General features: G+C 31.4%; 6 protein-coding genes and 2 long non-coding RNA genes across 13 annotated transcripts in view; 4 read left to right on the forward strand and 4 right to left on the reverse strand.

The window, feature by feature from the left end:
- Window positions 1–2,654: 2,654 nt before the first annotated feature.
- Window positions 2,655–4,868, reverse strand: LOC121202908 (bidirectional sugar transporter SWEET2a). The gene is made up of 6 exons (XM_041102797.1): window positions 4,666–4,868; window positions 4,394–4,430; window positions 4,091–4,307; window positions 3,855–4,013; window positions 3,651–3,770; window positions 2,655–3,126 (listed from the first exon to the last, which is right to left on the reverse strand). Exons 1-6 carry the CDS (start codon window positions 4,724–4,726, stop codon window positions 3,019–3,021), a joined length of 702 nt encoding a protein of 233 aa, XP_040958731.1. The 5' UTR covers window positions 4,727–4,868; the 3' UTR covers window positions 2,655–3,018.
- A 13,553-nt stretch (window positions 4,869–18,421) lies between these two features.
- Window positions 18,422–24,374, forward strand: LOC121222308 (exonuclease 1). Of its 2 annotated transcripts, none has more exons than XM_041102799.1 (15): window positions 18,422–18,745; window positions 19,327–19,446; window positions 20,258–20,381; window positions 20,494–20,631; window positions 20,766–20,975; window positions 21,112–21,287; window positions 21,376–21,448; window positions 21,544–21,667; window positions 22,204–22,388; window positions 22,470–22,524; window positions 22,598–22,947; window positions 23,035–23,086; window positions 23,540–23,759; window positions 23,857–24,042; window positions 24,138–24,374. In XM_041102799.1, exons 1-14 carry the CDS (start codon window positions 18,585–18,587, stop codon window positions 23,936–23,938), a joined length of 2,070 nt encoding a protein of 689 aa, XP_040958733.1. In that variant the 5' UTR covers window positions 18,422–18,584; the 3' UTR covers window positions 23,939–24,042; window positions 24,138–24,374. The 2 variants fall into 2 exon arrangements, with proteins under 2 accessions (XP_040958733.1, XP_040958732.1); XM_041102798.1 differs by having other exon boundaries at window positions 18,424–18,745; window positions 22,592–22,947.
- Window positions 24,375–31,336: 6,962 nt separating this feature from the next.
- LOC107924882 (uncharacterized) lies at window positions 31,337–32,124 on the reverse strand. The gene has a single exon (XM_016855455.2). It carries the CDS (start codon window positions 31,993–31,995, stop codon window positions 31,540–31,542), a length of 456 nt encoding a protein of 151 aa, XP_016710944.2. The 5' UTR covers window positions 31,996–32,124; the 3' UTR covers window positions 31,337–31,539.
- A 7,791-nt stretch (window positions 32,125–39,915) lies between these two features.
- LOC121222309 (uncharacterized) lies at window positions 39,916–42,930 on the forward strand. The gene is made up of 2 exons (XR_005919542.1): window positions 39,916–42,200; window positions 42,425–42,930. It is a non-coding gene; the product is annotated as an uncharacterized lncRNA (long non-coding RNA).
- On the reverse strand, window positions 42,328–48,509 carry LOC107925015 (subtilisin-like protease SBT5.6). Its single transcript, XM_041102800.1, has 9 exons — window positions 48,398–48,509; window positions 48,111–48,303; window positions 47,853–48,029; window positions 47,641–47,752; window positions 46,977–47,538; window positions 46,812–46,906; window positions 46,380–46,734; window positions 46,074–46,287; window positions 42,328–45,984 (listed from the first exon to the last, which is right to left on the reverse strand). The coding sequence occupies exons 1-9, from the start codon at window positions 48,470–48,472 to the stop codon at window positions 45,449–45,451; spliced, it is 2,319 nt and encodes a 772-aa protein (XP_040958734.1). The 5' UTR covers window positions 48,473–48,509; the 3' UTR covers window positions 42,328–45,448.
- Window positions 48,510–54,772: 6,263 nt separating this feature from the next.
- On the forward strand, window positions 54,773–55,979 carry LOC121222311 (uncharacterized). Its single transcript, XR_005919543.1, has 2 exons — window positions 54,773–55,415; window positions 55,632–55,979. It is a non-coding gene; the product is annotated as an uncharacterized lncRNA (long non-coding RNA).
- An 8,055-nt stretch (window positions 55,980–64,034) lies between these two features.
- Window positions 64,035–66,381, forward strand: LOC107941809 (GDSL esterase/lipase At1g29660). The gene is made up of 5 exons (XM_016875427.2): window positions 64,035–64,486; window positions 64,613–64,737; window positions 64,844–65,089; window positions 65,553–65,808; window positions 65,890–66,381. The coding sequence occupies exons 1-5, from the start codon at window positions 64,252–64,254 to the stop codon at window positions 66,111–66,113; spliced, it is 1,086 nt and encodes a 361-aa protein (XP_016730916.1). The 5' UTR covers window positions 64,035–64,251; the 3' UTR covers window positions 66,114–66,381.
- A 3,609-nt stretch (window positions 66,382–69,990) lies between these two features.
- The window catches only part of LOC107941807 (agamous-like MADS-box protein MADS1), a 10,156-nt gene continuing 8,057 nt past the window's right edge, over window positions 69,991–72,089 (reverse strand). For 4 of the 5 annotated variants that reach the window (XM_016875420.2, XM_041102802.1, XM_016875418.2 and 1 more), the window contains 2 exons: window positions 70,590–70,631; window positions 69,991–70,492 (listed from right to left, as the gene is read on the reverse strand). In XM_016875420.2, the coding sequence (XP_016730909.1) occupies window positions 70,304–70,492; window positions 70,590–70,631 (231 nt within the window). In that variant the 3' untranslated portion in view covers window positions 69,991–70,303. The remainder of the gene's footprint in view (window positions 70,493–70,589; window positions 70,632–72,089) is intronic. The other variant, XM_041102801.1, reaches the window with a different exon arrangement.

The raw sequence follows: 72,089 nt of genomic DNA on the forward strand, positions 1-72,089 counted from the left end.
TTTTTAGCTTGGAAAACTTTGAAAGGCCATAACTTTTCGCTCGGTTGTCCGATTGAGACGATTTTTTTTATTTCGAATAACTTTTCGAGATCTACGTGCTAACAAACTGCCGAAGGCATTTTGCCGCACTTTTCGTCAAAAAAGATCCTTTTTTGCCCCTAAATTTTGATTTTTTCGGTTCAAAATTGAATTTTGTACTTGTTGCTATTGATGTAATATTGAAGAGTTAATTGATTCAAAAGATTCAAAATTGTTACCAACAAGATTTGAACCAAGGAACTAAGGGAAAAGAGCAAGCATCTTAACCAACTAAGCTAAACTAATTAATTAATATATTATAAAAATACTGTTATTATCTTAATTATATTACTTACGTTCTAACGATTTATCGGACCTATTCCATACACGTGTCAAATCAAAAGAAATAATACAACAATTTCGTAAAAAAATCCAGTGTTTACTCCGAATAAATAAGGAAAATAATGATTTGAATGTTTCAAAATTCAATTTTGAACCGAAAAAATCAAAATTTAGGGGCAAAAAATGATCTTTTTTGATGAAAAGTGCGGCAAACCGCCTTCGGCTATTTGTCAGCGCGTAGATCTCGAAAAGTTATTCGAAATCAAAAAAAAAATCGTCTCAATCGGACAACCGAGCGAAAAGTTATGACCTTTCAAAGTTTTTCAAGCTAAAAAACATAAATTGTTCATGCCACGTCAGCAAATCGTGTCCTAGAGGGCGCTATTTGTGTCCACATCAGCAAATCGCGCTGACGTGGACGCGATTTCCTGGCGCATATCCTGATATCGCGCTGAAGTGAACGCGATTTCGCGGAAAATGGACCATTCCGGTAAATAATTAGCTAATTGGCCCATTTCGGTAATTTTTGAAAAAAAGGGGCTTTTTTGGGTCATTTGCCCTAGGATTGTACAATGTAAATTGTTAACATAAATTTAAAAAATAATACAAACAGATGGATTTAGAAACCTTAATGACTAGTTTAGTATTGTTTTTTAAAAGTGTTTTTTAAAAGTACTTTTCAGAAATACTTTTGAAAAGTTTTGTTTAAAATTTAAATGTTTAATATTGCTGTTAAAAAATGATTTTCAGAAATAAAATGTCTATTTTAGACATGATATTATAAAATAATAAATATGCATTTAAATAATGTTCAAATTAGTTAATATTATGATATTTTAGCAAGAATATAAAAAATAATTTATTATAACTTATTGTTAATATTTTAATATATAGTATTAATTTTAAATATTTCTAAGTAATTCATATTATTGATTAAATTTAAACAATTAGAAAACAATTAAACTAAAAAGAGAAAAAAAATGAACAACTTGAAGAGAAGAAGAAGAAAAGAAACTCACCGGTGGAGAAATTAAAAGAGGAACAAAAGAGAAGAGAACTAGAAGAAAGAAAAAAATGAAAAAAAAATGGGTATTCTAACTTGTCTTTTGGAGAAGATAAACTGAAGTTAAAAATGTAAATAGCAGCAAAAGCACTTTTGGCTGAGGAAAAAGTTAAAATTTTCAACTTTACCATATGCCAAAGAACACTTCTTTTTTAGTTGAATTTTTTACTCAACTGGTATATTTGACAATATTTTTAAGTGAAAAGTGATTTTTGAGAAAAAAAAAACTCATCTCAAAAGCACTGCTGAACGGGGCCTAAGTTGGGTAATGGCCAAATTTTTTTTCTCTTTAAAATTTATTCATCCTCAAAACTTATTTTATTATTACAACAATATTGTTTTATATATTATAATTAAATTTAAATAAAACATTTTATTCATTTATGTTTAAAATGTTACGTTTTAGTCACTTACGTTATCGTGTTGTAATATTTTAGTTATTGAACAGTTAATTGCCATTAACGATGTAACGGTAAGCTGATGTAACATGTTAAATCATCATTTCAAACAAAAAATTTAGGTTAAATTATACAGTTGGTCTCCATATTTTTTTTTATTTTGAACAATTTAAATTTTTTTGTTTTATATTCTTTTAACTTTTTTTTCTTTTTTTTTCATTCTCTTCTGCTTCTCCCTCTGTTTTCCTACCTTCTCAAATTCTTTTAACATATCAAGAAATCGAATTGGTAGTAAAAACAGAAGCATGGCATGGGTTTATGGGTTTTGGTTATAGGCAATGATGGCTTTCGACTTCTTGCTTCTTTCTTCACTACTAATTCGACTTCCTGATATGTTAAAAGAAATGCAGAATGTGGGAAAACAGAGGAAGAAACAGAAGATAATGAAAAATAAAGAAAAGAGAGGAAATTTTAAAGAATATAAAACAAAAAAAATTATATTAATTAAAACAAAAAAATACAGAGATCAGTTATATAATTTAACCTAAAATTTTTATTTGAAATGATGATTTAATGTGCCACAACAGCTTACTGTTAACGGTAATTAACGGCTCAATGACTAAAATGTTATAACATGATAATGAAGTGGTTAAAACGTTACATTTTAAACATAAGTGACTAAAATGTAATCTAAGATAAACAAAAATTATGATGAATGTAGTTTCCTAAATATAAAATTACGGAATTTAATTTACAAAATTATTGTCCAAGACTCAATCAATTTCCTCTATTGGAAAGAAAGAGCTTCATCTTGTTATTGAAGCTTTATCAGCTCGAAAAGGATTTGTATTATTCAGGTAATTTCTTCCTTCAATTATTTCTTTCTCCAAGTCCTACAGTTTCCTCTCAAAGCAGTATGATGATGATACCAATGATATTACATATCTAAAATCTAATGGATATACATTCATTTAAATTACAACAAGAATTAGCTTCTGCATTTTGAACCCTATATATAGGTACATACGTATTAATAATACATGTGAATTGCCAACAAGGAGTTCAGTGTAATGGTAATGCACAATATTGCACTCTCAAAGAGAGTACTCAGATTCGAATCTTGAAGACAACATTGTTGGGAGAAGCAGTCACAAACCTTGTATGCCAACTAGTTCATGCACGAAGCTCAACTCTCTTTCAAGGAACAATCAATGGATGCCTCAATTCCCCTTGTGAAGCTCTTTTGAAATAGGCATACAAGGCCAATTGGACTGTCCCCAGTACTGTTCCAATCCCATTGGGAGCCTGTATCAACGCCACACAATATTTTAGAACAATATTTAAATAGTTACACAAGGGAAGGGATTTTCAATTCCTTTAATAGAAATCTTTAAAATCTCGTTCGTATGGAACTGACGGATCCCTTAGTAAGTTCAGTATTGTTTCTTATCAGGGTTTATCTCTCAATAGCCGCACAAGATTCCTCATTGGATCGAGTTGTGCATGATACAATGCTACCTATTAAGGGGACGTGAGTGTTATGCGCTTGGTAAGATTTCAACCCTTGAATAAAGGGCAGGGGTTCAAATCCTATTAAGCATGTGACACTAACCTTCCATTTCTAGATGGCCATGCACCACACACAGTTCGATTTGAGAAAATGCTCTCGTTCCATGAACTCTATACAGCTATCAAAAGAGAAATCCCAACTTAAAGACAATATCGAACTTGTTGAGGGATTCGCTGGCTCCGGACAAGTAACACTTTAAAGACTTTTCCAAAATAAATTGAAAATCTCTCAACAAAAACCAAGATTTGGTGGACCTTACATAGATGAATGGATCGTGCTTGAGCAATCCATATACAAAGAAAGCTAAACTCATCAAGAATGTTGCCAGGGAGAGTGAAAACGGCATGTACTCAACGCTTCTCATTTTGATCACCAAATTCTGCCATATGAATGTTGAAACAAGAACATGAATGAGAAGGGATTCCGGGTTCTAAAACATAGAAAAAATCCGAATGGAACTTACGATTATGAGCAGGGGAGAAGCAAACATAGAAATCAAAGACGCGACGCTTAAATATCCGACGAAAAGTTGCCGTGACGATGAGTTCAAGAACTGGAGGCTCACGAAAACTATCGAAGCAAACACCGCGAAAACCGATACCAAGAACCCCAACATCTTCAGCTGCAAAGCACAAACATCATAAGATTAAAGATCATTTTGCAAATGGGAAAAAGTTAGAAGTTCTTTTAGAAAGTTACCTTCATTGGCTTTTCAGCATATGCAATGAAAATGATGATGTAAATCAATTGAAAAACAGCTCCAATGGAATTGACAGTTGCCACCAAGATAATACCAGGAGATATAATGGGGAACCCATACCAAAGGCAAATCAAACAGTTCAAAAGAGCATATATGTATGGCATCCCTGAAAATTGTTCTGTTGATCCATTTCTGATTATTCTCCTAAATGTTGGTCTAAAAAAAACCAACGAAACAAATGTCAGTAAAAACAAGCCTTGTATCAGCTTCTTCTTTTTTTTTCAGTGTGCAAATAAACTTACATAGGTGACAAGAACAGCCCAAAAGCAAAGATGTTACCTGCAAAAATTTTAAAAATCAACACAAATTAACAAAGTGAGGACTGAATTTGGCTGTTTCATTTGATGAACAAGAAAAAGGAAACCCTTAACCCAGAAAATCTTTATTTATTTCGAAGGCATCAAATTTCAGTATATAAGTTCAAAGTTCCCCCATCATGCATACTGCAAATAATATGAACAGCTCTTAAGCTTAATCATAATCGAAGAGGAAAGCTTGAGAAGCTATAGCCTACCTGCAATACCAGCTGCATCACTGCAAACTTCATAAACTGAAGATATTACTGTTAAAGACATTTGCAAACCTCAAAATATCTTTCCTTTTTTTTTTTCTCTCCCCCTAATCTTGCTTCTCCCCACTTATTTCTTTAGCTTTGTCTTTTTGCAAATAAATCCCAAGAGAAAGCTTCTGGTTCATATAAGACTCAGCTCGCTAAATGCTGATAACTTGTAAACCACATAAATAAATTTAGTTTAAATACTTAGGAGGTCCCTATATTATAGGGACTAGATCAATTTAGTTCCTGTATTTTTTCAATTGCAAAAATTTCATTTACAAAATCACAAAAGCTATAAAAATATTAAACCCTTTAATAATAAACTGTAAATATTAATTTTATTCTGATTTGACTTTATTTGATTTTTTTAATAGTATGAAATTAAATTTATCCGTTAATAGTAAAATGACTAATTTGATTAGGCCCCTATAAAAGAAGGACCTCTTTGATATATTCACCAATAAATACATATAAGCTTTCTGAATTCTCCATGCGGGGTATAATTTAAAACCACTAGTTTTGATTGCCAAATTGGTTTTGTCTTTGCGTGTTTGAGCAGTGTTCACAAATCACAATATTCTTCAATATACAGGGGTGAGGCAGAATAGCCTGTCTTGCTCACCAGGTCACTTTGAGTTAACTCGTAAATAGTAAAATTATTTCTTTAAATGAATTAAACCTGGTTCATGATTGATTCTTACTGAGTCATTGTCAATCAGTTAAAAAAGCAGCTCAGCCTGGACTCACTTTTCACAGCCAAAAACACACTAGTTTACTTTCTGGTACATATGTTCACAACAATTAAGTGACACCATTTGATGAACTCATGTTTTCATGCAAATCAAACATTCAAACCCCACACACAGAGAAAAGAGAGGATATATTTGTTTCTCCCCCATAAAAGAGAAGATAGATAAAATATATGGTGTAGAATCAAAATCAAGATTAGTGGTGGTGTAGGATGGATTATAGACACAGATTCAAGTAAAAGTCTTCAGTAGGCTGCCAAGCTCCCCTTGATGTGACACTTTTCTAATATGTCGCTGTATATTTATGTAAGCCACATGCGTTATAAGATACTCATATCTCTTTTAACTCACATGCATAATAATTTCAATCTGAAATTATTTAATAATTTTTAAATGTTTAATGATAAAATTAGTTTCTAACGTTTACATGTTTTGTTAAAATTATTTTAATTGTATATTTAAGTATTTTTTGGCTATCAATCTTTTTTCTTTCAAACTATTTTTTCTAACAAATTTGATGAAAGTATTATTAAAAAAAATTAACGGGGATGAATTATCTAAAAAAAAGTTTTCAAAATGGATGTATACATTTGTTTACTGAAATGTTTCAAGAAAATAATTAATAAATTAAACCAAAAATATTGAATTGAACTATTTATTTATTTTATTATTTTTCACATGTAATTATTTTATTGGGTTATCTAAGTAATAAATTATATCTCATTAATAATATTTCACATATGAAATTTCATATCATCCCGTTAACTTTTTTAATGGCACTTTTATCAAATTTGTTTAAAAAAAAAGCAATTTGAAAAAAAAAACAAAGATTGATGATCAATAAAGGCTAAAAATACAATGAGGAACATTTTGACAAAACATGTAAGCATTACACCATTTCTAAACTAAAAGGTAGAAGGATACATGGGTATTCCTGTTGCATCAACTACGACGAGGGGAGTCATAAAACTGGGCATGTTTGAATACTGTTAGGATCGACCCGATTAAACGAGTAAAAAAATAGTGGAATAACTTGAGAAATCGAACACACAAATTTAACGTGGAATAACCCCTCCAAAGAGGATAAAAACCACGGGCAAAGATAATTTTACTATAACAGCAAAAGAACGAAGAGTACAAAAGATGGAGATAAAAACTAAACCCCGAAAATCTAAAAACAAAGAACCCTCAAAACGTAAACACAAAATTCTCCAAATGTGTTATCAGTTCTAATCTCTAATGAGTGTATTTTCTGAGGTTGTAAAAGAACCTATTTATAGGCTAAATTAGTAAGTCAAATAAACTATGCTAATAAATGCTAAATATATTATACTAATAAATACTAAATCTTCTAGAAAGAAAATATATCTTGTTTTGTAACACCCCCTTACCCGTGTCAGACGCCCGGACCGAGTACGAGGTATTACAGAACTTTAACAAAATTAATTTTTTTATATTTGATTTTAAAGTCCCTTTTTGCATTTAAACATTTACATACTTGCATTAAAATTTATCAACACAACATTGAAATTCCATACACGTGGAATTTAATCCATATTAGTCCATATCGATGACTTATACAAAATAAACTATTATATAGTATATACAGAACAATTTATGACACATAACAAAATGACCAAGTCCTCTATACATGCCATAATTCCAAAATAATATTTTTGACTAAAATACCCAAAAGGAAGTTGATAGTGTGACTGGATCTCTGACAACCTTCGATTTCCGAGCTGACTTGGTAACACTATAAAACAAGGGAAAAGAGAAAGAGATAAGCATATATCTTAGTAAGTAAGTCTGTAATTAACAAACAAATTTCTAGCATATTTCCATAGATAATATAATCATAATCACACATAAATTCATTCTTTATTCAAGTTCCAGCAAACTGTTTATTCGCGTCATAGTCACTAAATTATTTTCATCTGGAGCTACAGAACTCCAAATTAAGATCCATAAATTTCCCCTGAAACTAGACTCATATATCTTCTTACCATAAAATTTTTAGAATTTTTGGTTACAGTTTATTCTTTAAAGTTTCCCCTGTTTCACTGCTCGATAGCTCTGACCCCTCTTCACTAAAAATTAATTATCTCTTTGTACAGAATTCAAATGATGTTCCCGTTTGTTTCTCTTAAAAATAGACTCATTGAGAAATTTAAGCATGTAAATTACAAACCATAATTATTTTTGTACAATTTTAGTGATTTTCCAAAATCAAAACAGGGGATTTCGAAATCATTCTGACCCTGTCTCACTAAAAGTTCAATATCTCAGAATATATAACTCTTTTGTCTATTCTTTTCTTTCAAACTAACGTCATTGTCACTGCCCAAATCTATTCTGTTTCAATTTCACTCATTCATATAACACTATAACAATTTATTCAACATTCAATACCAATTTAATTTGTAGGCACAGTACGAGACTTTATCACTCCAGTTACTCCTTTTCAATTTATCACATTTCAATCACATATTCATATTTGTTTGCAATTACTCATATCCCGTTGAACATGTCGAAATAATAACGAATATTCGGTGGTTTGCACATAGTACCACCCATGTGACCATTGTCATCCGATACATGTAGTAGCCTACACATAGTACTACACACGTGATCAAGCTTTCTGGTTCACGTAGTAGCCTGCACATAGTACTACACATGTGACCAATGCCATCCAGTACACATAGTAGCCTGCACATAGTACTACAAATGTGACCATTATCTATCGATACACGTAGTAGCCTGCACTTAGTACTACACACGTGTTCATAGGTACTTTATTCAAGCGTTTCCTATTCCGACGGTCCAACAGGGATTCTCACTTTTCAATATTTTACAATTTATCCGAAATCAAATCATAATTTCCAATATTTTAGTCCAATACCATAACAAATTTAATAATTCGATTCGAACTACTTCAATTTTTACTCGACAATCATATATCCACAATTCAAGCTAATTTTGTTCAATTCAACTATCAATACTAAATTTCTAATTGTTAAATAACTATTTCATATTCAAAAATTTCTAATTGTTAAATAACTATTTCATATTCAACCATTTCTCATATATTATAACAGAATATTAAAAATAATTATAAACGATGTATTATTTACATACAACTTACCTCGGTGCAAAATGTAGTGATTTTGCAATTTAATCTGAAATCTTTTCCTTTCCCCGGTTGAGATTGATTCCACCTTCTTCTTGATCTATAATATCAAATTTAGCTTGTTTAATATTCACATTAATCCAAAACAGCCCTCGACTCAATTTTTGGCAAAATTACAATTTTACCCCTAAACTTTTGCATATTTCCACTTTTGTCCCAAAGCTCGGAAATTAAACTTCATCCCTTATTCTTATGTTTTATAACATGCTGAACATTTTTCCCTTCTATGGTAACATCAAATTCCCACTCTAACACTTACTTCTGAACATTAGGTATTTTTACCGATTATGTTGTTTTACTCAGTTTCACTTAAAATCGACTAACAAAAGTTGTTTAACATAATTTCAAACTTAATGTTCTACCATAAAACATCAAATAAACACATTTCACCTATGGGTATTTTTCTAAATATGAACCCTAACATGAATTAATGGTAGAATAAGCTAAACCGAGCTACGAGGACTCCAAAAACGTAAAAAAATTAAAAACAAGGCTTGGATGCACTTACTATGAGGCTTGGAAGCTTGAAAACCCTAACTATGACTTCACCCTTGTAAAATTCGGCCTTAGCTTGAAGATGGACAACAATTGGCTTTTAATTTTGTTTTTAATTCATTTTAATAACTAAATGACCAAAATGCCCTTAATGAAAATCTTTGGAAACATGCTTAACCATGTCCATTTTTGTCTAGCAGCTTGACCAATGGTCTAATTACCATATAAGGACCTCCAATTTAAAATTTCATAACTATTGGACACCTCTAACATATAGAACTCAAATTTTGCACTTTTTACAATTTAGTCCTTTTGACTAAATTGAGTGCCCAAACGTCAAAATTTTCGAACGAAATTTTCACGAAAATCTTTCGTGAAATTGTAGACCATAAAAATATAATGATAATAAAATTTTTCCTCGTCAAATTTGTGGTCCCGAAACCACTGTTCCGACTGGGCCCTAAATCGGGCTGTTACATGTTTAACTTGACTTGCAAGCAATCTCTTAGAATTTGGGTCACACAATTCTAACAATCTCCACCTTGACACGAATTCTTACAACGCCATCTTTGCCAAAGCCTTCCACGGGCCTATCTTGAACTATACAGGGAATTAACTGAGTTGAATCTGTGCTTAGAAGCTAGAAGACTTCTAGCTTTTGACTTGTGCACTGCCAAATCAAAATAAAACCGTGTCTAATTTTCATGAACATAGTGTCCTAACTTTTCAAAACCTGCATCCAAAAGAGAATCTCTTCAACGAAACAATCATACATTTTTCTCTCCTATGACCAAGTTGCCTCCGCTCCAAACGAGTTGACTTCGACTCCGTAACGGACGAGGGACGTCCTGTAACAACCCGGTTTAGACCCTAGTCGAACAGTAGTTTTGGGACCACAAATTCGAGTCAAAAAAATATTTTAATATTATTTTCCGTGCTTATAGTATGTGAAGTGATATGTGTGAAATTTTCGTGATTTAATTTATCCGTTTATGTGCTTAATTTGTGAAAAGGGCTAAATCACATAAAAAGTAAAAGTGGCATTCTCATTGTTAATGTGCTAACTTGTTATGATTTAATTTATGGGGAGTCCTTAAAAGGTTATTATGCCATTATAAGTTAGTGGACATTTATGTCCATGACTCAAGTGACTTATATTATGATCTAATATAAGGTTAAAATAGTAAAAAGTAAAATAACATATAATAAAATAAAACAAAACATGAAAGTGGACATGCATGTTCATATTTTTGGCCGAATGTGGAAGAAAGAAATAGCCATTGAAGCATTTTAGGTTTCGGCACATTCATAGCTTAATTAAGATATGTTTTGAACTCGATTTTTAATAATTTTTACGTTTTTGAGATCGTTATTTTGTATATTACTTAGCCCATGTTTTAATTTTTAGAATTGATGATGAATTTGAGAATTGTCATTGTTGATAGCTAGAGATTTTTGTTGTTTGATGATGGAAAATAAATCTTTGATGTTTGATTATCATGTTTAATTAAGTGATTTTTGATAAAAATCCAAATTAGGGATTTATTTGTGAAATTAGAAAATTTTGGGGCTTAAATGTGAAATAAATGGGCTGCTATGGACCCTAGGAAAATTCGGCTATGGCATGGTTTTGATGAATTTTGTGTATTTTGTGATTTTGTGAAATAGGGACTAAATTGTGAAAAATGTGAATTTTAGGGGATAAATTGAAAATTTCCCAAATTATGTGTTTGTGGTTTAAATTGAATGAAATGCGTTATTAAATAGCTAAATTTGAATTTATTTAGATCAAGAACAAAAGAAGACAAAATTAGAACGGAAAAAGTCGAAAGTGGTCGAGTAGTCGATTCCATCCGCTTGTCTTCATCCGAGGTAAGTTTATAGTAATTAATTGTTGTTAAATTCATATAGAAATGTATTTAATTGTGCCAAATTGAATTATAGTAATTATATATGTGTATTTTGAATTGATTTAAGTATGGGAGAAGTAATTATGAGCTTGAATCGATGGATTTACGATGTCCGAAAGCCCTGTACGAACCATAGGAATAATAGGGATATATATATGTCATGACATAAAATTCTGATATGAGTTATCGTGTAAGACCACGTCTGGGACGTTGGCATCGATTTGGGATTTACGTGTAAGACCTTGTCTGGGACAGTGGCATCGATGTTTGATTACATGTAAGACCACGTCTGAGACGTTGGCATTGCAAGAGCTTTCCAAGCTATTCGAATATTGTAATATCCCAAAAATTACTACTGTAATACCTCAAAAATTACTACAGTAAGAAAGTAGGTATCCTTGATATCGTAAAATAAAGAAATAAAGTGACAAAAATGAAATTTTTGAGTTATGGCAACATTGGGAAGTATATTATGATATATTAATTCAAGAAAGGATTAAATCGCAAAAGTGAGAAAATTTTTGTTGATTAAGAGTAAATACTCAAAATTTGAGGGGGTAAAGTGTAAATATGAAAAAGTTGAAGGACCAATGGTGCAAATATTTTAAGGGTGGAATAATCTAAAAACTATGAAAAATGGATGAATTAGGACCAAATTGAAAATGTGAAAATTTTTGAGGGACTAAATCGTAATTTTACCAAATTAAGTGATGACTCAATGATGTAATTTTTAAATATTATGAAGGGAAAAATGATCAATTAGAAGAGAGAGAAATATAGAAGGCAATGATTATGTTGGAGATATTTTAGATTAATTAAATAAATATTAGTTTATTAATATTTTAATTTAATTTTTAAATAATATTTTATTATGTTATTATTATTTTATTTAGAATATATATATAAGAAAAGGAAGATGAAGAATCACCATCCCACTATTTCTTCTCATGCACCAACGTGAGAAGAAGAGAGAAAGAAAGAAAGTTTTACTTTCTTTACAAATTGGTCCTTCCACCAAAAATTCACCATTTTCACCTAGAAATCAAAAGAATTTCCATATCCATCAAGAGAGAAAGATAACAAGGGGACTATGGAGAGCTATAATATCAAGTTAGATTCAAGAAAGAGAAGCTGGAGGAGAGAGAAAATCAAGTTAAAGTTTGAAACTAATAGGAGAAGGTAAGAACATCAATATTTCAATATATTTTTAAGTTTGATATTATTGAAAAAGTATAGAAATGATGTTATAGTAGAGTTTTCTTATATAAGGTCTTATGTTCTTGATATATTAGTGAAGGGAAATAAGTGAAAGATATGAGAAATATTATAGAGAAAAGGAATAAGGGAGTTATAAACTTAGTAATCAACATTTTGCACTAAAACAGTTTTGAACAGCAGCAGTAGGTTAAATTTGAAAAATCCCCATAAATTGTGGAGATCGAATTAGAGGATGAAAAAAATATAAAATTAAAGCTTATTGAGTCTAGTTTTCATAGAAGAAACGGTGTAAGTAATGGAATTTTAAATCATAAGATATAATAAATTTTGTGAGACAATGTCAGAATGAATTCAGGTTCCCCTGTTCTGATTTTGGGAAATCATCAAAAAATTTAGAAAAATAATTAGGGGCTTAAATTTATATTTTTAAAACCTTAATGAGTCTATTTTCAATAAAAAACAAATGGTAACATCATTCGAATCCCGTACGAGGAGATAATTAATATTTAGTGAAAAATGGTTGAAACTGTCAGACAACAGAATAGGGATGACTTTAAAGAATAAACTGCACTTATTGGCTAAACCATAAATTCTGAAAATTTTATGGTAATAAAATATGTGAGTTTAGTTTCATATAAATTTAGCAGATCTTAATTCGGAGTTTCATATCTCAATATATAAATAATTTGGTGACTATGACTCAAGTGGGTAGCTTTGAATCAACATATAAATAAATAATGAAATTATAGATAATGTTATATATAAGCATGTTATATACATTAAGGATGTGGAATGGAGAGGAGGAGGAGGAAAATATATAATTATTCAACTAGCATGAGTTTTCATTAAAAATGGTTAATTTGCATGTTTTAGGATCAGGGACTAAATTGAATAAAAGTAAAATTTTAAGGGTAAATTTGTAAGAATGTCAAAAAGTGACCAAATTGCATGAAATGAAATTTTTTATTATTTAAATTAGTAAATTGAATGAAATATTAATTTAGATCAAGATTGGGTGGAAATTCGAGGAAAATAAAAAAATATCAAAATGTCCCTGAATTTTGGTATTTATGCAATTTAGCCTAGTAAGTTTGTATGAACTATATTCTGTATAATTTTAATTAAAGTGAATGTTATTTGGTGATGAATATTATATAAATATGTGTTTTATTATTGGAATTGAATTCTTATTGGTAATATGTATAATTATTAAATGCATTGAAATGATTATCGGAAGCTCGATTGGATTGGAAGCTTGTCGGAGATATATCACACTGTCCATTGGTTCTATCAGTAATTTTGGATGATTTGATTCTGGTTATAATGGCATGAATAAGTTAAATTGGCCAACGTTAGCTCATTAATGTTTTGATTTTGATTGGTTATAAATATGAATGCTTGATGAAATGAAATGTTTGTAAATTAATTTGTAAACTCCGGTAATGCTCTATAACCTTATTCTAGTGATGGATACGGGTTAGGGGTGTTACGAATATCCTTATTGACTCCGAATGGTTTAACAGGCAATATTGAGAAATGAATGATTATGCAATAAATGTATTCGATTCAGGTACGTTCGGTTTGTTAATATAATTCGAAAATGAAAAGTGAGTATGATTTAAATGACTATATTGAATTACATGACAATGAATGATGCCTATGTAGTAAATGAATATATATATGTTTGAAATGGTTGGTATTTGGCCTATTTGAATTGAATTGTTAACAATCTCAAAATGATTAATTTTATATGACTTACTAAGCTTTTTAAGCTTACTTTGTGTGTTTATTCGGCGTTTTATAGATTTTGAAGCCAGTTATGAGCTCGGGGATCGTCGAGGAAATCCATCACACTACCGAACACTATTTTGGTATTTTAAAAGCTTGAATTATAAACTCATGGCATGTATAGGCTAGCACTTGTTTTGGTTGTTTTGAAAGTGTATATAAATACATAAGCCATGCAAAAATGGCTTTATCTTTGTGCTTGAGCTTGGTTATGTTTGATTATAATTTAAGCTTATTGTGGTAGTATGTTTCATAACTTGCTTGACTGATAAATTTGGTTATATGTTTTGTTTGCATTTCATAAATGCCTTGTAATAGCTCATCGAATATGCTTGTTACATGGATAGAATTGCATTTTGGGTTAGTTACAATTCGGCTAAAAATGTGGTAAAATAAAGACTTTATTTGTTTGTATTGGATAATTTTGATTCGGTTTGGAAGTAAAAGAGTATGCATATATGTTATATTTGCATGGGTAAATCATTAGGCACGAATCAAATTAGAATAGTACAAAATTTTGGAGGTTAAATTCGATGATTGTAAGTAAGGTTATTTGTTTTGGTATTGTAAGTAAGGTCATTTGTTTTGGTATGTACATGAAAATGATACATGATTGAGGTTAATTATAGAAATGCAAAGACTATAAGGTTTACTCAATATCTTCGGCTAATAAAATTATAAAGCATAGTAAAGAGTTATTTTTAGTATAATTGTTAAGAAATGGCTCAACTGATGTATAGTTGTTTCAGAAATAGGTATAGATTTAGTATGTAATGCACATGTAAGATCGGCTAAAGTTAGTAAATTGATTATATATATTATGCGCATATGTCTTTGTTGTTAATGTTTGATTTGTGTATGAATTAAGCATAGTTTTTCTTTTTATTTGGTTATTGCTAGCCGAATTTGAAGATAGAATAATTAGTAATGAGTGCATATGATATTGTTTAAATGGTTTAATTTGATATGGTTATATGCACATAAACTTGCGACAAGAGAAGATATGTATAATTAGTTGTGAAATGAGGCTTGTCTAGGCGTGTTATATATATATTTGGATATCTAGTATGCCCTGTGATATTGATTATTAAGTTTAATATATAATTATATTGAAGTGAAATGTTGAATATCTAGTTTATGAAATGTATGTTTTATAATATGCTCGAGGTATGTCGTAAAGTATAAGCTTGGAAGTAAATTTTAATATACAAACGATATGATCATAGTAGTATTAAAGTTTGAAATTTTGAATAGATGAGTGTATTTTTTAGAGTGATTTATGAAGTATAAAAAAATGCTTGTTTTGAGCTGTGTTTTGTTCGGTAATGGCTCGTAACCCTAATTTGGTGACGGATACGGGTTAGAGGTGTTACACGTCCAATTTCACCGGTCATTGTAGAACCTTCCAGAATATAAAGATTGTCGGTTCTTTTACCTTTTAACAAAATGAGAGCTCCACGAGATACTTTAATGTCGCTCGACTAGATGTTGATTCTGCATCCTTTCAAGTCTAAAATATTCAAGGAGATGAGATTCTTTTGTAAATTAGGTACATACCTGACATCTGAGAGTGCCCTAATCATCCCATCGTGTATCCTAATTTTAGCAATACCAATACCAATTACCTTACTAGATGAATCGTTTCCCACGAGCACAACTCCACCTTCAACCGAGTTGTATGTGGAGAACCATTCTCTATTGGGACACATGTGAAAAGAACATCCTGAATCTAGAATCTACTCGGACGTAAGCTTTGAGTTATCGCTTGTTGACACTAACAAGAAATCATCACCGCTTTCATTGGCCAAATTAGCACTAGCTACATCTTCCTCGTTACTCTCAGCAGCTGTTTTATTTCGCAGTTTATAACAATCTACTTTGACATGACCTAACTTTTTACAATAACGACACATTTTGTCTCGTTTCTTTGATGCTACCAAAACGGAAGCTTGCCTATCTGCCTTGCTATCCAAACCAAACTCATTGTCGAGTTTGTCTCTACTCAACAAATGACCCTTCACATCTTCGAACAAAAGTTTGTCTCTGCCATAAATCAAGGTCTCCCTAAAAGACTTGTATGAAGGGGGGTAAAGAGTACAATAATAGCATAGTTTGATCTTCATCGTCAATATGAACCTCAACGTTCTTTAAATCATTAAAAAGAGTAATGAATTGACTGATGTGATCTCTAAGAAGCTCACATTTGTTCATGCGAAACGTAAATAGACGTTGTTTCAACACTAAATGGTTAGCCAGAGACTTAGTCGCATAAAGAGATTCTAACTTTTTCCACAAGGCATATGAGGTATTCTCCATCAATACCTCCTGCAATACCGTATTCGCGAGGTACAACTAGATTACAGACAATGCCTTTTCATCAAGCTCTCTCATTCTGTTTGATTTAGATTATCAAGCTTTTTCCTGGTAACAACCTTTTTCAATCCGTTTTGAACTAGAATTGACATCATCCGAACTTGGCACAGATTGAAATTTGTCTCACCATCGAACTTCTCAAATTCAAACCTTGTTGCTGCCATATCTGAACAGGATGATCTATGATAATTGAACTAACTCTGATACCACTTGTTAGGATCGACCCGATTAAGTAACAAGTAAAAAAATAGCAAAATAAATTGAGAAATTGAACACATAAATTTAATGTGGAAAAACCCCTCCAAAGAGGATAAAAAATCACGGCAAAGATAATTTTACTATAATGGCAAAAGAACGAAGAGTACAAAAGATGGAGATAAAAACTAAACCCCGAAAACCCGAAAACAAAGAACCATTAAAACGTAAACACAAAATTCTCTAAATGTGTTATGAGTTCTAATATCTAATGGGTGTATTTTCTAATGTTGTAAAAGAACCTATTTATAGGATAAATTAGTAAGTCAAATAAACTATGCTAATAAATACTAAATATATTATACTAATAAATACTAAATATTCTAGAAAGAAAATATATTTTGTTTAACTTGACTTACAAGAAATCTCTTAGAATTTGGGTCACACAACTCTAACAAATACAAAATAATCCAAATTGCCTCATTACAATCATCCAAAAATAAATCAAAATGAAAGCTACTACCCTTCCTAACAAAGGCATTGAAACAATGATTTCGTTCTCGAAAGATATGGAGAATTTGGACTTGTTAAAAACCACTCAGCATAGTCTTCAATCAGTCACAATGGGATCATGCAACAAGTTGTCCATTCTTAAATTCTTAATGTAACTAAGCATCAACTTCAATAATAAGTTTTAATATAGTAAGTTGCTTGGCAATGGTGAGGCCAATGCGGAGCGCCTAAAGTTCTGCTACCTTATTTGTATTAGTGCTTAAGAATCGATGATAGCCTGAAACCCCATGGTCGTGCTTTTGTCGAATGATTGCTTCAGCACTAGCAGGTCCAGGATTTCCAATGGAAGACCTGTCAGGATTTAATTTATACCATCCTATGGCCCTTCGACCGTAATGAATGAGGGGTGAAAATGTTATTTAATGTTATAACAGAGACTACAGTATTCAGTCGTAACAAATAGGCTTTTTGAATGATGGAATCTTGACAAGAAGGGCAATTAAAGACTGAAAATCTAGTTAAAAGATTGACAATTATGGTTTTGGATAATAATCTAATCGGAGAATAGTGGCTAAATCTATAGTATAAGATTAATAATTGAATTTAATGAAACGAATTTAATTGATAATGTTTGAGTCTGACTAAAATTTTAAAATTGGAGAAGAAATGAACTAAAATTAATAAAATTAAAATATAAAAACTAAATCGATAACTTTACCAAAGTACATGTACTAATAGCAGAATTTAACATTTTTCCTTAGAGGGTAAAAAGTAGAGGTGCTTATGGGCTGAGTTGAACCTAATCATGATATTGGTATACTTTATATTTTTTCAAGTTCAGACCGGCCCGAAACATGAGTCAAAATTTTACCTAAATCTACCCACATTACAAAAGACTAACCTAAGCTCATTTTAGGCCAGCTCATATTATTTTTTTAAAAATAGTTATTTTATTTTAATATTTAATAATGTTTATTCATTTTTTATTTATTAATTTTTTATATAATTATCTTAACATTATTTTAATATTTACATTAGAATATATTATATATTTAATATAAATTTATATTTTTAACATATTCTAAATTACATAATATATTAAAATAACTAATATAAAATATTATAAACTTAAAAATAATTAAGTCAGTCGGACGGGCTTGAACATTAAATTTTAAATTTAGACATTACATTTTTATCCAAATTCCTTCCGATATCAAGAGGGACCGGTAGCTCGGCCATGAAGAGCTTTGTAAAAATTCCCACATTTGATCATGGGACCCATCAAACCATCCCACCATTTTTTCCCGCCCAAAATTTGGGACATTATTGGGTTCTTCTTCTTTGGTATCTCAAACAAATTCTCTTTATTTCTCTGTAAATATGATGTTAACAGCGCAAGATTAAGGCGCCAGTCTTTCACTCTCTATTGTGAAAAGAATAACAGGGATGGGAATACAAGGGTTTTTGCCTCTATTGAAATCGATTATGGTACCAATCCATATCAAGGAGCTTGAAGGCTGTAGCGTAGCTATTGACACCTATTCTTGGCTCCACAAAGGAGCCTTGTCTTGCAGCACTCAGCTCTGTAAAGGATTACCCACCTCCAGGTTCCTCTCTTACTTTCCAGCTTTCTTTTCTTTTTATCACCTATAAATGCACAGCCACTGACTATCAATTCATAGGTTGCTCGTTGGGGATTTTAAAGTTTTGGATGAAATGGGTTAATGGGTATTAGTTGAATGATGCTTTTTTTTTCATTAGGTTGCCTCAGGCAGGTGAAAAGTATGGAGATTGTATCAATCTGGGTAATTTGGGTGATGTGTTTTCCTTTTAGAATATTCAAAAGTATGCCTCTTTTCTTTTCTTTATTTAATTCTGATGTTGAAAAGGTTGGATTTGGGAGTGATATTTTGGTTTCTGATTTCAGTTTGCATTTCTTTAATTCAGGGAAGTTTAAAGTAAAACAGAAATGGGTTTTCTGCATTTTATCGTTTGTAAAATATTTTGTGTTGTTCCAACAATCAATGGATATAATAAGTGAATTCAGTTTATTAATTGTAAAAAGAAGAAGCACAGCTTAGTTCACCTTGTTTGGTGACAAATGACCAAGGAACAGGCAGATGAAAGAACTGTTTTTTCTCTGATTATATCCGTTCTAATGTGTGTGCATTGTTCTCTGATACTCTAGGCACATTGAGTACTGTATGCATAGGGTAAATTTGCTGCGACATCATGGTGTTAAACCAGTTCTTGTCTTTGATGGAGGTCTTCTTCCAATGAAGATTGAGCAAGAGAACAAGCGTGCAAGGTATGTTTGATATCTTTCTTTCTTTCTTTTTTTTTTCTGAAATGCTAAACCTGATTTAGGTTATACCAAATATATGAACTAGTCTTGCTTTGGTATCCAGCTAGCAAATTGATAAGCTATTTAAGAAGTTATAGTCCTAATTATATGGCATTGTTCTTTTATGTCAGCTGCCTATCCACTTTAGGTGTCAACTATCAAGTTATGTATTTAACTTGCATTTTATATGCTTTAGTTTGTGTGTAGCTCTGCTTCACTTCTCAGGACCTGTTAAAGTTGTTCTTACGATCATTCTTGCTTTCATGGTCGAAACTTTGGGTCAGATTGATCCATGGTTGCATTTTAAGGTTGATAGTGAATTTTAGATAGGTATTGTTACTAGAAATAAGTTGTTCTTGTGAATAGTTCTTGCTTTCACACAGTCAAAATTTTCAGTGACATTGACCATGGTTGTATAATAAGCCTGAAATCAGAAGTTTAAATAGGTATTTCTTGAGACCTCTGTGAGATAAGTTATGTTCTTTCTTCATTCAAAGTGATTCGTATGAAAAAGTTATCTTCTCTGAGGTGCACTGTGATGTTCACAGTAAATGAATGCTTCCTATTCATGCAACTAAACTGCTAAAAGTGTCTAATTCAGAATGTACTACAAACTCAACCTGGCTCTTTTTGGAGCTTTATTGTGATTTCCCTCTCTAGTCTCTATTGTTTAGATGCTAGGGGGTATGATGTACATTGACTCCATTATTGGTTCTTTTGAATTATTGATCTTTTAGTATGGTCTAAAGAAATGTTCCATGCCTCATAAATGCAGGGCAAGGAAGGAAAATCTTGCACGAGCAGTTGAACATGAGTCATGTGGGAATTCTGCTGCTGCTTATGAGTGCTACCAAAAAGCTGTTGACATTTCACCTTCAATTGCACATGAACTAATCATGGTAAGTAACAAATTATGAAAGAGGTCCTGTTAGATTTTCTGGAAGGAATCAATCTTAAACAGTCCTTTATGTTATACTGTTGTTTCTTTGTCAACATGGTTGTCTGTGGAAGGTCTTGAAGCGGGAGAATGTTTGTTATGTTGTGGCACCTTATGAGGCAGATGCACAAATGACTTTCTTGGCCATTAGCAAACAGGTTGATGCAGTTATCACCGAGGATTCTGATCTTATACCCTTTGGCTGTCCTAGAGTGAGTTGCGTAGCTATTGGTTTTTTTTCAGCTTCATACTACAATTTCTCCAATGTTGACAAGGATTTATTTTATTTTATTTATTGTATTAATCTTTAAGATTTTGAAGTGATATGATTCTTTATCTAATGCAGGTTATCTTTAAAATGGATAAGTTTGGGCAAGGTGTTGAGTTCAAGTCTTCCATGCTACAGCAAAACAAGGAGCTAAGCTTTGCTGGATTCACTAAACAGATGCTGCTTGAGATGTGTATTCTAAGTGGTTGTGACTATTTGCAGTCACTGCCAGGAATGGGGCTCAGAAGGGCCCATGCACTAATGAAAAAATTCAAAAGTTATGACAAGGTGAGTACCATCATGAATGCTCTCAATACATTGAATATCTTTAACAAGAGAAAGTGATGGTAAAGTCTTCTAATATTTTCAAGCATTTCCTGCATATCTTCTCTTTGATTATACTAATTCTTCTTGTCTCTGTTAGGTGATTAAGCACCTGAGGTACAGCACTGTTTCAGTTCCTCCTTTGTATGAAGAATCATTCAAGAAAGCAATATTAACATTTCAGTGCCAACGAGTCTATGATCCGATCACAGAAGATATCGTGCATTTATCTGACATATCCGACAACATTGGTGATGATTTGGACTTTTTAGGCCCATATCCTTAAGAAACCATCCTATCAGTTAAAACTTTTTTTATTACTCCTTTTATTTAGAAATGTTTGATAAACCTTAATTTGGAATACGCCGATACCCCAACAAATAGCTCAAGGCATAGCAAGAGGTGATCTTGATCCATTTACTCAAATGCCATTTCAGGTAATTGTTCTATCTACTTTCTGAATTCTATATTGTTTCTTTCATCATTTCCACTAATTAGAGTTTATTCATGTATCCTTGTTCTTCTTTAACAGGCTGTCAGTGATGGTTCTCAGCTGGCACTTGATAGAAATTTACAGCTGAAAAGTTTTAAGCCCGAGAGTGAAAGAAAAAGGCTAGATTTGCCTGTGCAAAAGAACCTCCTGACCAACTATTTCTGTATCCTTGATGTTACTTTCTCTTAGCTTTGATTTATATCATATTTACGGTAAAAATACATTATTGACTCTGAGTGAGCATTATTCAGTTAACATTAAGCAGTCTAGTTGTTTTACCACTAAGGGAACGGGGACATCTTCCCATGGAAGAGATTTCTTCCTCTGGCATTTTAATAATCTCTTATGAAAATTAGACAGTTTATATTCTCCGTGTTACACGCTGCTTATATGACCTTCCTATGTGTCTATTCTTTCTGGCAAATTAGGCATTTTCCGGTGTCCTCTGTACTATGTGTCTGATAACTTTTCATGTTCTAAGAGATCCTATTCAATTCTTCCAAAATATGGCACGGTCTATATAGACTTTCGGAAAATGCGGAGTTAAATTATTGTTATAAATGTATGAAACTGTCCTAGCCAAATATTTACATAAAGTCATTGTTAATAGTTATATCTAATTGCCCTTCTCACCATATATTTCATCGGGGTGATTCTTCTGTCTTTATTTGTATATTGTTTGTTCCTTAACAAATGAAGGCTTTGCATCTGTTGAAGCAAGAAGAAACTTCAAGGCCCCTCGAGTATCACCTAAGCATTCAAGTCCGGTTGCTAATTCTTCTATCAGTCCTGAGTCTGACAAAGACATTACTGTGGAAGATGGTTCTTGCCAAATTGATACCCTATTGTCAGCCTCTCCTGACTTCAAGAATACTAACAGCATTGTGAGTGATGCAAGTGAGAGTTACATTTAGTTTACTTAATAGTTGTAAATTTTTTTATGCTTTATGCCTCAATTTCTGCAGGAAGAAAATGGTTTCATTACCAAGCTTCCTGAGTATTCAGAATCTCCAAATCCTGGTAAGCATACATGCCTGATAAATTTATAATTTTACCATGCGTTAATGCTTACTTTGTGCATTCATAGATATAGAAGCCAAGGTGGATACAATGAGAAGCCCTGACCATGTGTTGCCACTAGAATCTGACCGGCCAACGATCAGACCTCCTACAGCTTCAGACAAAGAGCATGATAATAATACTGTCCCAGATGCAGCTAAAAGCAAAACAATAACAGATAGCAGAAAGAGCATTGTAACAAGTCGTTACTTTCAGAAGAAGCAAGTCGACATAAATGATCAGGAAGATAAACAAGGAAAAAATTGTTGCAAGGGTGGTATTACCAATCAGTTTCCTGAGACTGGCAATCTTGATGGTTATGGGAATACCTATTTTAAGGGAATGGCTTCAAAAAGGAAGACCTCCTTTGAATATGTTGAAACAGTCAGTGTTTTCACTTTATTTTTTCGGGTTTCATAATTCATTCTACTTTTTCTTGTATTTCTTGATTAAGTTAATTTTCTTTTTCAGGAAAATGTGAATCCCAAGCAAATCTACACTAATGCATCCTGTGATGGTAACGGTAAGTATTAATCATAAAGGCTCTTAATGAACTATACATTTCAAATTTGGTTTGGTAGTTGATATAGAGGTTTCTTTTTTGGTCACGGTGAATCCGACTAATAAAACATCAATTTTCATTTCAAATCAATTAATCAACAGCCTTGCTGCTTATATTTTGTCGGAATTGATACTCATTTTTCTATTACTATTCTTTCTTTCCTCCCTTTCCCATCAGGCGTGTAATTTTAGTTCTAATTTTTGTATCATTTTCTCATTCTGTTTGCTTAGGAGCCTTATTTATTTATGCCAGTGTGCTAAAGTCGAAACTACAGATTTATATTGCTTGATTACATTGCTTGCTTTCACTGAATATAAACTGCTCTTGCTTAGTTATAAATTTATATGGTTGTCATGGTCCAACTTTGGCACAAAAGTGAAGAGTTTTTACCTGTTTTTTTATTTCCATTTCTAGGTGATTGTGGTCCTAATCTTGAAACATTTGTGGAGACAAAAACTGGAGAGGCAAAATTTGGATCCAACATTTCACATTTAGGCCATTATTCTGACGTAGCAGAGAAATCCATGGAAAGATTTGTTTCAGTAATATCATCATTTAGATTTTCATCACCCGGTTCTCGTGCTAGTGGTCTTCGAGCCCCTTTGAAAGATGCTCGGAACACATGTAACAACAGGTAAACGGAGTTAAATCTTTTTCCTACAGAGAGTTACACTTTTAAAGGTTATATTCCTAGCATTCATAAGTTAAAACTTGGTTTTATCTATTGTTAGGTCATCTGCTGCTGTGGATTTTAGCCAGTTTGCTTATGTTCCAAAAAACAAGAAGGCCAAATTAGCTTCGCCTAGATTTTGAGTTTTGGTCATATTTTTAGCAGAAGTACCAAACTTTGCAATGGCTAAGCGGTCAAATCTTTGTTTTCCCAACAATAGTTAAAAGACCGTTCATCCGTAGAAATTGTAAGTGACATTCTTCACCTTCATGCCTGTTTACTTATAGCTCTTTCCCTTACAATGTCTTTCGTATTTAAAGATCAAGGGTTTCACCCTTTCAGGGTACTCATGATTTTGGACTGCCGAGGACTTTAAACGAATTACAGCCAGCAGATTATCGAGTTTTCAAGATAAAAAGATGTTAATTTGTACCATTCTCCCCCCCCCTCCCCCACCCCGCCATTTTCATTTATATAGAGCTACTGACTGAAGAAATTGCCAACAACATTGGTTTTGTAGTTGTTATTTTTCATTAAAACTGCATTCTTGGCAAATATGATAACAGTACATTTTTCATATGTTGGTGACTAGTGCAAAGGGGCTGTAGAGCCAGACGTGAACTTCCAGTTTTGGTGGTTCTGTTCTATTCAATCGGTGGCTATTTGGTAGCGTGTTATAATTGAGAACATGTTAATAGGTTGTTATGAAGTAGGCAGGGTAGCTGTTGCACCACGATAATGACATTCACTGGGAAAACTTCGGCACTTTGCCCATAGAATATTAACCAGCAATTCAAGCTAGCAGCCTCTTAGATCTACGTTGTATTACGTATTGCAGAAAATTAAGAGTTGGCAGTGGGAAGTTCGAATTAAACATGCTGACCTAGAAGCAAACTCGATGGCAGGTTTCATTGCGACGAGTGTGGATCTGGGTATAAAGTATTTTGAGACTCCTAGAGGCATATATGGACTATTCTAATAAGCGACACCATGGGGATTACTAAGAGAAGATCTTGTGTTCTGAAATTTGATAGCTAAGTTTGTAGCTCCCTTCTTTAAGAGAAAAAACATTGTCGGTAAAGTGATTGATTCCTAATTTCCTACTTTTCATTATCCATAAATTTGACTTAAATGATTTGATTTAAATGTAAAAATATTATCTAAATTAAAAAATATTTTATCTCGAAATGATTTGAATTTAAAATTATCTATACAAGTAACTTGAAATCATTTTAATTGTAGGCTAAAAAAAACTTAATTAACAAATTATTATAATTCGAACCCAAATTGCCTTTAACCAGAAATGGTTCGAAATTTTTTTATTTCGAAATGATCCAATACCAGTCCAACCCCTAATTAAAATTTCTAATTATTTGTAATATGGTAAAATATGCTATAAGTCTTTATACTCTTTGTAAATTTGGAATTTAGTTTGTGTACTTTTATTTTTAGGAATTTAGTCGCTCTACTTTTTAAATTTCAAAATTCAAATCCAATTATTAATATTGTTAAAATTATTAACCATTGAATCTAAATTTTAAAATTTGAAAGTAAAACTAAATTTTTAGAAATTAAAATACACAGGCTGAATTTCAAAATTATAAATAATACAAAAAAACCTATAACATATTTTAACCTTTGAAATAATTTGTATCCATTTAAGTCATCCTCATCACAAATTTGAATAACCATGATTATAGTAGATCCTACTAAATTAAAGGCAATTGAAGCATCCGATGACTCTCAAATTTGCATCAACCCCAATTACATTTTGACATCCTTAAAAAAATAATTAATAAGTAATTACAAACAGTTAAACTGAAATCCAATTTTAAATTTCATACATACCCACCATTATAACATTTTAAAAAAAACAGTTCAAAAGTATTTTGCATGCATGTCTAGGTACGCAAATGGTTTCCCTCAAGAATTAGAAACCTTAGCTGATCAGTCACTTATTACCTTTACAAATCATCAGAAAAAGGCCAAATATTAAAAAGTTTTCGATTGAGATTCATTCTTGTTATAAATTAGCGATTACTAGCTTGAATTCTAGGTATGATCCGGGTCACCTACGCGCAACCCGAATAAGTCCCGCGAACCAAGAGAAGACCGCCGTCTCAATTCGCATATACTCAAGGAGCTCGTAGAAGGGAGATCGCGGGGTCTGGCAGGCAACCCAGAGTGAAACACGTGTCCAGCATGCCTAAAGTTCGCTCAGAATGTCAGTTCTAGGAATAGTGGGGGTCAAGTTATAAACAATGAAATCATGTCGCGAATAGTAATAATATGTATAAATACCCGAATATTCCCATTAATAATATACAAGATAAAATTACTCAAAAATTCTAAAATTTAATAATTTTAAGATTCAAATCCTCGTATTAAATAACCCATTTTGGCAAACCAAAGGGATAAGGATGGTAGCATCATCAAAGTCCATCTAAAAACTCCATTTTCCACCGTTGTTATGTTTTTAGTCGATGAAGGAAATGGACGCAATTATAATGGTACAAAAGAAAAAGTCCTAATCAAAACCTTCACGTTAAAGTATATTTAAAAGAAAACAAAAAAAACAAGCAAAGGGTTCCTCATAGTGCAATCCAATAATATTGAGTAACCCAAATAACAAGAAATGCTTTGCAACACGTATCTCTCTCTCTCTCTCTCTATCTGTTTTTAATGTTAAACATTTCCTCTTTCTCTTCTATCTTTTTAACTTAACTCAGCTGATGACCATACAAAATCATTAAGGGTATCTCTTTTTTCATTCTTCTTTTGGAGTATATGATAGCTATGTTTTCCTGAAAACTACTTCTTGGAATATAATTACATGTAGGTCTTAATTAGCTGCTTACATATCGAAGGTTTATCCTTGTGGAATTGAAAAAGCATCTTGTGGTAGCTAAGCTTTTGTAGAGTTCTTTTGTTTTCTGGAAACTGGAAGTTGTTTGAATATGGGGTTTGTCCCTTTTTCTTTACACTTTTTCTTCAAGATAGGTCAAATGGGAATCCATAAAAATGCTATATTTGTCCCTTTTCTTTTTCCTTTTCTAAAACTAGAATATACTAAAGGTGAACCCAAAAGAAATTGATTATAAAACCCATCCCTTTATTTTACAAAAATCGAGAGCTTAATCTATCTACTTTAATATGTTACAACTTTATGAAAATCGAGAAGTTAACTCTGCGCTTGAAAAACACGTAGTTTAAACGATTAATTTTTACAATTGTTAATTTCTTGATTTTGTATATATAAGTTGATGGAATTGTTAATTCTTAGATTAATAATTTAATGGTAAAATTTAAAAATGTTACCTAATTGAATTAATTTCTTAATTTTTATAATTCATAAAGTAGACCAAAATTTTAAAAATTTAAGTTAATAAAATAATAAAATTATACTTTCACCCAAAATAAAAAAAAAATGTTTTAAATGTTTGGTAGTTTATGAGAGGGATCGTGGTTTTCTAATAAATGGTTAATTTTTTTAAATATTATATAAAAATTTAAAATATAAATATTAGGGATGAAATCAAAAAATATTTTTAGGGACCAAAATTAAATTGTAATTTTTATGATGGTAAAAATATAATTTCATCATTTTAATAGCCTATATCTTTATAATTTTTAAAGGATTAAATCAAAATTTTATATTTTAGGGGGGTAAAATACAATTTTACCTTTACTAATTTTAAATTTAAAATTTCTTTAAAGGTTTAAATAAAAAAATCATTTTAAAGAGGGTAGAGCCCTTGATATATGTATACTTCTAAAAGAATATTTGTTAAAATTTTGGTTTATTTTTATTTATTTCAAATTAAATTAGTATCATAAATTTAAATTTAAATATAGATATAAATATAATCACAATTACAAAATATAAATAATACACATCGAATAATTATGTTTAAAATTAAGTATTACAAAATACAACTCGAAATTGAATTATAAGCCAAAATCATTTTAATATAAAAAGATAAATACTGTTTTATTTTTCAATGAATGCTGATTTGCATACTTTAATTTTGTTTGCCTGACATCAGATTTTTTATTACCATAAAATCAATATGATTTAAATAGATTTATGTCTAAGTTATCCAAAAGTCAAATTGAGAAAACGTAATTAAATTATAATTTTCTTAAGTAATTGCAAAAAGGAATGGTTTAGAAAACCCTTTTCAACAATTATACCAATAATTCTTTTTATGAAAATACCGACAAACTCAGTTCTCACCTACTTGATTTGACAAATTAGATTTAAATATTTAACTTTCTTTGCAAAGTGCAAAATAATCCATTTTGCATCCCAACAACCACGCATTTTTAGCTCAACTATTTAAAACCATTTATGATTAGTCTTAACTCAATTCGTATCTGTTACACTAAAACGTATTGTCTTTCTATTTATAGGTAGAAAAATAGTTATGAGTAGTCCTATAAAAAAAGGATAATACAGTTCAACACACTCAATATAATAATATTCATACCAATCGAGCTAATGACTCAATCAACTAATATTTTCAATTCCTAACGTGTTTTTTTATAAGAAAGTAATATCTACACCAAAAAAGAATCAATAATTTATAATTATATATATTGAGATAAATAATTAAATCTATAATTAAGGTTTCATTTTATTAAAATATAATAAAACACAAATCAAGGGCTTGATGGACTCGCACGTGGCTTCGTTGTCGATTTCGTCCCAATCCAATTAATTTTTATATTATTTTTAATCAAACGCATAAGGTAATAAATTAATTATTTTTTTATCCACAAATCGTGAGCACGTGGTTCTCATCCAGATTTTCAACCAAAAAGCAAAAATAAAAAATAAAAATAAAATGCTGCTGCAGTATCTAACTTAATAATGATGTTTTGGTAAATCCTATAATATTAAACACCATATAATTAGAACACAATTATATTTATTTTTTATTTTTTTCATTTATTAATCATATATTTTAAATCAAATTATGATATGATAAAATGTAATTTTTTTTGATAAAAACAAAACTTAAAAGGTTAAATTACACTAACAAAATCAAAAGCACTACTAGCTTTATTATTTTCAATAGTTTTTAATAGATTTGTAGGAGCATGTCAACATTAACTCCTTCCAAATCAATAGATACCATTTTGACAATCTGATCTACGACTAGATTGGCATCCCTTAGAATATGTCTAACCACACAATGCTCGATATTTCATAGCCGTTGTTGAATCCGCCTAACCAGTCCTGAGTTTGAATTAGCATGAACTATTTCAAGACTATCAATTTGAAAAAAAATCCTATTAAAATCTCGGTCTTATAAAAGGGCCAAATCATTCAAAATGCCCCACAACTCTGTGTCAAAAACTGAACACATCTCAAAAAGTGATCAAAACTCAAAAATCCAAGATTAATTAATACTTCAAAAAAGCCTCTAATCTAGGATTTTTATCCATTAAAATATTTTTTTATCATTTCATATTTTTCAAAAGTTTTAAATTGATTAATAAAAAGGGTTCATACTATGCAATTAATTTAGAAGTAATTAGACAAGATTAACATGTGCATGAACAGTAATTAAAAAAAGAAGAGCATGGAATTAGGTAAATGAATGTGATATTAATTAACATGTAATTATAGGGTTCATATAATTTATATAAAGAAAAAGGAACAAATTTATGCTTTTCTTGATATTTTCATGCCTTTTTTTTATAATGAATAACCCCCATTTTGTGGTGTATGTGCATGAATGTGGGAAAAAGTAGTACTGAATTTCATATCTCATATCATCAAAACCCTAGGAAAATTGAACCTTTAACAGAAAATTTCAGCTTTACAGCAAAAATGTAAGCCCATCTTTCATCTTTATTCCTTATGAATGCAATAAATTTGTCCATCTATGTATAAATTGTCAAACTCTATATGAAGTCCCTATACTATGCATTTTTACGGATTTAATCCTTCTGTTATAAGTTAATAATTTATAGTCTCTTTACTTTGCAAAAGATGTATTTTCGGTTTCAAGGTCAAATTTTCGGTTGGATCTATCAAATAACTTGAGGTGATTTTTTAAACATGTGTTAAATTATATATATATACCTTAACATTTTTGTATAATGTATAATGTTTGAGAAAACGTACGGTATTTGTCAAACTAAGGGATGGAGTTAGAAATTTTCTAGGCGGCGGAATAAAATTACATATTTTTATGAGAGTTAAAATGTAATTTCACTATTTTATTAGCGTATAGCTTTATAATTTTTCAAGGGGTTAAATTAATTTTCTTTTATTTTGGGGGGCTAAGTATATTTTTACCATATACTAACTTATAATTTTATAAAATTTAATAGTATAATTTTACAAAGCAAGTCACGCCAAATTATTTGAATAAATTTATGAAAAAAAAATCGCTTTCATGATTGGAAATACATATTTTGAAAGGTAAAAGATACAATTTTCCTAAATATATAAAGCTTGATTGATCCCAAAATATATGTGAACTTTGCTTTTGTTTCTTTTACTTTGATAGGAGATCCTAAGAGATCTCCGAAAGGAGTTTGTTTGACTATGGTTAATGTGCCTAATTCTCAAATATAAAAACCATATAAAATAAACAGCAATGGTACACTTAGAAGTTGTCAATTAGAAGTTGTGAATTTTATAATATTTTAAGTTTTAATCTGTCGATTGAGTCTAAATTTAATTGGTATGAATATTATCCTTTTATTTATGGGTTGGGGAAGGGATGTGGGTAGTTTTAGGTATTGTATAAAAAAGAGCATATATGATCAGAACCTATAATGATATTGTTAAAAAAAATCTAATATTTAATGAAAATTGAGAATTAGTCTAATGGGATAAAATTGTTAGACATTTTCATTAATTTATTAATATGAGAATCAACATTTCATAATTATTTATTTATGAAACAGGGGGACTAATGTAAAATTATTTATAAAATAGAAACGTAAAATTCATAATTATACCCAAAAGAAAAACAAGCGGTACATTTGTCAAAAATAGTAAGCTGCTTTGTAATGAGAAAGATAAAAACTGTGAAAATATTGAAAGAAACTAACAGTTTTTTTTTTCTTTCCTTTTATGATTATTATTTTCACATTAATCCAATGAACCCAAATTATCATCTCTGCTTTAAGTTTTTCTTTTTCTCTCTCTCAATAATTAAAAGGAAAAGAAGAGAAAAAAACAGCTGTTCCTGTTGGGATTGTGTCCCATCTCAAGACAAAACAGTGCAATCGTTGTTCGTCTAATTCTATATTCAGTCCCTGTACTCTTTAAACATTTGAAATTTAGTCCTTTGATTTTAAAATTAAGTTTGAATATTAAATCCATTAACTATATTCAATGAAACTTAAAGTGGAGATTAAATTTCGAAGTCCAAAGAATACAAGGACTGGAAGTGGAATTAAACCACTGTTTTTCTTTTCTGTAAAAGAGCGGTGCAGCCACTGGAATTTTGCAGAATTTAATCATTGCACGAAAACTAGAAAATTCATCCAAAAAAAAAGAAGAAAATTCTATTATGTGTTTGGATAATTAATTCTTCATTCTGTTCTGTTACAATGAATGATTAAAAAGAATCAAAAGAGAAAAACCCCAACAATTAACAAAGGAAATCAATCGGGTTTTTGTTTGTTTGTTTCTTTTTCATTTCGTTTCTGAAATTCTGAAATGAAAATCAAAAGAAAAAAGAAGAAAAGATTTTGAGATAATGGAGTTATGGTGTTGTTATGCTTCCAAAAATCCAGTCATTCTAAGAATCGAATTCCGAACTTGACTCAAATCCCTTCCTTTAAGCGTCCTTCCATTTCCAGTACAAACGGAAAACGCCATTTTCCCGGCAATTCTCCTTCCTAATATCACATGCGGTGGCACCATTTCCCCTTCTTCCATATCATCTTCATCTTCTTCCTCGAAATCATAAGCTCCGCCGCGGCCGCCGTAATGGAAAACACCGCACGGAATGTTGACGGGAAGCGAACTAGCAGCCACCACCTTCTTCTTCTTCTTCTTCTTATTCTTCTTCCTCTTGGTGGTGTTCTCGTCGGACTTGTTGGAAAATCCTCCTCGGTAATTGAAGCAGCCGCCATCAATAACAGCGGCATCGTCGTCATGAGAGCCGTGAATGTTGCTGATGTTGTCGGAGAATATAACCTCGGACTCTTGGAATTCTTCTTCAGCCATGTTAAAGATCTGATGATTGGATTGTGTAGTAAAATGAAGAGATTGAAAGCTTTAATTTTCTTTTTTTGGGAAAAACAGTGAGGGACAATGAAAGGAAAAGGAAGGGAATTTATAGGAGCGAATCTAAATCGTAGTAATTACTCTATTGATTGTATTTTATTTTATGTTGCTACAGATGACGTCTGAAAGGAGTCCAATGTGGTCCCCACTTTTTAAAAATAAAAAAAATTTATTTTATTTCTCGTAATTTTACTAAGCGTGGGTTTAGATAGATAGTGGGATGCGGTGTGTTATGTTTAGCTCTTTTTTTTTTCAAACTATAGTATCGCTATAGTATTTAATCTCATCGCCACTGCTATTTTTATACTAATCGTAAGTAAACTCATCTAAACTCACACTAAATTATTAGTCTATTCAAATCGATAATATCATTAGTTGTTGTGATTAAATTGATCATTCAATTGAAAAACAAAACAAACTTTTTATGTGATTTTGATCAATGTTTTAAATGACCAGACTACTAATCTTGTTCAACTAGTTTGACTTCTAATCCAATAATAATTAAATAAAAAAATAAAATTTGATCAATTGATTCAACCATAGATAGCGGTTCACTCAGAGGTTGATTCAACCCCTTTATCCGGAATGGTATAACAACCAATTCGACCGGCCAATTTAATCATTTTTCAATAACATTAATCTTGTCTGTATTATCGATAAGAATAAAAAGAATCCACGTCATTGCTTTAACAAAAGTAGCTTATGGTGTTATTAGCTTAGACCAACTACTAATTTTATAAAGTGATATATTGTATATCAAACTTTATACATGAAACTTTGATTTTATTCAAATTTCACAAATCACTAATAACATTATTGAGTTAGCAAAGTTTTGCATTAATATATAACATATACAAATATTTATATTAATCCGATATGAAAGTAAATGTATATGTATCAAAGTCATAGTTTCATGTACACATATGCACCGAAATTTAAGTTGCATATGTATAATTGCTCCAAATCAAAGTTCATGTATAAATTTAATATTTATCCCTATTATAAAAATAAAACAACTAAATTATTTCAGATTAAACTACATATTAAATTTCAAAATTTAATATTATACCATAATTAAACATTTTTAAATAATAAAAGTTTGACTTATGAGTTATCATATATATTTTAGTATTCGTCATGTCCGTTTTATTGTCAATGTTCAGGGTTCGTGGATGCCTTTCACAATAGTGTTGTCTCTGAAATTTGAACATGCATATTTCGTTAAGAGTATAAAGTATCTTACCACTGATCCGTTGATATTAAGTTGTAATTATAAAATTAGATTTTCATTTACATCCAAGTTGGATTATCTAGTAATTGAATCCCAAACGTAAAATCAAACATGAGACAAGTTATTGACAAAATATTTTGTAGAATACAATATTAATTAATGTTTTTGTTGTCCACTTTAATGTTCTTTATATATATATATTTGGTTGCTTATGTGATTTTCCGAATCTGGGTTCTGCCTTGTGCTTGTGATTTTTCTGATTGTTTAAGTTATGAAGTCGACTGCCCATTTGGCTAATCTCTTCTCTCTTTTACTTGAGCCTTACGGCTTTATGTGTAACTTCTTTAGCTAATTTATTGCTTAACTAACCTGTCTTAGCTTTTATTAAGCTTATTTTTCGCATAATATTTAATTAAATTTATTAAAGTTTTTTAGACTTTCTTATACAGGGATAATTTTTTTTAATCAAGTTTTTGAAGCTAATAAATTCTATTGTCAATGTACAAAAATAGGCTCCTATTTTCATATTAAAAAATATATATTTTAACAATGAAGCTTTAATGAGATTTTGGATTTTTAAGTGTTCATACTCGAGTTTCATCATCTGTGAGTCTTCAATTCTAACATGTGTGTTTTTCATGATGGGTTTTGTTCGGTTTTATTCTTTATCCATTATACTTTTGTATTGATCATATTCTACTTTATCTGTATTGTATTTGTATCGATAAACTTTTTTTTATAAAAAAAAATTAAAAACTTTCACCATTAATAAATCATCAATATACTTAAATGATGATATAGTGTTTTTCTTGAATTTGTTTATAATTGATTACTCAACATTTGTAGAGGTTAATATGGAACATGGATGAATTGCTAGCCATTCATGCAAACCAATAAAAAGTAATTAAAATATGAAAAAGTATGAATTACACAACATTAGTAAAATATGAAAATATAAAACATAGCATTTTGTCCAAAGAAAACATGAAAATAGCATCAAAATAAAAGGTGTTAAAATATATAAAAATATGAATCATTAACATATTTCAATTTATATAAATACATAATACTTTAAACATAATAATCATAAAAACAATATAAATATACGAATGATCATATCTATGATTAATATATCATACCATATAATCAACAAGTGGTTGGAAGGAATGGAAATAAACTTCTTCCCCAAGTATGTGGATCAAGTATAGATCCTGAAGTTGGTATTGTTGGAAGGTTTTACTTGAATATCAGCCCTAGCCCAAACAAAACTAGGTTTAGAATTAAAAAACGGATGAGTAAAGTGTATCATCAAGACTTATGGGATTGAGTGATAAAGAATTCAATGCCTTTTAGTGAAAAAACAACATTAAGAGAGTTTTGCCTCCATTTATAAGTCAACCTAATCCGACTCCCATATTTAGTTTGAATCTAATTTGATTACTAGATTTAAAAAAAATCATAATACTCACTTGTTGACGAGAGGTATCAACAAGGGAAGAGACAAGGGGGAGAAGGTGGTGGTGTAGAGGAAGTTGATTCATCTAAACAAGCGAAGAGCTAAAGAAAGACAAGAGGAGGAGGAAGGTAAAAGAGATTAAAAGTAGAGAGTATGCGCTTAAGGTGGCTAACAAGCGTTTATGGAGGGTATTTATAAATGAGATCTTTTTGTCTAGGAGTGGTGGCATGGTAGGTTGTTACTAATAGGTTGTTATCGTAGAGTGTGAGGGAGAAGTACGTAGTGAGGCTTATTCTTTATTCTTTTTAAGGTAATACGATGTTGTTCATAAAAAAGAGTGTTTATATTAAAAAAAAATGAGTGGCCGCTACTAGCGAGTGAAGCTCATGAGAAATAACTCGCTCGAAAGCTTAAACAACTAATGACTATGCAAAAGATGAGAGGTAGAGAACCATCCACATAGATCTCTCTGATGCTCTCTTGAAATGTCACTTGTCCAGAGGTGGTATGACATCATTAATAAAAATTTAAAGAAAATAAATATCACTTAAGAAGCCGAGTCACAAGGGAAAAGTGGCTAGGCTGAACGGAGCCAAAAAAAAGGTGTAATGGCATAAGTTATGGTTTTTTACCCAAATATATTTTAAAAAAATGAAATACCTCAATAGGTTGTTAGCTAAATTATACGTTTTTTTAATCGCACCTATCTGACAGGCGTGAATCAATTTTTTATATTAAAATATTTTATTTTTTTCTCGTTTAATAAAATATTATTAAATTTTTTCCCGAATCAATATATAACCTGGGATACGAAATATAGGTTGCGGCTATTTGATAGGCGCAACTAGTTGAGCCTATCTAACAGGCGCGACTAATTGTGCCTAACTCAGAGGCTCGAATGGTGGAGCCCACTGCTGCTTAATTTTTCTCCTATCCGATATTGTATGTTGATAGTTAATCAACTATATTCATTACTTGATATGTGATTATTATTATTAATCAAAGAACCCATTTGCTGCAAATCTGCAATTAAAAAAAAAGAATTCATTTAATTTATTTCAAAAAATACAATAAATTATTTCAAATTTCAGAAGCAAAACACGATAAATATCTAATAATTTCTCATAATTTACCTACAATAAAAAAAATTATGTTAGATTACAATAACAATATAATTAAAATTAATATAAACTATCTAAACATAAAAACATACGAATTTTAAAAAATAAAAATAGAAAAATATACATACTTGAGTAGTTTATTTCAAACAACCTATAAAATTATATAACAACAAATTTAATCAACATTTTAATAAATCAATAAAATTTTTTAAATAAATAAAAAATCAAATAAAATTACATTATATAAAAATTACATCAAAAAATCACAAAACAATTTATATAACCTAATCATAAATTACTAACAAAATAACTGTAAAATTATTTTTTAAAAAATACATTACTAAAAAATCACAAAACACATAACTAATATAGATTGAAAAAATGTTTACACAATCTATCAAGGTTGATAACAGATTTTTCTCCCTTAAATTACTTATGCCAACAATATGTTCATGTATGAAATAAATTCATGTACATGCATTTAACTTTTAACATTGATGTTTGTGGGTGTTAAATTTTTTAATTAAAATTTTAAATAATTTTAATAAAAGCATTTGTCAATATCTTAATTCATACTTATAGTCAACCCTAAAAGTGCATTAAATGAAATTCGAAGATTCATATCCTACTTGTTATTGTAGATAAAAATATCCATATCCCATAATTTTTCACACAGCAAAAATTCTACTCCAATTGCTCAAAATAAAAATTTTAATTTTGAGTTTTGGGAAACGCTTTTAATTGACACTATTAATGTATTATTATCAATTTTTAAATTTTTTTAAGTTGCTGTTAAGTATTGGTATGTTAATAATTGATTTATATTCTTCAATATTTCTACAATCATTTTTTTATAAAAATAATTTTAAAGTATATAAATTTATGAAAAGAGTCAGTTATGATTAAACCTGGACAAATTGATATCCAAGTTGATATAAAAAAAATTAAATGAGTTAACGGCAACTATTAACATACTAATACTTAACAGTAACTTAAAAAAAATTAAATGAGCTTAAACATCATTTGTCTAAATTCATTTTCAAAATGAAACCATTCGCGCCTACCTGTCAGGCTCGATTAGTCGCGCCTATCTGACAGGCGCAATCGATTTTTTACCTTTATTTTGACCCGTTGACCGTATTTTTACCTGTCTATATATTTAAATATTTTTAATAAAAATAAAAAATTAATATTTTATTTAAACAAAAAATATATATTTATAGACACGATTAAAAACAATATATCATTTCAATAATTAATTTAACTGATAACCTATTTAGATATTTAAATTATTTTTTTTAATATATTTGGGTAAAAAACCCGCGTAAGTTAAAATGATTGGGTGGAAAAGGCGTCAGTTTAAAGATATAAATCCATCCATCAGCTCGGGACATAACCCACGGCTTATGCGGCGCATAAAACAAGAGAGTGGAGTGGTGAGGTCCACCTAATCTATCTCTGGATGATTTCTAAGAAGACAATCCAATTAGCTATTGACACGTCGTACATGACGCCAACTGCTGTGCAATCCAACACGAGGTCTAAGGGAATCTCATTATTCCTTGCCCGCTTAGGTGCCACGTTGTTAGCCGTTTTTTTCGTGCAAGTAATTAATAGTATAGTATTAAGAAGAAAAACCAAAGTACAAATGGAAGTTTATTTTTTAACACTCTTTTCATTAACAAAAACATCTTATATTTCTACTCTAATTTTATTATTATATTTTTATTAATGTCCTAATAGCAACGTGATTAGTACGATTCAAATTCAAGTCACACTTTAAACGATGAACATATTGATTATCAGACTAACACACGAAGTTTAATTTTATTATTGTATTTCAACTGTAAATTTTATAATATTATCATCATAAAATTTGAATTTGAGAGCTATGTTAAAAAAAAATTAAGTAATACATATTATTTGTTAAGACTTATAAAAGGATATAATGCGGATTCAAAATCATATCAATATTCATTCCTTTTAGTAAAATTATATACTGCGGATTCAATTATTAATAATAAAAAATAAATAAAATTTTTAATAGAAGGAACAAAATATAATCTAATTTTCACGATTTTTCACTTCCCTTTCCGTATTTCCTACACAAAATCTACATATTACCAATATCATTAAAAATAAAACATTTGAATCTATATATTAAATAAAATTTAATTGGAAAATAATTACATACAAAATATAAATATAATATAAAATATATTATAAAGGTTAAAACTGTCATTTAGTCTAAAAGCACTTTTGTTAACCGCAAAAGCTAAAAAAAACTGCTTTTATTTTTAGGTTCAAAAGCATTCTCGCTCTAAAAGTTATTTGTTTAACATTGCTTCTGGCTTGAGAAGTGCTTTTGTCCCAAAAGCACTTTTCAAAAACAATACTAAACAAAACCTTAGTAATATTTGAAAGGGATAAGACAAGACTCTTCAATATTGGTTTTTTTAAAAAAAAATTATTATTACAATATTCAGAAAAAAGAGAAATAAGGTTTAAACTTATATCATTTAGGCGCTAGATGAAAGAAAAAATTATTTTTTTACAAAATAAAGTATATAGAATGTTTTTGTTATATATATATATATATTATAAAATCAATAAAAACCTATACATAATGAAACTTGAACTTAAAGCACTATGAATTTTGAACTTTCAGCTTTCATATTTCAACCAAAATTTAATTTTTTTAGACATAAATTTTAATAAAAAAATATACATAAAATTCTTCCCATTGAGCATGCAATCATGTAGACATTAGTTGAAATTATAAAACTATCAAAATTTGAAGGTAGAAAATACCCACACCATCAAGGTTTATAATATACATTGTTTCGCTTCTTTTGTCCTTATAGCAAAAGGAATATTAAGATAGTAATTAATCATTTTGGGTCCAATAGCAAAGTGTAGTCTACGATAAATATATAGTTGGTGACGTACATATAATCTCTTTTCAAAGAAAATGACCCCTCAACCTTCCTCCCTCCATTCATTCATTTTCCTTATTATATCCAACTTTTTATGATATTTTTCCAACACTCTAAACCAAAATTTTGGTTCAAATTCTTAGTTAGTGAGACTTAGTGTCACGGCATTTGCATTTCGCAATTTTTCAATCAATTTTGAGGTTTATCCACCCCAAAATTCCTACATTAGGTATTAAGTTTTAGGGGTGCTTAAATTGAATTTGGAATCTTTTTTAATTTTTTTTTATAAAAAAATTCCATTAATAAAATTTTAAGATGTATTTATGCTGGTATAAATTATAAATCAATCAGCTGAGGTAGAGTTGTTTATGGGCCGCATCAAGTGAAAAATTTAGGTCTGTTTTCTAGCCCAACTCAAAAATTGGGTCTAAAATTTTGCTCAAACTCGACCTGAATAAAAATATTAAAATCCGAACCCGACTCAGCTCACCCATGTTAAATTTTTTTATTAAATACACTAAAAACATTATTAAATGTTTTCCAACAAATGAAAAGAAATATACTTAAATAACAGCAGTAAAATTAATAATAAAACAAGAGTTATACAATATCCAAATAATAACAGCAGCGGTATTTTTTTCTACAAATTCAGGCCGGGCTAAAAAAGCTTACCCAAGGCCTGACCCGTTTAAAAAATGAACCTTATTTTTTTTATCCAAACCTATTTTTTGGACCTATATTTTTACCAAAAACCTCCCATTTTTCGAATTGGACTTCAACTAAAAAAATAAAATTTTTTATGCAAATACTAGTGAAAATTAAATTATTTTTCGTATGAGTATCTAATAAGTAATAAAGGTAAAAAATCTTTAAATTACGTGTGTGGATGATAAAAACAATTTGAAAGAAAAATTAAAAATATAGAATATGGACTTAAGAAGTGTACATGAATAATTTGGGTTGGGCTCATGTATTGTAACAACATATAGTTGCTAAAGTCTAAATTATTTCTCTGTTTTAATTATTTATATATAAATGCTTAGAATTACTTGGTATTTTCCTAAATCTTTAATAGAAGGACATCATCCTACATTAATAACAATATCAATATTAATTGAATTGATACTCGATTGGCTTAATATTTATATTATTGTATCACATATTTAACTTTCATAAAATATAAATTATATCATATAATAAAAGAGAATCAATACATTCACATATATAAGAAATGTAATAACCCAAATTTGCCAGGCAAACCCAAAATCAATACGGCCCAACTAGCCTAAACCCAATTAGCCTAAGCCCAATACCCTAGCCCAACTCAGCCTAAATCCCAACCTAATGGCAGAAACCCTAGCAGTGAGCAAGCCTCAGCGCCGCAACAGCCCCAACTCCTCCACGTGTACCCAGCCTCTGCCCTCGCACGTGTGCCACCGCCATGTACCACGCCTTCACGCGTTGCACCGCGCCACGTCACCGTACGGCCGTACACCTGCAACGAACACACAGCAGCAAAAAACAACAGAAAAGGGGTGTCGAAACCGTTTTTTGAAAACAAAAATTTTAGTTTCGACTTAAAAATAAAAATTGGAGTCGCCACCGATCCTTTATTAAGGTGTGATCGGCGCACCTTAAAAATAATTTTGGTTTGCGAAATTTGAGAAAACAGGTTCGAGAGTCAGTTACGCACGAGGAAGGATTAGCACCCTCGTAACGCCCAAAATTAGTACCAAATTGATTTTATTTATGCCTTGGTGTCGAAAACTTGAAAAGATTTTAAAAGGAAACTTTTTTATTTCATGAATGAATTAAAATGATAAGACATTCTTATTTCAAAGAAATAAAACACTACACCCAGTGAGTTAGGGCACAATGTTTTTAAATCCTCAAAATACCCGAATATTGCCTTTTGCTTTTGAAAATTCTTATTTCGAGAAGAAAATGTCATGACCAGTAAGTTAGGACCCAACATTTTTGAATTCCCGAGAATAAGCTTTTATTTAAAATTTGCGAATTTATTGCAAAACAAATACTTGGGTTTCTAAATTCATCGAAAAATAACCGCAATCCAGTAAGTTAGGACACGATCTTTCTCAAGAATCATGAATGCCAAATATTTTGGAATTTATAAAATAGGATGATTTAAATACTTTGAGAAAATCTAAATATATATTTTTAAAAGGGATGCTAAAAAGGGTTAAGGTATAACATGAAACGAATACTCTAATTTCAAACATATATGAATAAATATTTACAAATATATATACAAGTAGGTATAATATACAAATAAGTTTACAAGTATGTGTACGCATATATATCTAACACACATATAAGTATACACATAAAAAGGGAATGAAATACATAAAAACTTATAATAATTTCTAAAAATGCATGTATATATGTATATGAGAACTGTGAAAATAAAGTAAAAATATAAAAAAATATGTACAATATGTATATAAAATAATGGAGCATATATAAAATAATAAAAATGTTTATAATAATTTAAAAACAAAAATATATATATTTATACTATAGAAAATGAATGTATATTTTAAGCTATAGGATGGGAAATACATATGTATTAAAATATGTTGGTATACATATATACATACGTTTGTAAAAAAAATCTATGAAGGATAATATATAAAAAAACGTATATTCATATTTACAAAAGTAAAAAAAAATATTAAGATATAAAAGTATATATATATAAAAATGTTTGTATGTACAAAAATATATGTATGTATTAAAAAGCTTTTTTTAAAAAAATGTATGTATATATATTATTTTAAAACATGCGTATAATAATAATAACAATAATAGTAATAGTAGTAATAATAATAAAGTCATAATATAACACAATTATAAAAAATGAATAAAATAGTTAATAAAAGGGTTAAATTGAACTAAAAAAAGAAAAAAAAAGCCAAATTCGAAGTAAATTTGAGAACAGGACCACATTGAATGCGCGCACAACGGTGGAGGACCAAAAAAGAAATTATCCCCTCCTAAAATGCTGCGCATTGACACTGGCTAAAATGAACAGAAACAGAAACATTTGGGCTAAATTTAAAAAAACAAAAATTGGTTTAATAAAAGAGGGCGCAAAAGAGGGAGGACTAGCCGCGCAATTTCCCCACTTAGGGTAGAAATGCACAGACCCAACACCCGCCATACGGCGCCGTTTCATCTCAAATATAAAATCAACATTTTCTTAAAAAAACCCATTCTCTGTCATTTTACAGCAAAACAAAGAAACCTTGTAAACCCTAGCCTCTGCTAGGGCTTCAACTCAGCTGCCACCGTCGCCGTCCTCGGCCAATCGGCCTCCGTCGACGCCCCGATCTCAGATCGAGACAGAGAGGGGCACCAACTCGGTGATTCCGACGAAAAGGGTAGGTTTTCTCTTCCTTTCTTTATATTTTAAGCAAAAATAAATAAATAATGGCGAAACTAAAAAAAAAACCAAATATATATATGTACAAATGAAAAAAAATGAAAGAACGATAATCGAAAAAATGGTAAAACAGAAAAGAAAACCTTTTTATTTCAAAAAAGAAAATTTCCTCTTTGCCTCTGTATTTCTCGTATTTTACACAGAAATCTCCCCCAAATACAGATTAAAATCGGCCTTTAAATAGCCGAGAAAAGGAAAAGAAAATAAATCAAAAGAAATCCCCTCTGTTTTTGTTAGCAAGATTTTTGCCGTTCTGTTTGTGTTTGTTGCTGTGGGTTCAACGTGCAAGGAAGGCGCGAGATTCGTGGCGGCGAGGGGCACGATGTGCGATATCGACGGGCATGACGCGCGGAAGCAGTTGCTGCGCTAGTTACTGCGGCGCTGAGGCAGAAGCTAGGGTTTCTGCTATTCTATTTTTTTGTGGGCTAGGGTTAGTTTGGGTGTTTAAGGTTATTGGACCTAGGTTTAGCTTATTTTTTGTTTTGTAAGGGCCCGGGTAAATTGGGCTTATTACAAGGGGCAACAGAGGGGATTTGGGATTTATTTTATTTTTTCTTTTCTTTTCATTTTTCTGTAATTTTGGCTATAAAGAAGCCAATACAAACACTGTAAAGGATACGCAGATTGAAATACAAAAGACAGAGAAATCAAAGAGGGATTTTTTCTAAGGTGGTTCTTTTCCGTTTTTCTTTCTGTATTCTCTTCTTGCTTTTTTCTTTTTTGGGTCACATACATATAGAGATAATAAAAAGAGGCTTAAGGAGGAGAGTTTACCTTCATAGTAAGACGGTCGGATCCCTATCTCTCTCGTCGCAATCGGAGCAGATGGGGATCTGAAGGGTGGAGCTGCGACAGAAACTGAAAAACCAAGCGGCGCTCTGCCTTCCTCCTACCATTTCAAATGAAAACCTTTAGATTTAGGGTTTCTTTTTTTAGTTTTCAAACGTTTTCAAAAACGGCAGCGTTTGGTGCCTAGACCCGATGACCCGACCCGATTCAAGAAGGAGGATCCGCGTGCTTTATACTGATGGTTTATTTGCGCAATGAGTCCTCCTGTTCTCTCAATTTGTTTTGATCTAATCCCTTTCAGTTCTTTTAATTTTGGCCATATAGGTTTATTTTGTTTTCAATTTCATCCACTCACCAGTTGAGGAGACATACGTCCAAAACGACGTTGTTTTCAAGGATCTGACCTGGCTTCCTAGACTGGTGCGCTTAATTGTTGCATTAGTCCCTTTAATTTCAAACAAATTTCAAATCGGTGCTCTTTTATTTTATTTATTTTTCAAAATTCGCTCCACATTTTCAATGTTGTTTCGTTCTGGCCCATACTGTTGCAATGCGTTTTGAGGAATAGGGAATATTGCCTATTTGGTCCCCTATGAAATACGCGCATTCCATTTTGGTTCTTTAATTTAATTTTATTTTCTGATTTTCCTTATGATTTTGGTTTTGAATCTGATTTAATCCATATTTTAATTTATTCATTTTCTAACATTTTATTTTGATTATAAACCTAGCATTATTTGAATATTTAATTAGTTTTAATATTGTTTTAAAATTTATCATTAAAATTATTTAGAATATAATATACTATTATTTTAAACTAATATTATCTACGTACCATACATAGTTATTTTAATTATAACCTTAAATGTATTATGAATTTCTACTTAAGTTTTATAATTAATATTTCTTTTTATATTTATCTAATATAGTTTGTAATTCTATAACTTTATAATATTTTTCAAACTTTCTTTTCTTTTCCATCCAAATATAAAAAGTTATGTGTTGATAGTTTCATGTATGTATTTTTAACTTGTTTTGAAATATATATTTGTATATATGTTTTAAATCTTATATACACTTTATTTCTTTTAAAATACTCGATCCCTTATATACTTTTACTTACTTCAATTTTTGTACATATATTACCATACATATACTATTATAAATTTTTTTATTTTGTATGTATCGTTTATCTAAATTAGCATATACATTATTTTGAGTTTCTTTTCGTACAATACTTATTTTAAAATTTATTTTTATATTATTATTTCATATAGTATTCTTTTTTAACCTTTTTGATATATTTTAATATTCATTTTGTTTTAGTCGAAAACTTATTATATTTTATTTATGTTATTTCACTTGGCATTTCTTTTAAAATTGACTATTAATTCATTTAGTTGTTGAATGTTGATATTTGTATTTGCATGATGTGTGTTGGATATTATTGCCCGCATAGATTTTATATTGTTTATTCGTATTTCTTGATTACTGATGATTATTAGTATACTTTAGCCTATAAATCATTGTTTCATGTTGTACATTAGCATCCTATCGCATTTTTTTATATATTCGGTTTCATTAGAGTACCAAAACCATTTTATTTCATGATTTTCAAAAAATGCTTGGTGTTCATAGCTCTCGAGAGAATTGTGTCCTAACTTACTAGGCTTCAATTCTTCTTGATGAATTTGAATAGCCAAGTGTTTATTTTGATAAAACCATACAACTTTAAAATAAAGCTCTTGAGACTTCAAAATGTTGGATCCTAACTTACTGAATACAATATTTTGTTATCTCGATTTTAAAATAAAGGCAATGTTTGATGTTTAGAAATTTCGAGGAATTGAACCCTAAGTTACTGGATTTTGATTTCTCGATTGACTTAAATAATCGAATAACCTTCTAAAAAAGGAGAGACAAATTTAATTTCGATGATTGAATTGTTGCACACTAACTCACTGAGTGTGGCAATTTATTTCTGCGAAATAAGTGCGTCTTATCATTCAATTTAGTTTATTCAAGTTTTCTCACTAAATGATCGTATTTTAAAATCTTTTCAAAGTTTTGACATTAAAACATCAAACAATCAATTCGGTACCAATCTTGGGCGTACGATGGTGCTAACCCTTCCTCGTGCGTAATCGACTCCTGAATCTATTTTCTCGAAATTTCGCGAACAAAAATCATTTTTAATGGTGAACTGATCACACCCTAATAAAAGATCGGTGGCGACTCCATTTTCATTTTCAAAGTCGATCCCCATTTTTTAAAATTTGAAAATGGTTTCGACAAGAAATATTCATAAAGCACTTAATTATAATTATTCTATTATATTTCTAAAACAAAAAAAAAAACTCGAAAAAATCCACTACCAAAAAAAGTATCTAATAAAAACTAAGGTAAAAAAACAGCAAAAGGACTCCTTACGAGATGTCGACCATCACTCCACATGTACCAACCAAACACATATTGATTCCTCACCGAGTAATCATTTGCAGGAAATATTGTCATGGTGAAAGAAAACGACTGGCCAACATGGTCGAAAACCAAAACAGTTGGTGAAACAAGAATGCTGACCCCTTGCGGCAAATTCCAACTGAACTCGTATCGGCTTTGGCCGTCGAATACGTTGGTGACCGTCCTCGTAACCGTGACCGGACCGTAAAGGTTGGGTATCACAAACGATGGATAATTCAAGTTCAGTGGTGAAGCTAGCTGATTTGGGCAATTGATTTTGGCGTTCACTTTGTTTAAAAGCCCGGGATTAATGGTGCAAAGGTAATGAAGGTAGTCATCATACGAGATATCGTAGACGAGACCCGGATCGGATGCTTTAATAGGCTGGAAATGACCCGAACCGAAAACAAATGGAGTTGCGGGATTCCCTGTATAATCCTGAATTGGATTGTTTAAGTTGTCTGTTACGCTAGCTGCATACAAATGAAATGGTTTAAATAGTTTATCAGTTCGAATGGGTTAAATTAATTTCTGGATTTGGGTTTGGGTCATTAGTGATTACCTGTGGTCATTAGAGCAGATTTTATAGCTGAAAGGCTCCAATTGGGATGTACGGCTCTAAGAAGTGCGGCGACGCCAGAGACATGGGGGCATGACATGGATGTTCCGGAATACAAATTAAATTTCGTCGATCTGCGATCGTACGGAAGCTTTGTAGGAGACGATGCTTCACTCCATGCTGCCAAAATTTGCAGTCCAGGAGCCGTGATATCCGGCTATATCATAGAATTATAGAAAACAAATTAGATGCTATATAATATATAATCTCTCAATTATATAGCATGTTATAGGACTCATCACAAATTACTTTGAGAAAATGTGCATCAACATGATTCGGACCGCGACTGGAGTACCCTGCCATGAACGGTGCAGGAGTATACGACACTGATTGGACCGGAAGGATCCTTGCGGTAGGGTATGCGGTAGAGTAAATGTATTGAAGGATCGTAACCGCACCATCATAACCCACACCGGTTGCAAAAATAAAATGACTGTCGTAAAATATTGTATTTCCGTTGTCTTGGTTATTGGCTAAGATGAGACCGACGCCACCAGCTTTGCTCACTTCGATGCCTTTATCTACGTTTCGTCCCTGTCCTATGAAGCACAACACAATCTTCCCGTTCACCTTATAAGAGTCAAGTGTATCAGGTTGGCATTGCCTAAACCATTACATATCCTCATTATTCAATATTATGTATATATATGTATGTATATATGTATATGACAATATACTTACGTTGCAAGGTATTGAGGTACACCAAGGCGAGCTACGTCTCTTGCGTAAACTAAAGGGTACATCTGACTCATTGCGTATGGTGAAATGCTATATCCCTTCTAATAAGAAAAAAAATGAATGAAATATGATAATTACGATGTATGATTGAATCGGATTAGATTTTACTTGGATTTTCATGCCGTTTCCGAGCAAAACGGGTGAAGAGAATTGCCGGTCGATGCCACTAGCGGCGACAGTTATCACCCAGGGTGCTATGTTAGCCAATGATGCTGGGGAAGGACCGCCGTTTCCAGCACTACATACAGTGAGGATGTTCTTAGTCGCGGCATGCAACGATCCGATGGCAATGACATCTTGGTCTAGAGGGGAATGCTCATTGAATCCTAAGGAGAGGCTAAGTATGTCAACACCATCACCTATAGCGTCGTCGATGGCAGCTAGAACGTCTTCATCCATGCATGTGTTCCCATCCGATTTAGGCTTACCGGGCATCGCCCAACAGGCCTTGTATATGGCAAGACGGGCCATAGGAGCACCTCCAGAGGCAATACCAATTGCAATCCCACCGAGCGCAGCCGCATTCGGAACTTGTCTGCCAGTAGCTGTGGAGGCCGTGTGTGTTCCGTGGCCATCGGCATCCCGCGGTGAGAGGTAATCTTCAGACGGGTTTACTGCACCAAACACGTTATAAAAACCCTTAACATAGTATCGAGCTCCGATTATCTTCCTACATCAACAAAATGATACGGAAGAATTAAACACAAAACATAACAAGTATATTGTACGTCATTAAACAATACATATCATAACCATACATAATTTTAATCACCTATTGCAGTGAGATTTGTTAAAAGCAACCCCTTCTTGGCAGATTCCTTTCCATGTTTTCGGGACTGGATCCATTCCTACGTCTGAGAAGCTCGCCGACTCCGGCCACACACCTAAATAAAAAATATCCCAAAACATAATCATGAAAAATACAATACTGTACACTTTTAGTTACCTATAAGTATATAATTCGAGTTAAACTTTAATATTTACCACTATCAACTACACCAATAATTTGATTTTTGCCATACTGAGCATTTAACAACAAATCATCTCCCATTTGAGCCCTATTCCATGAATGATCATTCAACCCTACAAAATCCCATGATCTTGTCGTCTGCGATCGGTATTTTCCATGTGAAGGAATCACCGACACAACCTCCTTCATTTCTATCCAAAAAAAAAAATTATAATGCCATAATCAAAGAAAAACAATATATACACATACGTATAAGGGTGTAAAAGAATTACTAGAGAGCTTAGAGGCTTCATCTGGGGTAAGCTTAGCAGCAAAGCCATTAATGCTGTTTTTGTAACTATAAAGAAGTGAAGATTTAGCATCTTCATGGGATTCTTTCACAGAATTCAAATAAGAATGGTGGGTATTTTCTATCTCATGCAATGTTTTCTTCCCATCATGTTCACCAAAATATACAATGTATACCTACGTAGAGAAAGAATAATTTAGTTATATAATATTTTTCTTCAAACTTGAAATTATTAAGAAAAAAGAAGAAGAACAAAGTGAGTATATATACCTTTGTCTCTACTGATAAAGCCAAAAGAGGAAGGGAAATCAAAACAAGAAGCAAATAAAAAATTGTTATCTTCATGTTTAGAGAGCATACAAATTTTTTTTTTTTGAAAGAGAAAATGAAATACTGTAAATTTTTAGTAGAATAATTTTACTTAAATAATTGTTCCTTTTAAAAAAAAATGCAAGAGATATAAACACTATCTTATTAATTCAAAAATTCTCTTTTTAAATTTGAATAAGATTTATCTTATTTAAAAATTATAAAGCTTTTTTAGTTCGAAATTCTATCTTTTTAAAAAATGAAATTACTTATAAATAGTTATTAGAATAATTTTACTTAGTTAAATATAAACTTCAAGAGATATAAACACTATCTTATTAAATAAAAAATTATTTATTTAGTTATATAAAATTTGATATTTATGTAAGATTAATATTTGTCTATATACTTTTATATAATATATACATGAAGCTCCTTTGACACTAACTTTCAATGATTATTTTTTCCTTTTTATATTACGTTAATAATGGTCTTCCTATTTTATAGGTTATATTAAGAAGGTTAAATTTCAATTTCAGTCTTATACTTCTTTCAAATTTGATTTTTAATCATTATACTATAATTTTCAACCTATATTATTACCCAACATTTATAATGTAATTTGTTAACCTAAATACTTTATTATGATTAAAATGTTAATTTGAATTTTAAGAATTGTTAATACCATTAAAATTCTCTTTTAACTTCAAATACATTACAATAGTATTTTAACACATTAATGTTACTTGGTGAATTTAATAGAAGAACTTTAACGATGTTAACAACTGAACCTGAAATTTTAAATTTGAAAGTAGGATTAAATTCTTAGAAATAAAATTATAGGGACTAGATTCTAAATGTACAAAAACTCGGAGCATATTGTGACATTTAAATTTTAACAACAGTCTTATTACTTGACACTTAAGAATACTACTCCAACAAAAAAATTATTTTATCAAAACGAGTTCTTATGGGTGTTATTAAGAAAAATCTTAATCATTAGTTTCAACATTATTTAGTTTATTACATGACTACCAAGTGAAATTTTTTAATTTCAAAATGTCAAACGATGAATTTAATAGAAGAATTTTAACAGTGATGACTACTTGAATTAAAATTTTTAATTTGAAAAGTAGAGAGACTAAATTCTTAAAAATAAAAGTGTCCATATTGGTGTATATATATACATATATATAAAGTGTCAATATGGATTAAAATCAACGTAGTTAGTATCATGCCGGTGAACTTATTATTTTTGTTTTGGTATTGGTACATACCGGCACCAACATGTTTCAATGTACCATTTTGGATTTATTAGTGTTTTTAAATATTTTTCACATATATATTTATAGTTTCATTTTTATTTTCTTGATAAATTATATACACATTTTTCATATATGTTTATAGTTTGATTTTTAGTTTCTTAATAAATTATATATTATTTTGATAAAAAATAAATTATCATATATTATATATACATGCGAATATATTTCAACTACATCCATATAAATATATTTATATGTAAATATAAAATTTAAAATTATTAATTAAGTTCAATAATTTAATATAATAGATTTTAATTTTAAAAAATAAAAATTAGTTTAAAATTTTAAAATTTTAAACCAACCGATATGGAGTTTGGACCGGTATGCATCGATATAATCCCGTATTGATCGAAACAGATTGAAACATATCGAAATGTACCAAAATTTTAATCGAAACAGAACATAAATTTTTAATACCGATTTAAGACAATTGATATTGATATAAGTACGGTACCGACTACCATGGTACTTAAAATCATGACAAAGACATGGGCTTGGGTTATTTTTCTATATTAAGACTATCTTAAAAGAGTTTATACATGGACAAAAGAAAACAATTTCATTAAATCACCGTTTATTTTCCTTACAAAAGTAGTACTCGGGTTCTCTGGTAAAAAATAATTCTTGTAATAATGTGTTTATAGAATACAGAGGATTAATTATTGATTTTTTTTGATAAATACCTTAAAAAATAACAAAAAGAAATTCTTGCAATAATTTCACAGCATCTTTATTAAATTATTTTAATTAATTCATGAAGGTTGGTTAATATATAATATTTATTTTGGTATGTTTAAGTTATGATTGTTTATAAACTATATTATTTTTGTATCTGACAATCAAGTTTCAAACCGGTTTGGCCAACATTATTATGTTGTTTAGGTTTATTGTAAAATGAAATATTATTAAATATTTATTTAATTGTTTACTGATCCTATTCTATTTATTAATTTCTTTTGAATTTATATTTTTATTAATATTTTTTATTAATTTAAGTTGTGGCGATTTGAATGTGGGTGCTGTTCTTATTTTATCAGAGGGGTTTGAGTTAGCTTCGCCTAATCGTATTTTTCCCGAGATGAAAGAAAAGATAGGTAATCTATCTTTTCAAAACTATCGCCCCACTAAGAAAAATATTCTTGTGATAGGTCTTATTCCTGGTAATAAATATAATGAAATCACATTTTCTATTCTTTCCCCAGACCTTGCTAGTAATAAGGATGTTTATTTATTAAAATATCCCATATACGTAGGCGGAAATAGGGGAAGGGGCTAGATTTATCCCGATGGGAACAAAAGTAACAATACTGTTTATAAGGCTATGGCAACATGTATAGTAAGCAAAATCATACGAAAAGAAAAAGGGGGTACAAAATAACCATAACGAATGCCTTGGATGGACATCAAGTGATTGATATTATCCCCCCAAGACCAGAACTTCTTGTTTCAGATGGTGAATCTGTCAAACTCGATCAACCATTAACAATTAATCCTAATGTGGGTGGATTTGGTAAGGAGATCCTAATGTGGGTGGATTTGGTAAGGGAGATGCATAAATAGTACTTCAAGACCCACTAGCCTATTTTTCAAGTGTTCACTTTTTTTAAAAAAATAGTTTGAGTTCGTAAAAAAGATCTCTCTCTCTCTCTCTATATATATATAATATGTGATATATATCTATCTATATTTATATGTTGTGTCCGGTTGAGTTGATATCACAAATCAACACGGTTAAAGAAATTATTTTAATACCTTTTTAATAAAGAATTGAATATATTAATATAATTGTCTTTTACTATTTTTATGAAAGGTTTAAATAAAAGAATTAAAAATATAAAAATAACACCAATGAATTGTTTACGCAGTTCGGCTTCCCTACGTCTGCAGAGCTTTGCTTAATGAGAAATTCCACTATCCTTAGTCAACAATACAACATGTGACTAACACTCTATTACACTCCCGGTATAGAGACCTCATCCTTGACAAAGTGTAATAGAGTGTGAGTCACTTGTTGTATTGTTGACTAAGGATAGTGGAATTTCTCATTGAGTAAGGCTCTGCAGGCGTAGGTAAACCGAACTACGTAAACAAATCCTTGGTATTATTTGTTATTTTGTTTGTTCAATTTCATAATGCCAAGCCGTAGTGGCCACTACAGTCTAGCACTTTCATTGCACATGTTGTGTTAAGCAAATAAACAACTGCAATTCTAGCTTCGGGGCCATTCCAACTACAATATAGGAGTCAATCACGGATTGTAGATATTTTATGATCTCTGGTAAGCCAATTAAAACGATTGAAGAACAATTCCGAACCACTAAATTTTCCTTAATTGTAAATCAACTATGAGAACAACTCAACAATAGACTCACGCTAATTGAATAGTCCAAGAAAGATGTTTTTAAGATTTAATTTGTTTGAGAACTTTATGATTTAGAAAAAAACATGACTCTAACCAACAAACTCATATGTGTAGTTGTTTAGATTAGATTATTCACCCATTTAACATAACTCGACTGCCCTTCCTCTTGGACTATATTAATTTATTTAGTGATTAGAATAAATGGACAATTGCGGATCAATTTATCTTAATTAACTGCATATTACTTTCAATATTAAATAAGGTATCATTCTTAAATTGACACAGAAAATAACATTAAGAATGATTTTCACTTATCTGATAAATCGAAAAATATCACTAAAAAAGGTGAAGTATGAATTCGAATCTGGTAACCTCGTAATCCAACTTGATTTATCCTAAACTAGATTAATTACTTAGATATGCATAATGAAATGATTAATTAAGGAAATACTTTTATTAATTAAATTGGAAAAGGAAAAGAAAAATAGTAAGAAGGAGTATGTTACTCTCAAAGAGAAGAAAAGGTAAATTCACGATTGAACTAAGAGAAAAAAAAAAAAAGGAGTTTTTTCTAATACTAATCAAACTTTTTAAAATAAATTCTAATAATTATCAAATTAAATAAAAATATATCTTATCTTAATTAATCCCTTAACAAAATATTCTTACAAATATTTATCAAATTAAATTCATATTTCTTAAAATTCATTATGTTTAAAATCTTATTCAAGTGCTTGTACTCAAGGGCGAAACTAATGGGGCTACCAGTCCCGCCCCTAAAATGAAAATTTTTTCATTTACATCTTTTGAAATTTTTAAAATTTTAAATTAGTAAAGATAAAATTATATTTTGGCCCCCTTAAAAATGATAAAATTTTGATTTAATCTTTTAAAAATTATAAAGATATAAACTATTAAAATAGTAAAATTACGTTTTTACTATCGTATAAATTACAATTTAATTCTGGGCCCCCTAAAATTTTTTTCTGACTTTGTCTCGGACTTTTTTTTGAGGAAATTTTTATTAAGGGGGAATTCTCTTTAACAATGTCTAAATAATTTAGTGGTTTCAAACTCAAATTTCTTTTACATATTTGTTATATTAAAAATGGGAGATTGTTATCTTTGATGTCCCAAAGGCAATGATATTTAAAATAAATTTTATTACTAGGTTATTTACTGATCAAACATTTTCAAGACTTTAAAAAATCCTTAAAAATACGTTTTAATTGTGCTTCAACTTGTACCAAATACTTTTGAGTCAATATCAAAGTGTTTTGAAGTGTTTAAAATAATTTGAAGGCATTTTAGTGGCATTTTGATACCAGAGGCCTAGGTATCAATACATTGTAAGTCAACAGCCAAAGAACACAATTGGTAGGCCATGTAACTATACATTCTTTGCATGTATTGATACATGCCTTATAGGTATCGATGCCTTCATGTATATGTCGAAACCGTTTTTTGAAAATAAAATTTTGTTGTTGACTTTTAAAAATAAAACTGGAGTCGCCACCGATCCTTTATTAAGGTGTGACCGGCCCACCTCAAAAATTATTTTGGTCTGCGAATTTTGAAAACAGGTTCGGGAGTCAGTTACACACGAGGAAGGGTTAGCACCCTCGTAACGCCCAAAATCGGTACCAAATTGATTATTTGATGTCTTTTGTGTCGAAAGTTAAAAAGATTTTAAAATAAGCTTGAATGATGAAATTTGCAAAAGGATATCCAATTGTTCAAGTCATGTACAGAAATCGAGTCCCAATACGTTAGGGTACAATTCCTCATAATTCCCCAAACTTGAATATCACTTTTATTTTATACGAAAATCTTCATTTCGAGAAAGTAACATGCCACACCCAATACGTTAGGGTACAACAAATTAAGTTCCCAAAAATGATTTTTATGCATTTTGAATAAAAATGTTCTCAGTCATTTAAGATTGACTAAGAAAATCAGAACCCAATACGTTAGGGCTCAATTTTCCTCGAAAATCCCAAACTTCCAAGAATACTTTTATTCAAAAAATAACTTTTAAATCCAGAAAATAATTTTGATGAATGGTAAAAACCAAAATATTTTCAAAAAGGGTATGTTTTTAAAAGAAATAATGTATAACATGGGACAAAACTTAAATGTAAAACACATATGAGTACATATTTACAAAATATAAATACAAGTGTAGTAAACAAATTTACAGGTAGATATGCATATATACTCAACACATATACAATTATACATAAACAAGACGGAACGTGATATATGTATATATATATATAACGCATGAAGGTGTGAAGGTGAAAACAAAAAAAAAAAATACACATACGTTAATGCACATGCATAAGTATACAAATGAATAACAAAATTCATAAAAATTTCCCCAAGCATGCATATATAAAAGAACATATATACTATAAAATGTAGATGTATACGCATATATATACATATTTATTTTTAAAAAAAAAACTATGGAAACAGAATATGTATAAAAATGTATAAAATATGCGTATATAAGAACTAAAATATGCATGTATATATGTATCTATTTTTTAAAAATGTATAAGTATGTACGTACACATATATAAAGTACGAGAAAAATAAAAAATGGAAAAAAAAACCATGAAAAGAAAAATTTAAGAAAAATGAATGTGGTAATAATAGTAATAAATGAAATCATGATATAGCATAAATTTCTTAAATAAAAAAAAACTAAATAAATAAAGTAGCTAAAAAAAAGTTAAATTGCACTAGAAAAAAATGGGTAAATTTGAAGCAAATTAAAAGACAGGACCACACTGAATGCGCGCACAACAGTGGAGGACCAAAAGGGAAAATATCCCCTCCTTCCAAAACGCTGCGCAGAAAGGGACTGAATTGAAACAGATATCGAGTATGCGGCCCAATTTAAAACAAAATAAAACTGGTCTAATTGAAGCACGCTGCAAAAGGTAAGGGGCCAACTGCGCAATTATTCCATCTGACGTCAGAGCGCGCGGATCCTCCCCTCCGGGTCGGGTCACCGCGCGGGTCAAGGCCTGGGCTAAACGACGCCGTTTTGCATGTTATTTAAAACAAATTTCCTTTCGAAAATCATTTACCAGTTAACAGAAAAGAAAGAAAAAAAAACTTTTAAAAAAAGTAAAAAACTTTCTGGCGCTCTGCTAGGGTTTAATACCCAAGCTTCCTCGCGCCGCTTCCCTATCACCCTCCGCTGCGACTCCGTGTAATCGGAGGCCGGAGGGGTGCCAGATCTGGGCTCTTTAACCCCTCCTAACAACTCTTGAAGGCCAAGGTAAGTCTCCCTTCCTTTATTCTTTTTATTTTCGTACACAAAAGCACAAATAAAAAAAAAACCGAAACTTCAAATAATCACCTTAAAAATACTGATGTTTGCTTTGTTTTCTCTTTGATCTCCCCTTTCTTTTTACAAAAGACCGACTGTTTTATAGCCTAACACTAACCTATTTTCCTTGTCTTTTGTTGTTTTACATTATTTGGACTCTTTGAGTCCGTTTTACAAGTATTTGAGGAGCGAACGGCGTGCGTGGGGAAGCCGATCTCCGAGTCTTGCGGCGACTGGACGTTGGGCGCGACGTGGGGCTGATGGGGCTTGCGGCGCTAGACATGCGGCTAGGGTTTGGGTGTTTTGGGGTCTGGTTTAGGATAAATTGATTTGGGCTGGGTTATTGGGCTTGTTTGTTTCTTTGGGTTTTATTTTTAACAGGCCGGATAAAATTGGGCCCTACAGTATATATCGATACTTAACTCATTCAACGATCACTAACAATTATTTTTAGTCAAAATATCAGTATTGATATCAATACATTAATTAGAGGATCAATTTTTCAATTTAAAACTAATGCTAGCAACGACTCTATTTCACTTTCAAATGTCCACAAACTCATTTCTTATTATAAATACAGCTACAAAATATAAGAGAGTAACATCCAAAAAAAAAAAATCAAGACACAAACTTATATCAAGTTGTTCAGAAATTACTTTGAGAGTATTTGCATTATGTCACCATTATTGTATGATAGTAAAAAAAAATCCACATAAATTTAATCGTAACAACTGCAACCTATAAATAGTATTATAAAAGTATATATATCAAACTATATCTAATTAAAGTAGATGTTAAGTAATAAATTTTAGCAAACTAGAAGGACTGACCCCCAAAATTAGACCATAAATTATTCAATCCTAACCCCGGCCCCTTGGTTCGATCATCATCAACATTATGCATTTGGAACTCGTAAAACAAAAGCCAGCAAGTACACAGCTGAGCTGAGGTGCCCCTTGGATGACCCCATGCATGTTACCCTGTATGACTTGAGTCTCTTCATTAAATTTTGCTATCTACCACCATTAATGACTTTTATTACTTCCATTGTTTCGAAGACGTACGCAGACACTTGCACGAAACATGTTTGAATCTTGACCCTTGATGAATTTTCATTTTACCCTCCATCACCATTTACTTTGATCTGAAAACCTGAATCGAAGCCATCACTGAATTGAGAAGATGACATAAAATTATATATGCATATAGGAATATATAGGACCACAGTAGGTCTATTATCGATTAGTGTAGCTTTTTGCATGTGATGGAGTTGCTATTTTTCTTCTGTTAGATCACCAATATATATGATGACGATGACGATGATGGTGATGGTGATGATATATATATGTATATGTATATGTATATGTTGAGCATTTATAGGATTGACTTTCCAAATGTTATTTTCCCAAGGTTAAAAAAGGCTGCAACTATATATGGCTTATGTATAGGTGTCATTAAACATCCAAATGTAAGAAAAAAACGGGGAATTGAAAACGATAAACCATGTGCACATCATCATTCAATAGCGTAGCTACAATATTAATTAGAGCAGCAATCTAATTATTATTATTTTTTTCATTGATTATAAGGGTAGGTGTAATCGATTTATGAAAACGATATACAATTCATATACTCATTTATATGAAGGGAAGTATTAAAAATGTCTTACCAACAATCTTTATTTTTATTTTAAAAAAAAAGTAAATTATTTAAAGTAGAACTAGTTCATTAATGTAGTCGCTGGACAAGAAAAGAAAAAGTGGATTAATTGAAATCTTTGTTATTCATATAGATGGGACTGTCTCTCCTATAGCATTATATATAGCGTAATTAGGGTGCTGGTAAGTTTCTTAAAATGATTTTTTTTATTTAAAGTGGTAAAAGTAAAATTATATTTTACTTCCCTAAAAATAATAAATATTTGATTTAATTTTTTAAAAATTATAAAGATTTAACGGATATATGGACTCTTAACTAATTATATTTATTTATAAAAACATTATGGGTTTAAATCTACTTAACTTCATAAAGTTCTAATCACTTTGATTTAAGTTGGATGAACTCAAATGTTGTCGAGTTCTTACAAGATGAAGTTAAACCATAAAAATATTAAAATTTGTGTTTCAAGATGATTTTCAATGCTTAAATCAATAAGACAACTTGGCAATAAACAAAAATAAAAGTATGTGATTAAGAGGAATGAATATGAGATACAAGAAGAAGATAAGAGAAAGATGCTCCTCTCAGGGATAATACCTCTTGCCACTGCGCTTGGTTCTTGGATTTACTTTTTATCGGTTGTTGATTTAAAGAGTGGTCTCATATTGTACTGAGTTAAGTCGATAGTGCTCGACAATTATCATATTTGTCCTTATTCATGTTATAGTATAGCATGTCTTTAAAACTATCAAAACCATTTGAACTAACATTCGAAGCTTATTTTGATATTGATATCAATGCTTAAATGCAATATATATATGATAATTTTATTTAGGGTAAATTACATTTAAGGTCACTAAATTAGTAAGTTTCTGTTTTGGTCACAACTTAAAAAACTTACAAAATGAATGCTGAACTATTTGAAATTTTTTATTTAAGTCGTTAAGTTGTTAAAATCGTTGCTATATGGCATTTTTTGTTCACAGTGCTTGAATCAATTGAAAGTTATTATTTCCTTTCTCTTTTATAATTCAGTTTTTGTCATGAAATATCTAAGAATGTCACGCATTTGCAAACCAAAATCCAAACAACTTTTTTTTCCCGATCTCCAACACTATTTGTCAAATTGACTTATATCTAAGGTATGTACTTCTACTCATTGATGGGTATTGATCACCGTACCGGTCGTCGAATCGTCGATTGGAGCTTATTAGAATATACCCCATACTTTGCCCATACCTTTCCCATACCTACCCATACTTTGGAAAGGTCAAAGTTATGGGCACCAAATATTTATTTAGTGTTGGGCATGGGAAAATAGCAATTTTTGGTCCCTAAGTGAATAGTGACTTTGCAAGGTGGCCTTTGAATCTCAACTATAAATAGGCCAACCATTGCTCATTCTCATCATCCCACATTTGCCATTCTCTACTTAAGGCATTGTTCTCTCTCCCTATTTGTAAAGTTTCACTTGTATTTTGGAGTGAAATATATTTGGTAGTGCCCGAGGACGTAGGCAAGATTTGCCGAACCTCGTTAAAATTCTGGTGTTCTTTACTATTTATTGTTCATATTTTGTGAGTGTGATTGTAGTGATTTATTGTGCTATTAAATTACGATAGAGGGATATTCTGGCTAGGAAAGACTTGGTACTTAAGTGATCCTCGTGATTCACCTCTCTTTCCTGGGAATTGAACTTAGTGTGATTTTTTAGTACAATAATTTTACTCTTTCACACGCTTCCGCGCAACAATTGGTATCAGAGCAAGGTTCGTACTTGGGGAATACGACCGTTTACGGCACTATTCATGTATATGGCACTATTCACGTATACAGTACTATTCACGTATACGGAACTATTCACGTATACGGTACTGTTCACGTATACAGTAGTTGGGATTGAGGAGAAAAATGGCAGCAGCATCGTCATCAGCAAGGACTACTGTGACAAATGCAAAATTTGAAGTAGAGAAATTTGACGGTACCAATAATTTTGGTATGTGGCAATGTGAGATCCTGGATGTCTTATGTCAGCAAGAGCTAGATATAGCCCTTGAAGAAAAACCTGACAAGATGGATGACAAGGAGTGGGCCAAGATCAATAGACAGGCGTGTGGTACAATCCGCCTATGTTTGGCCAAAGAGCAGAAGTACTCTGTCATGAGGGAGACATCAGCGAAGAAGTTATGGGATACACTGGAAGAAAAGTTTCTAACGAAAAGTCTTGAAAATAGGCTTTATATGAAAAAGAAACTTTATCGATTCACGTATGCACCCGGTATGTCGATGAATGACCATGTGAACTCATTCAATAAAATTTTAGCAGACTTGCTAAATTTGGATGAGAAATTTGAAGATGAAGACAAGGCATTATTGTTGTTGAATTCCCTTCCTGATGAATATGATCATCTTACCACCACATTGCTTCATGGGAAGGACACGATCACATTTGATGCAGTCTGTAGTGCGTTGTATAGATCTGAGACTCGAAAGAAAGATAAAAGAGATCACAGAGATACAACCGCAGAAGTCTTAACAGTAAGAGGTCGTTCACACAGCAGCAAACCTGGTAGAAGGGGTAAGTCCAAAGGGAGACCCGCCAAAGATGAATGTGCCTTTTGTCGTGAGAAAGGGCATTGGAAAAAGAATTGTCCTAAGTTACAAAAGGGCAAGTCTATTTCTAATGCATGTGTAGCGGAGCATGATGAGGAGTCAGACTTTAGCTTGGTTGGCATGGCAATGGCATGTCAAACGGATGAGTGGATATTGGATTCGGGATGTACTTACCATATGTGTCCTAATAAGGACTGGTTTTCTAGTCTTGAAGAACTAGAAGATGGAGTTGTTTTTATGGGCAATGATAGTGCCTGTAAGACAATGGGTGTAGGTACAATCAAATTGAAGAACCATGACGGCTCAATCTAAGTTCTGACAGATGTTCGCTATGTACCCAGCTTGAAGAAAAATCTCATCTCATTAGGGGCCCTAGAATCTAAAGGGCTCACAATCACTTTGAGAGATGGATTACTAAAGGTAGTAGCTGGGGTATTGACGGTGATGAAAGGCACTAGAAGAAATAACTTGTACTATTTAAATGGAAGTACAGTTATTGGATCAACATCAACAGCTTCTGCGAAAGATGCAGATTCAGAAGCTACCAGGTTATGGCATAGGCGATTGGGACATGCTGGTGAAAAAGCTTTGCAGACATTGGTGAAGCAAGGCTTATTGAAAGGTGCAAATTCTTGCAAAATGGAATTCTGTGAACATTGTGTTCTGGGCAAGCAGAAGAGGGTAAAATTTGGTTCAGCAATTCACAATACGAAAGGAATTCTGGACTACGTTCACAGTGATGTGTGGGGACCTACCAAAGTGGCTTCTTTGGGAGGTATGCACTATTTTGTCACTTTTCTTGATAATTATTCAAGAAAAGTATGGGTGTATCTAATGAAAAGAAAAAATGAAGTTTTGGATGCATTTCTGAAGTGGAAGAAGATGGTGGAGACTCAGACAGGTCGAAAGGTCAAACGACTTCGATCAGATAATGGTACTGAGTACAAAAATGATCCATTTCTACAAGTATGTCAAGATGAGGGCATTGTGCGGCACTTCACTGTTCGAGATACACCACAGCAGAATGGGGTGGCAGAACGCATGAATCGGACTATACTGGAGAAAGTTCGATGTATGTTGTCCAATGCTGGATTGGGCAAGGAATTTGGGCTGAGGCAGTTACATATGCGTGCCATCTAATTAACCGATTGCCATCAGCTGCAATAAATGGAAAAACTCCTATGGAGATGTGGACTGGTAAACCTGCTACTGATTATGATTCTTTACATGTTTTTGGTTCCACTGCATATTATCATGTAAAAGAATCTAAGTTAGACCCAAGAGCAAAGAAAACATTATTCATGGGTATAACTGGTGGTGTAAAAGGATACCGTCTCTGGTGTCCTGATACAAGGAAGATTGTTTTCAGTAGAGATGTAACTTTTGATGAATCAACCATGATGAAGAACGAGGATTCACAGAAGGATGACAAAACCAGTAGTACTTTGCAGCAGGTGGAGTTTGAAAAGGTTAATGATGATCCAGCTAATATTGAAAGAACAAATGATGAAGAAGTTTCGACCCAAGAACTTCTACAGCAACAAGATTCAATTGCATATAGGAGGCCAAGAAGAGAGATTCGTAAGCCTGCTCGCTTTGACGATATGGTGGCCTATGCACTTCCAATTGCAGATGATGATGTTCCTTCCACTTACACAGAAGCAATAAGTAACTCTGATGGTGTAAAGTGGAAGCAAGCTATGAATGAAGAAATGCAGTCTCTTCATAAAAATAGGACTTGGGAGTTGGTGAGACTGCCCAAGGGAAAGAAGGCAATTGGATGCAAATGGGTATATGCAAAGAAGGAAGGATTTCCTGGTAAAAATGAAATTCGATACAAGGCTAGATTGGTAGCAAAGGGTTACGCTCAGAAAGAAGGAATAGACTACAATGAAGTGTTTTCTCCAGTTGTGAAGCATTCGTCTATTCGGATTTTGCTAGCCTTGGTTGCGCAATATGATCTTGAACTAGTTCAGCTTGATGTGAAGACCGCGTTTTTACACGGTGATTTGGAAGAGGAAATCTATATGACTCAGCCAGATGGATTCAAGGTTGCTGGAAAAGAAAATTGGGTTTGCAAATTGACAAAGTCGCTTTATGGATTGAAGCAATCTCCGAGGCAGTGGTACAAGCGATTTGATCAGTTCATGAAAGGGCAAAGGTACACAAGAAGTAAATTTGATCATTGCGTGTATTTTCAGAAGCTACAAGAAGGAACTTTCATATACTTGCTCTTATATGTTGATGATATGCTAATAGCATCTAAGAGCAAAGTTGAGATTGAAAGATTGAAGACTCAACTCAATCTCGAGTTTGAGATGAAAGATCTAGGAGAAGCTAAAAAGATTCTCGGCATGGAAATATGTAGAGATAGAGCTCATGGCAGAGTTAGCTTGTCTCAGAAGCAGTATTTGAAGAAAGTACTACAGCAGTTTGGCATGAACGAGCAGACCAAACCTGTAAGTACCCCGTTGGCTTCTCATTTCAAGCTTTCTGCACAACTATCTCCTTCGACGAATACGGAACGAGAATACATGTTGCAAGTTCCGTATTCTAATGCAGTGGGTAGCTTGATGTATGCAATGGTGTGTACAAGACCCGGCATTTCACAGGCAGTTAGTATAGTGAGCAGGTATATGCATAATCCTGGAAAAGGACATTGGCAAGCTGTGAAATGGATTCTACGGTATATTCAGAAGACCGTGGATGTTGGATTACTGTTCAAGCAGGATAATACACTTGGTAAAGGTGTTATTGGGTACGTTGATTCTGACTATGCCGGTGATTTGGACAAGCGAAGATCAACCACCGGTTATGTGTTTACACTTGCTGGAGGACCAATAAGTTGGAAGTCTACACTACAGTCTACAGTTGCGTTGTCAACCACAGAAGCCGAGTACATGGCTGTAACAGAGGCTGTAAAGGAGGCTATTTGGTTACAAGGTATGACTAAAACCTTGGGGTTGGTTCAGGAGCATATTAACGTGTATTGTGATAGTCAAAGTGCTATTCATTTAGCAAAGAATCAAGTCTATCATGCACGTACAAAATATATCGACGTACGATTCCATTTTGTGCGGGAAATTATTGAAGAGGGGAAAATTTGTCTTCAGAAGATCAAGACTGCAGATAATCCCGCAGATATGATGACCAAGGTGGTAACAGCAACCAAGTTCGAACATTGTTTGAACTTGATCAATATCCTGCAAATTTAACAGTCGAAGAAGGCACTATCAAGTATTGTTGTCAAAAGCAGAAAGAATTGTGTGAAGATAAGATTATCCTAATCAAATCTTCAAGGTGGAGATTATTAGAATATACCCCATACTTTGCCCATACCTTTCCCATACCTACCCATACTTTGGAAAGGTCAAAGTTATGGGCACCAAATATTTATTTAGTGTTGGGCATGGGAAAATAGCAATTTTTGGTCCCTAAGTGAATAGTGACTTTGCAAGGTGGCCCTTGAATCTCAACTATAAATAGGCCAACCATTGCTCATTCTCATCATCCCACATTTGCCATTCTCTACTTAAGGCATTGTTCTCTCTCCCTATTTGTAAAGTTTCACTTGTATTTTGGAGTGAAATATATTTGGTAGTGCCCGAGGACGTAGGCAAGATTTGCCGAACCTCGTTAAAATTCTGGTGTTCTTTACTATTTATTGTTCATATTTTGTGAGTGTGATTGTAGTGATTTATTGTGCTATTAAATTACGATAGAGGGATATTCTGGCTAGGAAAGACTTGGTACTTAAGTGATCCTCGTGATTCACCTCTCTTTCCTGGGAATTGAACTTAGTGTGATTTTTTAGTACAATAATTTTACTCTTTCACACGCTTCCGCGCAACAGAGCTCACTAGCTAGACTTTAAATTTAAAAAAAAAACACTTAACAACCCAATGACTTAAATGAAATTTTCGAATTATTCAGTGACTAAAACATAAATTTACTAATAGTTTAGTGACCTTAAATACAGTTTATCTTTTATTTATTTCGGCTAAATCAATATTTAAGACTAAAAAGTAACAAAAGACGGTATGGTATATACACAAGTTGACTGTGGACCGACAAGCCAACTTCTATTCAGTTTTGAGTAAAATCTAAGTCGTTGGCAGAAATGTAGAGCTGATCCAGGTTCAAGGCCAGCACTTGATGATCTTAATGCAATATATCATGATCAATATTCTTTTTTTTTTACATTTTAATATTTATCATAATTCATCATCACCATAAAAAATTCTCGTCGTCCGCAATTATATATAAATGTATTAGTATCGAAACTTAAATCATTGCATCAGAGATACAGACTTCCACACAGTCTCCGCGTACAATTAATGTTCTAACCTACTTCACCTGTAAAAGCTTAAAAAACCAATATGCATCTACTCCCTCTATATAAATACTTACCTGTTAGCATTTATATTGCTCATCCTATACATTAAGCTGACTTTCACATACATTTCCATCATTCTTTTTTCACACTTTTTTTATATAATTTTGATAGTATAATATGGAGAAATGGTATGGGGTTTCAGGGCTGGTGTTGGTTTTGAGTTTGTTCTTTGGGGTTAAAGGAGAACCCCAAGTCCCATGTTACTTCATTTTTGGAGATTCATTGGTAGATAATGGGAACAATAATGAACTTCGTTCATTGGCTAGAGCTGATTACTTGCCTTATGGGATTGACTTTGCTAATGGACCGACCGGCCGGTTTTCGAACGGTCGAACTACGGTGGATGTCATAGGTAAACTGAGCTTTCTTTCACCATTGTTTCTTTGAAAATAACAGATTGGATAGTACTATATGTAGTAATGATCATGTGGTGATATATTGTCATTTTAACACATTTTATTTGCTTTATAATTTATAGCTGAACTTTTGGGGTTTGACGATTACATCCCTCCATACTCAACTGCAAGTGGTAGACAAATACTGGGAGGAGTTAACTATGCATCTGCTGCTGCTGGAATCAGAGAAGAAACTGGACAACAACTGGTAATAAAAAACATGGTCTAGTTTTAAAAGAAAAAGGTATAGGGACTTGGAGCATAATTAACCCAATAAATCGCTTGGTTTAACGATTGGTTGATTTTCACTATAGGGAGCTCGGATTAGTTTCAGTGGGCAAGTCAAAAATTACCAACAAACAGTTCAACAAGTGGTGAACGTGCTTGGAGATGAAGACAGTGCAGCAAATTACTTAAGGCAGTGTATTTATTCAATTGGATTGGGAAGCAACGATTACCTTAACAACTATTTCATGCCCCTTTACTACTCAACCAGTAGACAATATAGTCCCGAGGAATATGCCAATTCTCTGATTCAAGAGTACACTGAGCAGCTTCAGGTTAGTAAATATTATTTAGGTTTAATTCCACTCGATCTGGATTTTAAATTGCTCTCGAAAACTTCACATATTCTAATTATGACCACTAAATGTTAGCTAAAATATGACGTGGAGCATATCTAATGAATCGAATTATAAACAATTTGAATGTCACATCCAAACTAATTAGATACTATTAATTTGTTGATATCCAAACTGATCATATGATAAGTATACACATGTTTACAATTTAATCCATATGTTTTAAATATACTTCATATCAGACTCAAAATAACATTGAACAGTATGATTAAGCTGATGAGAGGACGCTATTCATTCGTTATTAATACTTTGATGACTTAGAATCTGGAATTAGGATGATAGTTTGAGGACGTTTAATGGAATTAAGCCAATTATTTACATACTTATATTTTACAATTTTTTATGATTATTGTAAAATGGATGGGATGAATGGTTTTTTCAGGCATTATACAACTATGGGGCAAGGAAGTTTGTGTTGATAGGTTTGGGTCAGATCGGTTGCAGTCCAAATGAATTGGCTCAAAACAGTGGAGATGGTCGAACATGTGTGGAGAGAATCAATGCTGCCAATAGGATTTTCAATAACAAGCTTAGGGGTCTTGTCGATCAATTCAATAACGCCAATTCTGATGCTAAATTCATCTACATTAACGCCTATGGAATTTTCCAAGACATCACCAGCAACCCTGCAGCTTACGGTAACCATACAATCAGTCGTTTACAATTTGATCCAAACGTTATAATGTACTAATGACTTGATATATGGAATAATATTTCAGGTTTTAAGGTGACAAATGCAGGATGTTGTGGAGTGGGGAGGAACAATGGGCAAATAACATGCTTGCCATTCCAAACACCATGCCAGAACAGGGATGAGTACTTGTTTTGGGATGCATTTCATCCAAGTGAGGCTGCCAATGTGATCATTGGGAGGAGATCCTACAGCGCTCAATCTCCTACCGATGCTTACCCCATTGATATCCGCCGTCTTGCTCAGCTCTGAAACTGAAAGTCGACGAGGTTTTTGATGGGAATTTATAGATAATTAATTGAATCGTTGTAGAATTCTTTCTATATTTGTGTCGTTTTGAATTGTGTAACAGCTTACAATCATAAGTGTTATTGTTCTAAGGGAAGTGGCAAGCAATATATATATATATGCACTTTTATATGTAGCTCCAAATGATGAGTGTTGTTCTGTTTGGTAATTGTTGTAAAGTTTTAGTTTGTATCATCACTAATAATGTTAATGGATTGATGGGTTGGTTTAACTATTCCTTTGTTCTATTTTGTTTATTTAATTATTAATTTTTTCGATTTAACTATTTAATTTTTCGAGATTAAATATTTTAGTTATTATTTTATTAGTTGTCCTTAACTTAATAATTAGGGATAAAATAAAAAAAATTAGATTGTGTAGTCAAATATTTTAAAAATTAAAACGTTTATAAAAGTCATTTAACTCATGTATAATTTTTTTTCTTGTTGTTCTTTCTCCATTTTACTAGTAGATTTTCTTTTAAAATATTTTTCCATTCTTGTTAAACATTTAGAACAAATATATTTAAGCCTTAAACACATAAATGTTTTCATGAAGTCAATATACCATTAGTAATTTTCTTTCACAAAAATAAATATCACTTAAATGCTTTTTGGGGTCATGAGAATTAGAAAATATTTAGTAGACTGTCAGTGGACTTTTTAGACTCCACAATTAGAGTTGTAGGATTTATAAATATTTTATAAGCACAAAGTAAAATATTTAAAAAAATAAATATTTTAAAAAAAGAGACACATGTCAATTTTTTGAAGCTGCTTGTGGAATAAAAAAAGTACACTACTAGTTTACCAAATACTAACCCGTCATGAGAATGCTATAATGAATTTTTCAAACACAAGATTCACTGTAATTACATTAGTAACAACAATTACTAAATAAAAATGCTAAATTCCTAATCAATTCTAATTCCTCCAAGGGTTTGTATTAATCAATCCTAATTTCTTCAAGAATTTACATTAATCAACCTCTAAAAATTATTACTCAATCCTAATTTTTTTTTACATCAATTTTTCTGTGAGGCCACTTTTAAATTTTGAGGTTAGAAAAATAAAAGCTGCAATTTGGTTTCCCAATTACAGCATATCATTTCTATCCACACTTGATAGTCAACTAGTAACTATTACATACTGCTATCATTGTGCTCTGCTGGTACTTGGTCATCAATGTCGCCAAGTTGAAGAAGGAACGGTGAGCTTAAACTTTCTTTCATTGCGAGTAAAGACCCTAAATGATAAATTGGAAGTGATTGAAGAAAGGCGCTTAAATAGATCAAACAGCAGTGGGTGGCAGGGATACGAGACAACGATGAAGAAATTTTTAAAATTTTTAAAATCTAGACTTTCGTGAGTTAGTTAACTGCAACTAAGGGGAGTCACTAAAATGCATAATTGGATGATGAATTTTGGAATTTACCCTAAATTTCTTAAAGGGAAATATTGATTTCTTACTAAACTAAATCATAAAACACAACAGGGCCAAGCCCAACATACATTTCTAGAAGCTGGGCAAATACATATACAAATCAACAACACATTGCAACCCCCAAGTCTAATGGGCAGACATAGTTCTAACAATTGAAGAAATTAATAAATATTTATGAAATTTTGGAATTAAAAAAAATAATGAACCTTTTTTAAATTAAAAAATAAAATTTTATTTATTTTGGTATAATCAATTGTGTCACTTTACATCTTAGGCTATTTTATTCAAACCGGATAATAATATTCAAGTAAAGTTCTCAAAAGAGAAATAAATTTAAGATTCGAACTTGATCCAAATACTTCGAGAAGAAATTCGTTCACTTTTTCTATTAATTTGTTGGTACTTATGTAAATTCTTTTATTATTTAAGTTTTAAATTATTATATATTATTATATTTTTTATTTCTGGTTTTTTAACAATTTTATTATCGATCCTCATCATATCTGCTCTTTTTGACATAATGCTTAAAACTATCTATAACCCCTCTCCAACCCATAAATAGGAGGATAATGTGTTTCAGTGCACTCAAACCCACGTTCTTCTACATTGACAACAATGTCCATATTAATTGAGTTAAGACACAATCATATTTCTATTGTTATTATTATTTTTTGGTGAAAGAAAACAAAGCTTAAGTAGTTATCCTACGTTAATACAATCAAAAGCACCATTAACTTTGTCACTTTCAAGGAATACTAAAAGATATGTAGGAGCAAATGCCAAAACATTAATTCCCTCCATGTCCACAGACACCATCTTGGCAATTCGATCTACGATTGAGTTAGCTTCTCTTGGAACACGTCTGATCTCCCAATGCTCAAAATTTCGTAACTTCTATTGTATCTGCCTAACCCATGCTGAACTCGAACTAGTTGTAAAACTCCTTTGCAAAACAAGAACCACCTCAAGGTTATCCGTGTGAATCGATAATCTATTCAATCCTCGATCTTGTAAAAGATTCAGCCTGTCAAAAATACCCCATAGCTCAACTTCAAAGACCGAACAATTTGTAAATTTACGCATTGATATTCTTTCACAATTATATTTATTTTTTTTCCCTTTTCATCATGTTAACTTTTATTTGATGGAAATAATTAATTCTTCAATTGTTTTTATTTGCTCAATTTCAAACACTTTAAAAATTAACCTCCTTCAATTAAGAATTAAATTGCTCTTTACTCTATAATGTATTAAAAAAAGTATTTAGCACCATAACAAATATATTTAATGGAAAAAGATGTATTTTAGGCACTTTGAAGGGGCTCAAGCTTAACCAACATCGAGGTCATGACAAGATTATAATTCTTTCTGACAGCTTGGAGGTTGTTAAAGCAATTCAAGAAAGCATCTCCACCACTTCGAATTCGGCCTTCATTAGACGAATTCGGAATATTCTATCACAAGAAGAATAGTGAATCTTGCGCTACATTCTTGTAGAGCGTAATCAAGTTTCAGATGGCTTAGTCAAACTAGCTTTGGTTAAAAAAAGAAGATTTACATATTTTTTATCTCCCTCCTACAGTAGTATTAGATTTTCTCAAAACAGATAAGATAAAGGGTGTTAAAAAATGTATTTAATATATATATATGTTTAAAAATAATATATAATAAATAATAAAATGTATAGTTTGAAACTATTAATTGCAACATATATACAATATGTACGAATTTTCAATGAGAAAAACAGTTTAAATCACAAGTAAAAAGAAATTAATAGGTAAGTACATTAGGTTAAGAATAATAAATGCAATTCAATTATTTATCATGATATTATCATTTTTCAGTAGCACGTAAAAAAATTATCATGATAAAAAAATTTCAATATTAAAAATCTAATTATAAATTTTATGTAAAAAATTGTCATATAAGACAATAATGAAGTTTTGATTGGATGATAAAATTTTAATTTTTACATAAAAGTATGAAAATATACAAATATTCTATAATAGTATAAACTAATGATCTCGATATCAACTCAATCATACACTTAAATAGTATAATAGTATAGATAAAAAAAATTAGATAAAAAGAGAGTGAAAACATGTTATTTACCTGATACTTGCAGTTCATCATTTGCTCTCCAACTTTTATTTCCTCCCCTACAAATTTATAATCCTCAATTTGCCATTGAAGTAGTTATAATTTCCTCTATCACGTCTAAACACTCTATTCAATTAACCAGACTTTGTTCTCACATTGTGCGTGCATGCAGTAGACATAAATATTTTAATTTTCTGAGTCCAGTTTTTCCTTTTACATCAACCTAAACAAGCTTTTAGTTAGTTCCTAGATATACATATAATCTTAGTTTGTAGAACCTTAATGCATGTTCTAAGCATATGGAAGGGGACATTCTTGTCTGAAAATCAAACTTATCAGTCTTACACACTCTACACATCTTAAACATGGCAGAAGATGAGTTCTAGGGTCCTCCATTTAAGGAAAGTTAATATAAATATTCCTGCCTTATATAGTAGCTTTCATCTGACGTAATACTAAGATGTTCTTCTCTAAAACTGAAACAGCAGCAATGAACCATGCACACCCCCACAACATTAGCTGCACAAACCATAGGAAACAACATGTTATATAGCTTCATCTAAGATGAAAATATATTGGGCAATACATAGACATTTCTTCTGCAAAGATCCTTAAACTAGTTGAAGAACTATCTGGTCTTGCTGCTGCTGAGGGTTGTAATAATTGGCGGCGGGTTGTAAGGCATCAACTTGGAAGTAGTTCCGAGAGTCATATGGCTGAGAATGTATGGCCTCGAAGTTATTACTTGAACCTCCGGGCATCAAATTCATGCTCTGCTGCTTCCTCTCGTTTTCAGCTATCTGCAACATACAGTAAATGGACGAGCGAAATATAGGTGTTTTTTTTCAACCGCGACAACAATGCTAAATTAGCGCAAAGAAAGAAGAGAGATCAGACCTTGGCTCGAAGAAGTTGGTTATTGTTATGCAAGTCAATTTCCTGCAGCAATGGACAAAATTTATAAACATACACACTAATAACATAGTATGGATCGGTCCCTACATGGTTCAATCATATATACCACCATTGAGACCCCTTTTAATTGATGGCCAAAGACCAAAGTAATTGCCTTACATAACACACTCAGGCAAGCAGTTATTGTTAGTAGTCAAACCGGCTTCAAGGTCAGCTAAACATGGATACAAGTTGATTAGTTGGCTTGCAAGGTGATAAGTTATAATGGCTTTAAGCTAACAATGCTTGGATAGAAACAATGTGGCAAGAACATAAGCAAGGTGGTAGCTTGCTGAAAGTTCCTTCAAGGATTGAAAACATAAATAAAAAATGATAATAATAATTATGGGATAAGTATGGCAGCAAGGTTAAGCCTCTAAGTCGGTTTATATAGCCTATATATATATACACGTTTAGATGTGTAGTGTGTATAAGTGACCAAAGCAAAAAGAAGTATCGTGAGAAAAAGGAGATTGAGTGTTGAGAAGCATAAGAAATACTAGGCGTGATAGTGAATACTAGCAGCAATTGTGAAACTACAAAATATATCTGTGTTATTTTGTTATTTTTCTTGAGTAATAAAATTATTTTGGTTTAAGTGTACACTATGTTTTTAACAAGCGGTATTCAAGCTAGGTTTGTATCCTTGACACGATGATGAACATGATTCAACCGTAAATCTCAAAATTAACAAAGTCAAATTATGTTAATTGGAGCATTTCAATAAAGCTTTAGCTCGGCTTTCAAGATTGTTGGGATACTGTTGAAGAAGATTATTGAGATATTGACAAAAATGCAACTGCCGAATCAGCTTTGACAAATAAAGAGAAAAGAGCATTGAAGCAAGCTCGTAAAAAGGACAAGAAGGCATTGTTTTTTATTTTTTAAGGAGTTGATGAATCAACATTTGAAAAAATTTTAGATGCGAAGACATCAAAGTAAGCTTGCAGCATTTTGCAAAAATCCTTTCAAGGAGTCGTAAAGGAAAGCTGAATTTGAGATGTTGAAAATGAAAAACTTGGAAAGTATTGATGACTATGTCACTCAAGTGAAAACGGTTGTGAATGAAATGAAAAGAAAAGAAAAAGAGAAACTTTCAATGATGTTAGAGTAATGAAAAAAAAATTGCAATCATTGACATGCAAATTTGATTACATGGTTATTGTCATCAAAGAAACAAAAGATTTGTCACAAATATCTATCAATGAACTTGTGGGTTCTCCAAACCCATGAGCAAAAAATGAAGCACAATGATGATATTGGAAATTTGGAGCAAGTATTGTAAAACAAGTTATCTGTCAATGAAAGTGGAGCTAGTAGTAGCTCTAGGCTTGCAATCGTGGAGGATATCATAGAGGATACAAAGATGGAAATAGAGGTGGGTGAGGAACACATGGATGTGGCACTCAGTCATATATTGTAGAGGACAAAAAGTGAAGAGCA

This window comes from Gossypium hirsutum, chromosome D10 (assembly GCF_007990345.1).
Source record: "Gossypium hirsutum isolate 1008001.06 chromosome D10, Gossypium_hirsutum_v2.1, whole genome shotgun sequence".
Lineage (NCBI taxonomy): Eukaryota > Viridiplantae > Streptophyta > Magnoliopsida > Malvales > Malvaceae > Gossypium > Gossypium hirsutum.

Excerpts from the sequence above, each read along its gene's own strand:
- LOC107924882 (XM_016855455.2), bottom strand. The coding sequence starts at position 31,995 with ATGGCTGAAGAAGAATTCCAAGAGTCCGAGGTTATATTCTCCGACAAC.
- LOC121202908 (XM_041102797.1), bottom strand. The coding sequence starts at position 4,726 with ATGTCTTTAACAGTAATATCTTCAGTTTATGAAGTTTGCAGTGATGCA. Across the intron at positions 4,431-4,665 it reads TGATGCAGCTGGTATTGCAG|GTAACATCTTTGCTTTTGGG; the intron begins GTAGGCTATAGC and ends AAATTTTTGCAG. Across the intron at positions 3,771-3,854 it reads CTTCTCCCCTGCTCATAATC|AATTTGGTGATCAAAATGAG; the intron begins GTAAGTTCCATT and ends TTCATATGGCAG.
- LOC107941809 (XM_016875427.2), top strand. The coding sequence starts at position 64,252 with ATGGAGAAATGGTATGGGGTTTCAGGGCTGGTGTTGGTTTTGAGTTTG. Across the intron at positions 64,487-64,612 it reads AACTACGGTGGATGTCATAG|CTGAACTTTTGGGGTTTGAC; the intron begins GTAAACTGAGCT and ends TATAATTTATAG. Across the intron at positions 64,738-64,843 it reads AAGAAACTGGACAACAACTG|GGAGCTCGGATTAGTTTCAG; the intron begins GTAATAAAAAAC and ends TTTTCACTATAG.
- LOC121222308 (XM_041102798.1), top strand. The coding sequence starts at position 18,585 with ATGGGAATACAAGGGTTTTTGCCTCTATTGAAATCGATTATGGTACCA. Across the intron at positions 20,382-20,493 it reads TTGCACATGAACTAATCATG|GTCTTGAAGCGGGAGAATGT; the intron begins GTAAGTAACAAA and ends TGTCTGTGGAAG. Across the intron at positions 20,632-20,765 it reads TACCCTTTGGCTGTCCTAGA|GTTATCTTTAAAATGGATAA; the intron begins GTGAGTTGCGTA and ends TATCTAATGCAG.
- LOC107925015 (XM_041102800.1), bottom strand. The coding sequence starts at position 48,472 with ATGAAGATAACAATTTTTTATTTGCTTCTTGTTTTGATTTCCCTTCCT. Across the intron at positions 48,030-48,110 it reads TGAAGCCTCTAAGCTCTCTA|AAATGAAGGAGGTTGTGTCG; the intron begins GTAATTCTTTTA and ends TTTTTTGGATAG. Across the intron at positions 45,985-46,073 it reads ATCTGCTCTAATGACCACAG|CTAGCGTAACAGACAACTTA; the intron begins GTAATCACTAAT and ends ATTTGTATGCAG.